The following is a 72,089-nucleotide window of genomic DNA, read 5'->3' as shown; positions in this document are numbered from 1 at the left end:
ACCCTGCACCCACCCTGCCAGGCGAGGCGAGTGAAAGGCTAGCGGCGGCCCATCCTCCCCGCTCCCGCTCCCGCTCCCCTCCCCTTCCTCCTCCTCTCCCTTCCCTGCTCCTCCTCCTCCGTCAGGACTGTCTATATATACAGTTTTGACCTCATTGAATAGGGAAATTCATTTCAACAGACACCATTAGGCCCAGTGATACAAAGCTCATAATTTCATGGTTATATAAAACTTGACAAAAATAATCAAACCTTTAGTCTTTTTAGCTTCGCAGCCTTTCATATCTCTAAATATTTTGCCTGTATTTATGTAAGTAAAATATTTATTAGTCTCTTAATTTTTAAAAATATATTTAATTTATTAGAGAGAGAAAGAGAGAGAGAGAGAGGGGAATATATACAGAAAGACAGAATGGGTGTATGAGGGCCTTTAGTCACTACAAACTCCAGACACATGCAACCCCTTGTGCATCTGGCTTACACGGGTCCTGGGGATTCAAACTGGGGTCCTTAGGCTTCGAAGGCAACCGCCTTAACCACTAAGCCATTTCACTAGCCCCTTAGTCTCTTAATTTTTTAATTTTTATTTTATTTTATTATTTTTTAAAAATTTTTATTTATTTATTTATTTGAGAGCGACAGACACAGAGAGAAAGACAGATAGAGGGAGAGAGAGAGAATGGGTGCGCCAGGGCTTCCAGCCACTGCAAACGAACTCCAGACGCGTGCGCCCCCTTGTGCATCTGGCTAACGTGGGACCTGGGGAACCGAGCCTCGAACCGGGGTCCTTAGGCTTCACAGGCAAGCACTTAACCACTAAGCCATCTCTCCAGCCCTTATTTTATTTTTTTAAAACCACATTGAGCTTCATGTCATGAACTGCCGGTCAAACTGAGGGTCAGACAGAAGAGGGTATAGAGAGACAGAGGCTCGGCTGGGCACTCCAGCCACAGCCACACAGCGTATCATGGGGAAGGAAAGGCAGTCACACCAATTGCTGGCATCACATGGCAGATCTCATCTGCAGGGCACCAGTGTTCCAAAGTCCACAGGGCATGAGACAGAGCCAGCTGGAAGACATGACCACGTGTGCTCACCTGTGTCTGACCCTGTAGTGGCCAGGCTGGAAGAAAGCCCTGGCTGTCCTGAATACATGTTGGGGTGAAGGGTCCCCATCACGTGGGTGGCTGAAGCGCCCCAGGCCCACCATCCCCAGCACGGGAAGGGACAAGGAAGCCAAAGCTGTTCCAGCCCTTTGCTCTTCTCACTTTTCAGCTGCTTAGGGCGCCCCAGGCCCGCTGAGTTCAGTGGGGAGAGCAGCTAGGTGCACAAGGGGGGCCGCAGCCCGCACGGCGGCACGTGTGCGTGTGTGGAAGGGCTTTCTCAACGAACCAAGGCTGGACAGGGCTCGCGCACGAAAGGCCCAGGGCGGCAAGGGTGAGTGTCACAGCACAGGCCACAGGGACGCGGACGTGGAGGTTAGGACACCGGTGGCAGTGCAAGCTCCACTGTTGCTTTTGGCGTTCATTTCCATCGTTAAGACTCCAGGCATGTTCTTCGAAAAGAAAAGAGGACTAGAGCAAGTCTTTAAAATTAAAAAATAAAATAAAATAAACCAAATGTCTGGCTGGCGCGATAGTGCGACACGGGCTGTAATCCCAGCCATGTCAGGGCTGCCGTGGCAGCAGCCAGGTCCCAAGAACCCAGAGTCCAGGACAGCTGCTCAGAGAACCCAAGAGGCAGGTGGGTGGCAGGTCCCCTGGGACCTTGAAGAGTGCCACCAGGCAGGCAGCACCAACTCAAATCCTGCCTGCGATGCTGTCTCCACAGAGGTCAAATAGAGGAGAAACGAAAGACAAGGGTAAAGTGCACACCCAGCAGTAGTCCATCAGGGCTGGGGCCGGAGCGGAGCAGGGGCCTACCAGTTCTGGTGGTCCCACCCAGTGCCTTCTTTGTGGCATTGGCCCTGCCCTCCCCGCTGGCACCCTCCCAGCTTTCCCAGCCATCACTGCCGCTGTTCTTATTGTTGGATGCAGAGCCCGAACCCCACACGTCTCCCCGTTGAGGCGTCTGCGCAGGTCCAGCTGTCACTGCTTGGGGACTTAGCCTTGGGGGGCTCAGCACTCCCGAAGGTTTCCCAGAAGCTCTGGTCGATGGTGCTGTTCTGGAGGTTGTCCCCGCTGCTGTTTTGGAAGCTGTGGCCCTCTAGTGGTCTATCTGAGGAGTCCTCAGTTTTCCCGGAAAAGAAGGTGGTAACATCACGCCATCCCTCGCTGCCAACTCCGTGGACCTTCTCCTGTGCAGGCTTGAGGACGTTTTCATTCAGGCTGTGGCCCAATTCCGAAGCCTTTTCAGTTGCTTGGGATCCAAATTTTGTAGCACCCTCCTTTGCTGCAGAGGCAAACTTGCTTGCCCCAGTGGTAAAACTGCTCCAGTCAGAGTACAGGGATGACATGGCATTGTTCAGAAAGTCATCTTCTCTCTTCTGAGATGACACCGTGTGTTCCCAAACCCCACGTAGCGATTCTCCTGGGCCCCCTGATCGGAGCCAAGGTCATCATTAAGCCACTCTTCAAAAGCCCTGTCTCCAGAGGCAGTCACGGTCTGTGACTGGCCAGAGGATCGGTGGGCAGTGGATTGCAGTGTCTTGGGCTGAGGTGGAGTCTAGTTCTGGGCAGGGTTCCTTCTCTGCCTTCAGCCAGAGTAGCCACCTTGTCCCGGAAGACAGCCGCAGCTTTGCTGCTGTACTTGTCCTGCAGGGACCAGCTGGGCTCACCGTCCTCCTGTGCTTCCAGAACTCTAGGAACTTAGCATTCCCACCAGCCTTCATTTTCTCAAGCTCAATGTTCTTCCGTTTGTCCATTGTAACAGAGCGCACAAAGCTTGTTCTCATCTTGTGCCCTGACTTCTTTAAGAACTTTCCTGGTTCTTGGGCTGGTCATGGTGCTGTGGTCAAAGGCCAAAGAAGGAAGCTATCAAGAGAGCTGAGGCTAGGGAGACAGCCAGGCTTCCAGGCACCTCTGGAGAGACACCACTTCTGAGGGTGAAGGACATTGGGCCCTCCCAGCCGGCTGGACTGGGCAGGCCAGCTCTGCGTGGGTGAGTGCTTAGAACCAGGGTGCGACTGGCTGAGGAGTTTGGGTCGGGTCGAGCGGGAGAGCGGAGCACAGTGGGCTCTCATGTTGCCCACCCTAATCTCTTAATTGTAAATGACTTTATTTATCTAAATCAATGTCTCTTTTTATAGAAAAAACTTGTTTCTCTCACCTGTAATGGTCATTTTTGACCCTGGATATAATATTTGTTGGTGTCACTTGCAAATGTCATTTCACATACAGAAAGGTTGTGCTAAGCTATGGGGAACTAACTAGACTTACTGTAATCCGGGCTCTGGTAAACACTTTTTTTTTTTTTTTTTAAAATAGGGTCTCACTCTAGCCCAGGCTGACATGGAATTCACTATGTAGTCTCAGGGTGGCCTTGAACTCGTGGTGATCCTCCTACCTCTGCCTCCCAAGTGCTGGGATTAAAGGTGTGCACCACCATGCCCAGCAAACACCCCTTTTTTCTGAAGAGTGGTTTCTGTGCCTGCCTAGCATACAAAAAGAAACTAAAACTGAAGTTCCTAAGGGCTACACCTGTATTATTAGAACTTTATCTTCAGCAGTTAAGAAGAATTGATTGCTGTCTATCCAGAGCCTAATAATCTTGGGCTATATTTGCTCCACAGAATAATCAATTTATTGTCTTTCTGTATGTAACCTGGCATCTCTGTGACCAACTGAGACATCTGTTGTTCTGGGTTATAATTTCCATAGTTTTTTTTAAAACAATTTACAAAACCAGTTAGGATCTTTTGGTCCCTTTTAAATAATTTAATAGAAAATAACAAAAATGTACCATATTTGGTAGATCCAAGATGACCCTTTTTCCATGTATCTGTGTAATTAAAATAGATGTATGTCCCATCAGGACAAAAGGAAACTAAAAGGAAAAAAAAATCTCTTAAAAACATATTTCCCAGTTGTAAATTTTGTAACAATTTCTCATTTATTTAGTTATCTATTTGAGAGAGAGAGAGAGGTGGGGGAAGGGAGGGAGGGAGAGAGAGAGAAGGAGAGAGAGAGCATGGGCATGCCAGGGCCTCCAGCCACTGCAAACAACTCCAGATGTGTGCACCCCCTTGTGCATCTGGCTAAAGTGGGTCCTGGGGAATCAAACTTCTGTCATTTGGCTTTGCAGGCAAATGCCTTAACCACTAAGCAATCCCTCCAGCCCACAATTTCCCTTTTCTAATCAACCCTAGTGTGGCTGGTGTTCAATAGCATTTTATTTTCCTCTCAAGCCTTCTGAAGATCCATCTCTGATTATTTACCTTTCAATGCTTTTCCTGGTCAGTGGGGTCATGAATGAAATGGATCAGCCAGTCTCTCTGGGGGAACAATGTCTTAAAATACTCCTTACCACCTTATCATAAGACTTCAACATAACTGAAACATTTCAGTACTGAAACAGCTGCAGCAAATTCTTTCACAGTTTCTATAAGAAGTTCCTCTTGAGTCTGCAAGGGAACATGTAATAGCTTGGGACCCACCCCAGCACCCAACTTTAGGTCAACCTCCAGCACTGGGGAAATAACAAGGACCAGGGGCCCAGGAACACAGTAGCATTGGCACAAGCTGAACCAATGCCAGTCTCCCAGTCACCCCAACAGACTTGAGTATAGGGCTCATCCTCTGGGCCATCCACAAGCACCTAGGTCTGCCAGGCCTCAGCCAGTGACCTCAGGCCTTTTCCAGGCTTGCTCAGGGGCAAAATTCATTCACAGCCTCAGACACTGACACACACACACACGCACACACAAGCGCGCGCGCGCACACACACACACACACACACACACACACACACCCCACACTAGGCGACATCACAGTGCCTTCTCCCTGACCCGCACACTCATGGGTTCAGGACTCTCATACACATTCCCATATACATACACACATATATTAAGAAGCATCACAGTGCCTTCCCCTTCTTGGGTTTTTTTTTCCCCAGTTTCAGTGACACATGACAGACAAGGGATGTGGTTGTCACCTCAGAAGGAAGCTATTCAGATGCTCCTTTGGCCGTGTCCTGGAGGAAATTCAGGAGTGTTTGGCTATAGCAGGTTCAGCTTCTGACTTGTGATTGGATATTATTCTAATTCCACCATGAGACCTTATGCCACTTGCCAGGGTACTGCAGAATGAGCCCACTCAAATCCTGTGGCTGTAGTAGGGATCTTAAGGATGCCCAGCATTAGTACTACAAATTACGACTCAGAATGCAAGCAGACTGAGTCACCCATTCATTCTCATATTCACACAAAGGGAAAATAACAGTTCCTTCACCCATTTACAAGAATTCCCTGGCTGTCACTACTAAGTGCCTCTTAACGGCACCCGGTTAGGCCTCTATAAAGCTTTAAGTTTTAGCTCTGAATATACAGAGAGGTGGCAGTCAGCTCCAAACACACATAGAGCACTCAGAATACACATGGACCAATCCTCAGAGCTCCAAATACACATGGAGCAGACCTCTCACCTGTACATACACATACAGAAGTCCTTTCAGCTCTGAATACACATGGAGAAGTCCTCTAAACTCTGAATACATACAGAGCAGTCCTCTCAGCTCCAAATGCACATGGAGCAGTCTCTCAGCTCCAAATACACATGTGGCAGTCCTCTCAGCTCTAAATGCACATGGAGGAGTCCTGTCAGTTCCCAATACACATGGAGCAGTCCTTTTAGTTCTGAATACACATGGAGCAGTTCTGCGAGCTCCAAATACACATTATAGCAGTCCTGTAAGCTCCAAATAAACATGAAATGTTCTGTCATATCTGGATACACATGGAGCAGTTCTCTCAGCTCCGAATACACATGGAACACTCCTGTCAGCTCCGCACACGCATACAGCAGTCCTGTCAGCTCTGAGTACACATGGAGGGGTCCTCTCAGCTCTGAATACACATGGAACAGTCCGCTCAGCTCTGAATACTCCTGGCGCAGTCGTTTTAGCTCTGAATACACATGTAGCAGTCCTGTCAGCTCTGAATACACATGGAATAGTCCTGTGAGCTCCAAATAAATATGGAACAGTCTTTTCAGCTCTGAATACACATGTAGCAGTCCTGTCAGCTCTGAATACACAGACAGCAGACTTTTCACTCTGAAGACACATGGAGCAGTCCTGTCAGTTCCAAAAACACATGGACTAGTCTCTCAGCTGTGAATATACATGGAACAGTCCTGTCAGCTCTAAATACACATGGAGGAGCCCTGTCAGCTCTGAGTACACATGGATCAGTTCTCTCAGCTCTGAATAAACATGAAGCAGTCCTGTCAGCATTGAATACACAGGAGGCAGTCCTCTCAGCTCCAAATGCACATGGAGTGGTCTTGTTAGCTCCAAATACACATGCAGCAGTCCTCTCAGCTCTGAAAACACATGGAGCCTTCTCTCAGCTCCGAATACATATGGAGCAGTGCTCTCAGCTCTGAATACCCATGGAGCAGTCCTGTCAGCTCTGAGTGCACATGGAGCAATCTTGTTAGCTCCACATACACATGGGGCAGTATCTCAGCTCCGAATACACATGCCACAGTCCTCTCAGCTCCAAATACACATGGAGCGGTTCTCTCAATTCAGAATGCATATGTGTTATACCCAGTTCTCGGCACCCCAAGTGACCACCACGGAGAACCAAACATGTATGCAAGGACAAGGAGATTTATTTCAGGCTTAAGCTCGGTCTCTTGACTTCGCCAATACAGTGGATCCATACCAGAGCCCTGAGTAGCGGGAGGGTAGGGTTTTCATAGGGATTTGAACATAGAAGAAGGGGATGGGTACATGATTGGTTGATTAAACAGTAACTGCACTTGTACTCTTCTGGTTGGCTTAGGATTTTGGCGGGCAAAGTTGGCGGGCTGGGTCTAGGGGAATTGACCTTATCTATGACTACAGGAATGTATGGCGTAATCAGTTTCCAGTAATTGTTAAACCCACCCTTACCAGAAGATAAAAAACTTAGGCCTTGCCAGGGAACAGAGACTTAGGCCTACTGAGGACTCTGAAGCCTGTCATGGTGTCCATCTGGTTCCTGGGTCTTTCATTCCCCCCTCTCTTTGTACCATGAAGAGCCAATCTTGGATCCCGATGGAATTATACTGTGATCTTAAAACCATAAGCTGTACTGTATTAATGCGTTCCCTAACAAAAGCAACTATCTATTAATAATGCAAGGTCCTATTGTGATTAGCAGCAAAAATAAAAGCAATGGCCCTGCTAAAGCAGACAGCAGAGTTAACCATGGGGAATGACTAAACCATGACTCAAACCATCCTCTATCAGCTTCTCTTTCTTTTCTAAATTCTCTTGTACCTTCACCATTGAGTCTCTAATTATACCTGAATGGTTGATATAAAAACAACATTCTTCCCTTAAGGCCACACATAGTCCCCCTTTCTGGAGGAATAATAAGTCTAACCCCCATCTATTCCCTAATACAACCTCAGCTAAGGAATCTACATTTTTCTCTAAGTGAGTAATGGACATTTCCATCCTCTGAATGTCTAAGTCTATACTTGATGTTTTCCTTGAAGGGTGAGTGCTGCAATGCCTGTTCTTGCCCCTGCCAGGCCTGCACTGGGAAACTTTGTCACCAACAGGACAGTAAATAAGGCACCGGGATCATACCCAGTAACATACAGTCTTATTCCCCAGATCATTCCATTATCCCAGGACACCTGTCTCCCTTTTTCTGTAAACTTGAGAGGAACAAAATTAAAGGTGTCATTTCCTTTCAAAGGAGGGAGGTAACATGGTCCATTTTGGTCCCTGGTCTGGTTCAGTGTTATGGTGATAAGGTCCCCCTTAGTAGGCGGGTTCCAATATACCCTTCCAGTAGTCACACATTGCCAGCCAGCACAGTAGAAGGCTTCAGATCCCCCACAGCCCCTTTTGATTCTTGCTTTCCCTAAGTGCCTAGGGAATACATAGAAATAAGAAATTTCCTGATTTGCTACAGAGTCCTATGAGTCACCCACTAGTTGATAGAGGTTGAAGATCAAATCAGGAAACCAGGTTCCCTGTGGGACAAGATGTGATTTGGAGTAAGCAATTTCCCCTGTGGCAGTGTTGGTTATTATCCAGGTCAGATAAACTTGGTGGGGAGTAGTTGCCATAATACATACAGTTAGGAGCACAGTCAGGATCAGGAGCATTTGAGTTGAAGCTTGAGTGGAGTGCTGCGTTTCCATTGTGGCTGATAGTCCTCAGGTTCAGCCAGTGGATCTGCCAGTCGGATGTGGGTGTGATGAATCCAAGTGGCAGTTCCGTCCATCTTCACAGCGGTAGGTGTGGTCAGGATGAAGATGTAGGGTTTCTTCCAGTGTAGGGTCCCTTCCAGTGGGGTTCCAGTGTCTCGTGGTGATGGCGACCCCCAGGCTCCTGGATTATTTACATATTTTAGATTTGAAAATAACCCTTTGAACATCTATACTTGTTTTTCTTTACTATAGAGTTAAAACTATGGGGAAAAGTTGTCTTAATGTTTGTTTCCCCTCTTGGAAAGCTCTTGTGTTACTTAATAGGCCATTCATATATGTAAAGTATTTTTTATCTTTGGTTATACATTTCTCTCTGAGTGTTTAAGACCATGCAGATAGCCACATTTAATTAAGGATTAGTATTGGGGGTCACTAATGGCTCTTCAAAGAGACTTTAGGGACACAGGAGTAGCCCCATAGCTTACTGGTGTCTTTTGTCTGTTAGGATGAGTCAGGGCCATGCTGGCCAAGTAGTTTTCCCTTCTTTGGGAAGTCAGGGGGACTTATTGCTCCTCAATTGTGATTCTCCTGTTTCAGACTATACACCAATTTTGTCTGGGTCTCCATATCCTCCCTGCTCAGGAAGACAGGTGACTTACCAGGGAGCCAGTGTAGAAGTGTCCCATCATCTCAAGTGGCCTCATGACCTGGAAGCACGGGCCAAAATATTGGCACCTCTTGTTCTGATGATTCCAGTTGGTTTTGACTTCTATGTAGGTAATTAACACACTTAGAAAGGAAGTTACACCAGCCTAGATGTATGTACATATAGAGCACATTTGATTACTGAAATCAGTTTAGTTAAAGAATGGCACAAGGGCTTCTAAAATCATTTTTTCCTATCTTAAAAATTTTAGTTGTACTGTGGCAGCATAAGCCTATATACGAGGTATAGAAAGTAGGCACATCTCACATTTTAAACATCTAACATTTATAAATATAGGCAGAAGCTGCTACCAGCCTTGAAAAGAGTACCAATTGATTTACAGACTAACTAATTTAACTTAGAACATGTCAGAAAACAATAAGTAAGACAGTATAAAGTCTTAGCATCTGTGTTTGAAAAGATCTTTGATTAGTTCAGATACCTGTGTTGGTACAAATTACCCAGAGAACATTGGAAACAGAACCACAGAGCTTGAATTTTTTTTTTCTCTCAGATGAGGACCATTGTTTCAGCATGAGGCTGTACCCTAAAGTAGGAAACATGACTTAAGAGGTAATTTTGTTATAAGCACTGGACTTACAGTAGAGCAGAATCTGGTGTTCTTCTTTTTTAAAACCAAAATAACTAGCTAAATTCTAATACAACCCTTGATAAATATTTTTGAAAGAAAAAACATTGTTTGACAACCAATGATTTTGGCTTAAACTTGATAGCTATTGATTTTATGTACCACAGAAATTTTTATTAACATAAAACAATTTTATGTTTAACCCATGACTTAAATTTGATAAGGCTTAAGCAAGCTATCCCAACAAATCCCAGGAAGATGAGAGTTATTATTACTGAAATTAAATCAGTTAAACCTAAGTGATTAAACCTAGTTGTGACCATTCAATAGAATTAGCATAAATAAGACAGAAGCTATCTTTAAAGTCCCAATGTCTTTAGGTATGAGTACTTCACCTTTGGAAATTAACCATTTCTATGTGAGCCTTTATCTTAAGAATAGTTAAAACCTTGATAAAAAGAGGAACCTGACTTCTGGCCAAGATAGTGACTACCTAGCTGGGCTGAAAGTTCCAGGGAAAGAAAGGCAAGACATTAAGGGTTCACTAGGTCTTGAGGGAAGAGAAATCTCCAATAGATTGCCAGTGGGAGGGCACAGAGAGGGGAAAAACAGGGAATCGCTGATCCCCTTGTGGGTGGTAGCCCACTCTTCCTCCCAAGTAGCCGCCATATCCATGGTGCTGCCAAATGCCCATCAATCCCTGCATGCATAGACTACTCTGCCCACTTACCCACTTACTGCTCCAGCCACCGCACATTCAGTGAGTCTTGGCAATAACAGGGAATCACTGATTTCCTCGTAGATGGGTAGCCCACCCCTCCTCCCAAGTAGCCACTGTATCCAGGGTGCTGCTGATTGATCCCTGCGTGTGGAAGCTTAGACTGCTCCGCCCACTTACTCACTTACTGCTCCTGCCTCCACACGTTCAGCGAGCCCAGGCCCATAGCAACTGCCATGCAAGCTCAGACTGTGTCTGTCACTTGTGCCAACTCAGGTGCCATCTCCTACCTGTCTGCCATGCCAGCCGGCCACCATTGTCCTGTGGCAGAGAACCGCAGACTGCTTCTGGGTCCCAGTGTTCCCATTCCAGAGTTTGGACTGCTTCAGTGCTTGGTGCCTCAGTGTCCTTCCTAGCTCGAACACAGGGAGCTTTGGCACATTACCGCTTGAGAGATAAGGTAACTTTGGCACCCTGGCCAAGCAGTAGATAAGGTGGATATGGAAAGTGAGAGCCAAAGCCCAGGCTGCTTGGCAACTGCCCCAGGCTACCTCCAATTCCCATTGTGCTTGAGCCCAGGCTGATCCACCCACCTATGTGCCCATACACTGTCATGGGCAGACCACAGTGCAAAATAAATAACATGAAAAATCAAATGCAAGAAAATCCAGTTAGATCTTCCAGTCCTACAATGATTGTATCTAACCAAAACATAGAAGAGTCATTAGGATCAGAACACCAAAATGAAGCTATGAACAATGCAACCCTGACCAAGCTAATGGTAGAACTTGCAGAACAGCAACAAAGGACCGATAATTGTGTGGATGCTACCATCACTAAATTAGACCTAATAGATAAGAAAATGGAAGGAGTTCAAAAACAGTTAAGAGATTTGAGGGACAGTGAAAAACAAGAAGACCTTAACAATCAGCTGGCCATGCTAAATGAAGACAAAGAAATGCTAGAACAAATTCCAAGAAGCATCAAGAAAATCAGAGGATGTGAAAAGGGAGCTTGACAGAGGGATGGAAAATATGCATAGAAAAGTAGTAGAAAATGAAAACCTAGTTTAAAAAGTCCAAAACTCTATAGAAGCTCTCAAGAATAGAGTTAGCCATGTGGAGGATAGAAATTCTGATCTGGAAGACAAGATAGAAGAAACAGTTTGAGAGTTCAAAATTTTCAGTAAGTTCAAAAGTTGCTGTGAACAGAACATGAGGGAATTGTGGAATACACTTAAATGTCCTAATGTCAGGATCATTGGAATACCAAAAGGAGAAGAAATTCAGACCAAAGGCATGGAGAACTTATTTAACAAAATACTTGAAGAAAACTTCCCCAGTCTCTGAAAAGAAAGGCCCATCAAGATAACAAGAACAAAACAGAACTCCAAACAGACTGGACCAAAGCAAAAACTCTTCAAGACATATTGTCATTAAGACAGAAAATCTTAAAAGCAGCTAGGGAAAAAGAGCACACCACATTCAAAGGTAACCCCATCAGAATTACATCAGACTTCTCAATGGAAACACTGAAAGATAGAAGGGCCTGGAATGAAACACTGCAAAGTCTAAGAACATATGGCTTCCAATCAAACTACTCTACCCAGCAAAAGTATCCCTCATAATAGATGGTGAAAGAAAAACTTTCCATGACAAAACTCAGCTTTACAATTATATGAACACAAAACCAAACCTACAGAGAGTAGAAATTCTCCACAGAGAAGAAACAAATAACCAAACTCAAATGCCTACAAGAAGCAGATCACAATAACCAAACTCAGAGTAGGCACAAAATTTTCCAAGTCCATGAAAACACCAAACCACATATACCATCACAATATGGCAGGGATCAAATCAAATCTCACAGTCATTACCCTAAATATTAATGGCCTTAATTCACCCATAAAGAGATACAAACTAACAGGATGGATCAAAAAATTAGACCCCTCAATCTGTTGTCTTCAAGAAACCCACCTCACCACTAAAGACAGACACCTCCTCAGGGAGAAAATATGGAAAACAATATTCCAAGCAAATGGGAATAAGAAACAAGCAGGTGTACCTATATTATTATCTGATAAAATAGACTTCAAACCAAAAATAATCAAAAAGACAAAGAAGGCCACTTCCTACTTATCAAGGGAACAATCCATCAGGAGGATATTACAATCATAAATCTGTATGCACCAAACACAGGGGCACCAAAGTTCATAAAACAAAACCTACTTGACAATAAAACAGAAATAACCACCAACACCATCATAGCTGGAGACTTCAATACACCATTATCAGTAATAGACAGATCATCCAAACAGAAACTCAACAGGGAAGTAAGAGAGCTCAACAAAATCATAGATCATTTAAACCTAACATATATCTACAGAATTTTCCATCCCAAATCCACAGACTGCACATTCTTCTCAGCAGCCCATGGAACATTCTCTAAGATAGACCATATACTGGGTCACAAAGACTGCCTCCACATATTTAGGAAGATTGACATAGTTCCCTGCATGATATAAGATCACAATGCTATATTGCTAGAACTCAACAACAAGACCCACCCAGAATGCCAATGGCACCTGGAAGCTGAACAGCACACTTTTAAACAATAAATGGATAGTGGATGAAGTAAAAAATTAAATTGAAAAATTTCTAGAATTGAATGACAATGAGAAGACATTGTACCAAAACTTATGGGACACAATAAAGGTGGTCCTCAGGGGAAAATTCATAGCACTCAATGCCTTCATAAAAAAGACAGAGAGATCCCAAATCAACAACCTAACCATCCACCTAAAGGCACTAGAAAAGCAAGTAAAATCAAACCCAAAGAGCTCCAGAAGGAAAAAAAATAAGTAAAATCAGAGCAGAAATTAATGAATTGGAAACCAAGGAAACAATTAAGACAATTGACAAAACAAAGAGCTGGTTCTTTGAAAAAATAAACAAGATTGACAACCACCTGACCAATTACATCAAGAAAAAAAAAATAGAGAAGCTTCAAATTAACAGAATTCAAAATGAAAAAGGAGAGATCACAACAGACATAAATGAAATCAGGAGAATCATCAGGACTTATTTCAAAAACGTCTACTCTACAAAACTGTATAATGTGGAGGAAATGGATAAATTCCTGGACTCATACCATCTAACAAAGCTAAACTCAGAGAAGATTAATTACCTCAATGAACACATCACACTCATGGAGATTGAAAAAGTAATAAAAAACCTCCCCCAAAAGAAGAGTCCAGGACCGGATGGCTTCTCAGCTGAATTCTGTCAAACCTCCATTGAAGAACTCAAACCAATCTTCCTCAAACTGTGCCACACAATTGGAGAACAGGGAAAGCTAAGCAACTCTTTTTATGAAGCTAGTATCATCCTAATTCCAAAACCAGGCAGAGATGCCACAAGAAAATTAAACTACCAACCTATTTCCCTGATGAACTTAGATGCAAAGATCCTGAACAAAATCCTCACAAACTGAATCCAACAACACATCAAAAGCATTACCCACCTTGACCAAGTGGGATTCATCCCAGGAACACAGGGGTGGTTCAACATACGGAAATCTGTCAAAGTAATACAGCACATAAACAAGGTTGAACACAAAAACCACATGATAATTTCGATAGATTCAGAAAAGGCCTTTGACAAAATACAACATCACTTTATGATCAAAACACTGGAGAGAATTGGAATGGTTGATTTTTTTTAATACTGACAAATTATAAGTTACCACTTTAGAGAGATTCTGTTGTTTTTAATAATCCTCTATGAAAGTTGAAGTTGACCTAGAACATAAATTCAGTAATTATATTTATGATAGCAAAAGTAACAAAGTTGACACATTTTTTTTAACGTGAAACTTCAGTTCTTTATAGGCTGTAGTTAAATGTTTTTTGTTTTCTTTCTAGCCTCTTTTTGGTGCACTGTTGCAGCTGGGCAGGTCTGTATACACCTTAGATCAGCCTGGCCCTATTTCTGGCACTCTCCAGGGGTCTGGTCTAGTACATATGGAGGTAATGGCCAAGATGACTGCTGGGGGCCAAGGATTCTGACTACCTGAAGGGGAAAAGGGAGGGGGGGTTCCAGGACTTCCAGGAGGCCTCTGAAGAAGGCTGCCCACTTTGAAGCCACTGAAGAAGGAGTGGATCTGCTTGGGAGCCACTGGGAGAGAAGGCACCTGCATGGGCAGAGGGGCCATTGTCTGTCTGCCACCTGACTCTGACCCAAGCCACTTTGGAGCGCTTGCAAAGCTGGCTTGTAGTTTTGCTGCTTAAAGGGAGTGGGGGGATTCCTTCCTGAACTTTTCATTTCCTAGCCAGATAAGCTATGTGGGTCCACATGGATGCTCAGAAATCCAGAAATGACCTGGAGGACTTCTTCCTGAAATGAGCCCACCTCCCTCTGGGAAAGCTAATTCCCTTAACTTTCAGAAGAGCTCTTATTCCATGAATCACATATATATATATATGTATATATATATATGTGGGAGGCAATGTTACCCATGACAGAGAAAGATTAGAAATGCCAAGACCAGAGGGCAATGTTCCCAAGGGCTGATTAGCACATGGGGGATTCCCCAAAGAGCCAGGCATGAGCCTGTCCACAAGTTTAAGAGGCTGGCGACCTGCCTTACAGACTTTTAAGAGGTCAATGTGTTACTGTTTGTGTGTGTGTGTGTGTGTGTGTGTGTGTGTGTGTGTGTGTGTCAGAGAGAAATAGATATGGGGTTTTTGCCAACACCCAATGGGTTGTCAGGGTCCAGGCAGAAGATGGCTGGCCTACAGTCAATACTGAAGAGTGGTCTTGGCCAAGAGACTTCAGTTGCCAGTTTGTCATGTCTGGTCCCACGCAATGGCATGAACCAAAAATAAAGGAGGAGAAAGAGAAACTGCCAGCCCTCAAAACATGGAGGCAAAGCCACATGGGCTGATGTCTCCCAGTCCCTTTGGTAGAGCACTCACCCACCCTGTCCATCTCATAAGATCGTTGTTCAAGCACCACCTGTGGGTTTTTGGATTTTTGCTTGGGGGTCCTCCACGGTTCACCCCGAAGGCATCCAGGCAATCAGGGGTGGGTGAGCATGTGAAGAGAAGAAGACACTCCTGGGAGAAAGTTGAACAGCTCTCTCCTTACCTGCTGCTGTGTTGAAGTCACAGTATGGTTTAGTCAAAGGGAAGAAGGTAACAATGATAGCCTGTTTATTGGTGGTATTTCCATCAGTGCCTGGAATCAATTTCTGGGCTTCAGTCTGGCTCCTCTCTTTCCTCTGTAGTAAAGAGAATCTGTAGCAATTGTTGACAATCATCCCAAGTTGATTACCATCTTGGTCTGGAAGCCCCATAACCCAAAGAGGGAATACTGTGACTCTGAGGGTCCCTAATTTTAACCTGAAAGTGGTCCATTAGTAAAGAAAGCGAGGTAGTCTGTGTCTGTCCCATCTGTCCAAGCACACAAATAGTAATTCCAACAAAGAAAAAGAAAAAGAGACAGCAAAAAAGTTCAGCTGGCCAGCAACTACAAAACTGAGACAACCGCCTCTCGCATTGTCTCTACAAATAGGGGAATGAAATCCCCTCCGAGTGGGCCTGGGGCACCCAGGACCTGCCATCTGAACAAGGTGGCCAGCAACTACAAAACCAAAACTGAGACCAAGGCATCTCGCCATTCTGCGGTAGCGGCCCACTTTGTCTCTACAAATGGGGGAATGAAATCCACTCCATATGGGCTCGGGGCATCCAGGACCCACCTTCTGAACAAAGTGGCCTCCTGGGGCATGTCCACACAACCATAATTTTCTAATGGGAAGAATGAAGGACAGGTTTTCAGGAAAGACAAAACACAGAAGCACACTTACCAGCTGGTGACCTGAGCTCCACGTGTTGGTGGTCCTCAGCAGTCTCTGAAGAGATCCAGGAGGAGCCTTCAAATGTTATTCCCAGTTCTTGGCACTCCCAGTGACCACCAAGGAGAACCAAACACGTATGCAAAGACAAGGAGCTTTATTTCAGTCTTAAGCTTGGTCTCTTGACTTCACCAATGCAGTGGATCCTTACAAGAGCCCCGAGTAGTGGGAGGGTAGGGTTTTCATAGGGATTTGAACATAGAAGAAGGGGATGGGTACATGATTTGTTGATTAAACAGTAACTGCACTTGTACTCTTCTGGTTGGCTTAGTATTTTGGCAGGCAAAGTTGGCGGGCTGGGGCTAGGAGAATTGAACTTATCTATGACTACAGGAATGTATGGCATAATCAGTTTCCAGTAAGTGTTAAACCCACCCTTACCAGAAAATAAAAACTTAGACCTTCCTGGGAAACAGAAACTTAGGCCTACTGAGGACTCTGAAGCCTGTCATGGCGCCCATCTGGTTCCTGAATCCTTCAGAACACTCTAGTCAGCTCCAAATACACATGGAGCAGTCCTGCCAACTGTGAATAAATATGGAGCATTCTCTCAGCTCTGAATACATATGGAGCAATTCCTCAGTGCTGAATACACATGGAGTAGTCCAGTCAGCTCTGAATACACATGTAGCCATCCTGTCGGCTCTGAATACATGTTAAGCAGTCCTCCCTGCTCTGAATACACATAGAGCAATCTTGTCAGCTCTGAGTATACATGGGGCAGTCCTCTCAGCTCTGAATAGACATGGAGCAGTCCTTTCAGTCCTGAATACATGTAGACCAGTCCTGTCAGCTCCAAATACACATGCAGCAGTCTTGTAAGCCCCGAATACACATGGAACAGTCCTCTCAGCTCTGAATATTCATGGAGTTGTCCTGTCAGTACTGAATACACATGGAGCAGTCTTGTCAGCTCTGAGTACACCTGGGGCAGTCATGTCAGTTCTAAATACACATGCAGCAGTCCTCTCAGCTCTGAATACACATGGAACAGTCCTTTCACATCTCAATATACTTGGAGCAGTCTCTCAGATCTGAATGCATATGCAGCAGTGCTGTCAGCTCCAAATACACATGGAGCAGTTCTGTCAGCTCTGAATACACATGGAGCCCCCTGTAAACCACCATTTCTACTCCATGTATACATGGGTTCTACTTGGAATGGTCCTAGAGCTGATGACATCTAATTGCAGCATGCTTTCTGGTTCCCCTAGGACCTACCTTGGTCTTTTGTCTGGTTGGTCTATTCCTCTTCTCTTCCAAATCTGGTGGGGAGCTTGGGTACCATGAGAGGGCAGAGCTCTTATCTGACTTTGGGCCCTGGAAACTATCAGGAAGAGCACTTTCCAAATTGCTTGGGGACTCCATCCCCTACAGCAGCTTAGTTGCCCGTGATGGTTGCTCCAAGGGCCTGGAGTTTGCATACAAGTCTCTCATGACTCAGTTCTGGCCAATGCATGGGCTGTGTTATAGGAATCAATGAGTCAATGAGAATAATCAGGCAAAATCCTCTTCAGGTAAAGAGCCATTATTCACATGTGGATAATGCCAAAAACATGATAGAGGCCCTGAACTCAGATTGTGCAGGACTTATATACCTGTTACAATCCTTTGTCAGAATTCTTCTGCATGTAGAGAGGGGAGAGATTCACATCCATGAGTGTAGGGTTCTGTTAAGATTAAGTATAGGCAGCTGTCTCCCAAGATAAGGTAGTTACATATTGTCTAAAAGGGTCAGGCTCAGAGTCACATAATCCTTGTTAACTACCATCAGAGGATCTCCCCCACTGCAATTTCAGAAGAGGGAACTGCAGCATCTGTCGCTTCACTGGAAAGTCCTAGGTACATTTACATTTCTTATAGATACATTGATTATATTCCATCTAAACTAATACAAGCTAGAAACATTAAATATATGGTACTCCTTTAATAATATCTTGTGGAGAGCAAGGGACTTAGTGACTCTGTATCTAGAACTTATGAATATTTGTGGAAAACTAAGATGAATGATGAAGCTGGATGGTTACTTCTAGCATCTCTGGATAAACTATTAAGAGAAAATCGGAAGCTCAGAAAGGACATTTCCAAGCTTAAGACCCACACACATTATGTGAAGATTTCTAAAGGAGCCCTGGAGGAGAGTCTCCCCTCTAGCCAGAACAGGGCTCAAATCGCAGAAAACCAAACTGAAGTTCTCATTGTGCGATTGGCTAACTTGCAACAAAAGCTCAAATCCCAGCCTCACAGGCAATCAGAAGTTAAAGTGAGAGTACTGATTGGAAAAGAGTGGGATCCTATAACTTGGGATGGGGATGTGTGGGAAGGCCCTGAGAGTTTGGGGACGTTGAACTCTCAGATTCTGAAGAAGTTGTTTTGCATGAGAATGTGGCCTCCCCTCCTTCAGGGGCTGTTGCATCCCCACCCGCACACCCCGAAGTCTTTCCCTCTCCACACTTGCCTGGGGGAATTAATTCTTCTTTATCTGAGGAACCAGCAATGACCCACCCTGCAAGAGGTGCTGCAGTTAAAATTCCTCAGTGCCCACCCATCTTTGCCTCTAGGCCTATAACAAGGTGTAAAGCTAGGCAGTTCCCTAAATGTGAGATACAAAGTGTGACTCAAAAGGAGGTGAGGTACAACCCTAAAGAACTTCAGGAGCATTCTAACTTGTACAGGCAGAAGCATGGGGAATATGTGTGGGAATGGATTTTAAGGGTGTGGGGTGATGGTGGAAGGAATATAAGATTGCATCAGGCTGAATTTATTGAAATGGGCCCATTGATCAGTGATTTTAGATTTGACACTGCAGCTCATGAAGTTGGAAGAGGTGCCAAGAGTTTATTCGATTGGTTGGCTGAAGTATGGATCCAAAGATGGCCTACTGTGAATGAGCTCGAGCTCCCTGATACCCCTTGGCTTAATGTTGATGATTGGATTAAAAGGCTCAGAGAACTTGGAATGCTGGAGTGGATTTGCCATGTGAACTCATCATTGCCCCACAATGGGAGCATCCAGAAGATGTTCCCTTCACTAAGACTATAAGAGAAGGATTTGTGAGGGAGCACTAGCATACTTAAAGTGCCCATCATTGGTCTTTTGTTTGTGTGTTTTTGTTTTTTGAGGTAGATAGGGCCTCACTCTGGTGCAGGCTGACCTGGAATTAACTATGCAGTCTCAGGGTGGCCTCAAACTCACAGTGATCCTACTACCTCTCTGCCTCCTAAGTGCTGGGATTGAAGGCATATGCCACCACTCCTGGCTGGTCTTTTATGCAAAGAAGACATCACAGTGGGAGCCGCAGTTGCTGCCTTAGATGATTTAGATGCAATGGGTCTAACTGGATCTCAGAGTAAAAAGGGCCATGTGGCAGCACTGAATCACCAAAGTTGAGGTGAGCATGCTTACCATAATGTACAGCATAGGTAAAACAATGCTCATAATGGTATGACTCATGTAGGCCTTTGGTACTAGCTGATTAATCATGGTATTCCCAGAAGTGAAATAGATGAAAGGCCTAATAAATTCCTCCCTAATCTGTATAAGCAGAAAAGTTACACAGTAAAGGAACAAAAGACCACTTTGAATTATAGCCTTTTATCTGGATATGATTCTGATGTGTTTCCCAGTTCCAGATATGGATTCCTTCCCACTGAGTGGATCTGTTAGCCATCCAAGAGCAGTTGATTACCCATCATGGGTCTGTGCCACTATTGCACTGTGTGAACATCACATCAGGTTGTTTGCTTCTGAGTAGCTTAGATCTTGAGTTACTCACACAGACATTGGCCACTTTCCTCCAGTAGCTCATATAGTACCTTCCAGCACTAGATAGGCTAACTGTCTGGGGACTGGCTCTCTTCCAGATTCCAGCCAGGTATCTCCATGTTCCATGCCAACAGCATTTAGTGCCTTCAGCAGTAGGGTCTTACCATTAATCTCTAGTGGGTAATCAAGTACTCTCACAATAGTCTGTCTTGTTTTGGGAGACCTTGTAAGTCTCTTTGATTAACAGCTCATTGTGGGTGTTAACTGCATCCTGGAACTGGGAGTTACAGGCCAGTGCCAAGAAAAAAACAAAAGAAAGAAGAAAGAAACAGGAGAAATTTAAGGTTAGACTTCATCTCATCCTCTTCAGGGCCCTTCAATTCAGGTGCTCCCCTTAACGTCTTGTTGAGGGTTCAACCATTTAGTCTACCTTCCAGGATATAGGTTTCAATTTGGGTTCAGATTTGTGTTCTTCACCAGCCTTCTCCCCTCAAGCCATATCTGCCTTATTATGCGTGCCTTGAGATGCCTATCAGGGATGTCAGCAACTCAGGCTGACCCAGGTTAGGAACCACAAATGAGTGAGACCAAGCTATGATTGTCTTTCTGTGATTGTGTGAGTTCACTGAGTATGATCTGTTCCAACTTTGACCATTTTTGTACAAATTTCATTTTGTCATTTTTTTCTAACTGATGAGTAGAATTCCATCATATAGATATGCCATATCTTGGTTATCCATTTGCTCAATGATGAGCACTTGGGTTGATGCCAGTTATTGGCTACTATGAATTGAGCAACTATAAACATGGTTGAGCAAATATCACTGAACTGAGGTATGGAGCTTTTAGGGTAAATGCCCAGTAAGCAAATAGTCAGGTCTGTTGATAACTCTATATTCATCCTTTTCAGTAGTCTCCATATTGATTTCCATAGTGGTTACACTAGCTTAGGTTCCCACCAAAAGTGAATGAAGGGTCTTATTTCTTCACATCCTCAAGCATTTGTTTTCATTTGATTTTTCTTAATGTTTGCTAACCTTACTAGGGTAAGGTGGAATCTCATAATTGTTGCAATTTGCATTTCTCTGATGGTTAGGGATGTTGAACATTTTCTTAAGTGTGTGTTTGCCATTTGTATTTCTTCCTCTGAGAACTCCTTATTCAGTTCTGTACCCCATTTTGGAAGTGGGTTGTTTGATTTTTTTATTGTTTAGGTTTTTGAGTCTTTGTAGATTCTAGATATTAGGCCTCTGTTAGTTGTATAGCCAGAAAAATTTTCTCCCATTATGTGGGTATGCTATTGGCTTTGCTTATGGTGAAAAATCTCATTGGGAGTGATTGCTTAAGTTTCTGAGCCAGTAGGGTTTTCTTTTGGAAGTCTTTATCCACTCCTATATTGTAGAGAGCTCATTTTATTTTTTTTCTTACTATAGTAGAAGATTTTCAGGTCTTATATTGAAGTCTTTCATACATTTGGACTTGGTTTTTTTACATGGTGACATGTGTGGTAGTTTGAATAGATGGTCCCCAATATATTCAGTGTTTTATTAGCTTGTTGAATGGATCTGCAGACATCTGGCTAGATCTAGTGTCACTGGGTGGATCTCAGGATCCAGCCCTAAGGTGTGGAGATTTCAATCTAAAGATATGCAAAATGCACCTAGCTGGAGTTCCTGAAGTGTGCTGTGCTTTGTTGCTATTTAGGCTTTTGGTTTTTGGCATTCAGCTTTTTGGCTTGTGCATCTCTCTCTCTGCTTGGTCCTGTAAGAGCAGGCGAGCTTCTTTTGCCATTATGGAACTGCCCCTGGATCTGTAAGCTTCAATAAAGATTCCTTCCTCCATAACTGTGCCTGGTCTGGAAGTTCATCTCAGTGAACCTGAAGCTGTCTGCTACAACATGGATAGGTCTAGCTTTATTTTTCTGAATATGGTTGTGGTGGTTTGATTCAGGTGTCCCCCATAAACTTAGGTGTTCTGAATGCTAGGTTCCCAGCTGATGGAGGTTTGAGAATTAACGCCTCCTGGAGGGAGTGTATTGTTGGGGGTGGGCTTATGGGCTTTATAACCAGTTTCCCCATGCCAGTGTTTGGCACACTCTCCTGCTGCTATTGTCCACCTTATGTTGACCAGGGGGTGATGTACACCCTTTGCTCATGCCATCATTTTCCCCTGCCATCGTGGAGCTTCTCCTCGAGCCTGTAAACCAAAATAAACCTCTTTTTCCCAGAAGCTGCTCTTGGTTGGGTGATTTCTACCAACAATGTGAACCATGGATTGCTTCTCCACAATGGAGGTAAGGAAGAGTATGCCTGGAGTGCAGGAGATCCTTTGGGGCATCTGTTAGTGTTACCATGTCCTGTTGTCAAAGTCAATGGATGACTGCAACAACCCAGATCCTTCAGGAATGAAGGTATGGGTTACCCCTCCAGGTAAGGAACCAAGGCCTGCTGAGGTGCTTGCTGAAGGAGGAGGAAATACAGAATGGGTAATAGAAGAAGGCAGTTACAAATACCAGCTAAGGCCACATGACCAGTTACAGAAACGAGGACTGTGATTGAAATGTTTCTGTCCTGCCTTGATAATAGAGTGTTTGTATGTACCTACACCAATATTAAGATTATATCATTAGCTAACTGTTGAATTTATATTAGACCCATTATATTAGAGACTAAGCTTTGTGTTGGGGGGGGAAGATTTTGCATTTCCGGTTGTACATGGGATAGTTATGTGATATTAGGCGGAATTATGAGCTTGTTACTGTTTTCATTTGGAAATTAAGTATGATGTAAGGAGACATGATTTGATGTTAAGTTGACAAGGGGTGGACTTGTGATAGTTAAGGTGTTGTCAACATGATCTGTTTAGTAATCCACAGGTTGCTTCTAGGAAGGTTCAACTAAAGGAGGAAGTCTTTCCCCCAGGGTGAGCCCTTCCCCCAGAGTGGGCGGCCCCGCTCAGGGGGGACTTGATATAAGGAAGCTCTGGGTAAAATAGCTCCCTTTCCTTCCTTCCTCCCTTCCACTTGGCTGCCAGAGCTGCTCACTACCTTCCAGCGTGGACTGAAGACCAGTACGGACTAAAGACCAGCATCAACTGAAGACCCACATGGATCGAAACCCAGCGGCTCCTCAGGAAGCCTCCAGGCTTTCCAGCGCCATCTGCAGTGCCGGGTCAGGACTGCTGAGGCATCTGGCCACGTGGACTGAGCAGCTACAAGGTTCGGTGATTCTTGGGCCTGCAACTGCTATTGGACTACTGTAAGCTGATCCAATAGATCCCCCTTTTATTTTTTTATTAGTTTTCTATTCAGCAAATATAGGCAGTTTGGTACCATTATTAGGCTCATCCATGACCTACCCCCTCCTCATTGGCCCCTCCTTGTTGAGGTATATGTGTCGTGCATTGTGGAGTTAGCCCACAGTTATTGGTATGATAGATGTCTCTGCATATCATGACCCAACATGTGGCTCTGACGTTCTTTCTGCCCCTCTTCCACAAAATTTCCCTGAGCCATGTTGGGTTCATTTTTGGTCTGCTTCAGTGATGAGGTGTTGGGGTCCTCTGGGTCTCTGGCTCCCTGATTTGGTAGGAGTTGATTTTTCTCTGTATTGGTCTCCTTCCCCCTTGTGCTGGTATCTGGTTCATCAGGAAATCAGCACCCTTGTTTGTTTTGCTAATTTTCCTTAGTTTCATCTGGGGCCCTTTTGAGGTATGATGGGGTGGCTCTCTCCTTAGGATCGGCATCTATCTGAAAAAGAGAAGCAGATTCTCCAACAGAGAGTAAGTTAGTTCCAGGACAAATGAAATAACCCTTACTTTTTTTTTTTTTAATAGAGAGTTTAATAGGTGTAGGCCATGATTGATGGTAGCTTGATAATAGACAGTGGGCTTATGTTTGGATATGGTTCTGACTTGTTTCCCAGCTCCAGCTATGTGTCCCATACCATTGAAGGGATCAGTCAGCCAAATCAAGAGCAGTTGGTTCCCCACCATGGCTGTGTGCCACTATTGCACTTGTGTGGGCATCACAACCGGTTATTTGTTGCTAAGTAGGTTAGACCATTAGTTTCTTGGAGAGATATTGGTCATTTCCCCCAGTCACCCATGTAGCACCTTCTGGTACTAGATATGCTGACTGTCTGGGGACTGACTTTCTCCTGGCTTCCAGCCATGCCATTCCATTTTTCATGTCAGCTGCATATGGTGTCTTCAGCAATAGGGTCTTACCACTAACCTTTTGTGGGTCATCAAGTACTCTGACAGAAATCTGTCATTCTTTTAAGAAACCTTGTAGGTTTCTCTTATCAAAAGCTCATTGTGGATGATAGCCCCATGTTGGTACTGGGAGTCACAAGTCAGTGTCCACTAAGAAAATGAGGAAGAATGTAACTAATATACAAGAGTTAGGGAGGAGAGAGAGAGAGAGAGAGGAAGAGGGGGAAGGAGAGAGGGAAGATGTAGAAGGTTTAGGTTAGATTGATCCTACCCTCTCCAGTGTCTTGTGGTTCAGGTGTTTCCTATAAGGGCCTGGTGAGGGTTCAACCATTTGGTCTGCCTTTTAGGAAGTAGAATTTTATGGTACCATTGCCGTTTGGGTCTAAATTAGTGTGTCCCACCCCTTTGATGCCCTCCCCTCCCTCCCCATCTGTCCTAGTGTCTAGTCCATGAGATGCTTGCTGGGTATGTAAGGTTTCTTGGGTAGATTCAGGTTAGGTGCTGTAGATGAGTGAGACTATGTGGCGATTTTTTTTCTGTGATTGGGTAAGTCCACTGAGGGTGATCTGTTCCAGGTCCACCCATTTTTCCTCAAATTTCTTTGTGTCATTTTTTCTTACTGCTGTGTAGAATTCCATTGTGTAAATATACTACATCTTAGTTATCTATTCTTCTAGTGATGGACATCTGGATTGATTCTAGCTCTTAGCTATTAGAATTGAGCCGCTACAAACATGGTTGAGCAAATCTCTCTGGCCTGTGGTTTGAAGGTTTTCGGGTAGATGTCCAGTAAGGGAATAACTGGGTCTGTTGGTAACTCTATAGTCAGCTTTTTCAGGAGTCTCCATATTGCTTTCCAAAGTGGTTGTACCATCCTACATTCCCACCAACAGTGAATGAGTGTTCCTATTCCTCCACATCCTCGCCAGAATTTATTTTCGTTTGATTTTGTTTGTTTGTTTATTTGGTTTTTCGAGGTAGGGTTTCACTCTAGCTCAGGCTGACCTGGAATTCACTCTGTATTCTCAGGGTGGCCTTGAACTCATGGAGATCCTCCTACCTCTACCTCCCGAGTGCTGGGATTAAAGGCATTCGCCACTACGCCCAGCTCGTTTGATTTTTTGATGTTTGCTATTCTTATTGGGGCAAGGTGGAATCTCATAGTTGTTTTAGTTTGCATTTCTCTGATGATTAGGGATGATGAGAATTTTCTTAAGTGTCTGTTAAATCCCCCTTTAAAAGTAATTCATTGTAGCAGTTCTGTTTCTCTAGAGAACCCTGACTAATACAATGGTTATCCAGTTTTTCCAGCACCGTTTGTTGAAAATGCTATCTTTTCTCCAATCTATGTTATTGGGGCAAGTAGCTGTAGTTACTTTACCTAAAGTCAGGATTTTAAATTTTGTTCCATTGGTCTATATTCTTGTTGTTATGCCAGTTCCATGCTGTTTTTGTCACTATGGCTTTGTAAAATATGGTTTAGATCAGGTATGGTGATGCTTCCAGAGGTGTTTCTTCTGCTAAGGATATGTTTGGTTATCTGAGGCATGGTGGCATTCCATATGAACTTGAGATCATTTTTTCTATCTCTGTGAAGAATGATGCTGCAAATTTTTTGGTATTGCATTATACCTGTATATTGCTTTTGGTAGGATTGTCATTTTCACAATGTTCATTATGCCTATCCAGGAGCATGGGCGGGGGGGGGCTTTCCATCTTCTCAAGTCCTGCTCAGTTTCTTTCTTGAGTGTTTTTATGTTTTCATTATATATGTCTTTCACATTCTTGGTTAGTGTTATTCCAAGTATTTATTTATTTATTTTGCTATTGAAAATGGAATGGTGTCCCTAAGTTCTTCCTCTGTATTTTTGTCCTTTGTGTATAGAAAGTCTACTGATTTTGTCTATTGATTTTGCATCCTGTTACTTTGTTGAATCACTTTTAGGAGTTTTGAGATGGAGGCAGTCCTTAGGGGAAAATTCATAGCAATGAATGCCTTTGTAACAAAGACAGAGAGGTTTCAGATCAATAACATAACCATCTATCTGAAGGCATTGTAATTCTGACAGGGTTATCTTTATATGTAATGTGTTGTTTGTCTCTTGCTGCTTTTAGGACTTTCTCTTTGTTTTCATTGTTTTGAATCTTAATGATAATATGTCTTGGAGAGTTTCTCCTTTGGTCCAGTCTGTTTGGAGTTCTGTTAGCTTCTTGTATCTTTATGGGTCTTTTATTGTTTTGTTTTGTTTTTTTGTTTTTGAGAGGGTGGTAAAGTTTTCTTTAATAATTTTGTTGAATAAGTGCTTTTGGTCTATGCCTTTGGTCTGAATTTCTTCTCCTTCTGGTATGCCCATGATCCAAATGTCTGGACATTTAATGGTATCCTCAGTTCTGTTCACAATTTTTTTGAACTTATTCACATTTTTGGACTCATGAACAGTTTCTTCTGTATTGTCTTCCAGTTCTGAGTTCCTCTCCTCCACATGACTGACTGTTCTTGAGGGCTTAACTTGTTCAATTTGGATTGTATTTTCTATTTCCTTTTTCCATATAGTATCTGTTGAAGTCTGGTTTGCATTGCTGGTAGAAATCACCCAACCAAGAGCAGCTTCTGGGAAAAAGAGATTTATTTTGGCTTACAGGCTCGAGGGGAAGCTCCACGATGGCAGGCGAAAATGATGGCATGAGCAGAGGGTGGACATCACCCCCTGGCCAACATAAGGTGGACCACAGCAACAGGAGGGTGTGCCAAACACTGGCAAGGGGAAACTGGCTTTAATACTCATAAGCCCGCCCCCAACAATACACTCCTTCCAGGAGGCGTTAATTCCCAAATCTCCATCAGCTGGGAACCTAGCATTCAGAACACCTAAGTTTATGGGGGACACCTGAATCAAACCACCACATTCCGCCCCGGACCCCCATAAACTGATAATCATACATGATGTAAAATGCAATGCATTTATCTCATTTTAAAAGTCCCCATAGTTTTTTTTTTTAATTTTTATTTATTTATTTGAGAGCAACAGACACAGAGAGAAAGACAGATAGAGGGAGAGAGAGAGAGAGAATGGGCGTGCCAGGGCTTCCAGCCTCTGCAAACAAACTCCAGACATGTGCGCCCCCCTTGTGCATCTGGTTAATGTGAGACCTGGGGAACCGAGCCTTGAACCGGAGTCCTTAGGCTTCACAGGCAAGCGCTTAACCACTAAGCCATCTCTCCAGCCCCCCCCATAGTTTTTATCAATCCCAAAGATGTTCATACATCCCCATAGTTCAAGATCTTTTAACTGAGCCATAATACCAAAAAATAACCTCAAAAAACCCATAATGGCACAGAATAAATATTCACACTGCAATAGATGGCATTGGGCATAGCAAAGAAACATTCAACCAATACAAGATTTAAACAACCAAGGCAAACATCGAACTCTGTAGCTTCAAGTGCAACAACTCTAGCCAGTGACAAATCTTCAAGTCCGATAATTCTAACCAGCAACAAGTCTCTGGCATTCCAATTCCACCACTCCAGCTAGGCTACTCACAGTCCTGGGAAACTTCGTCGGGGCTGGCAGCTCCTTGGCAGCCACCTCATGGTCCCGGTATCTCTGCTGGGTCTCCACTGCACGCCAAGGTTCATCCTCATGGCCCCATGGGGTCTCTATGCAGACAACCAGCAAACCTGCTTCACACTGCCCATGGCCATTTCCAAAACACAAGACCGTGTTGCAAACTCAATGACCCTCTCTCCAGCATTTCTTATACTCCATGATACCAGGTAGGGTGCCAATTTGTTAATCCAGGGGGGAATAAAGCAGACTTTGAAGAACAGGACACTCCTTGAGCACTGGGGCCCCTTCAAAAGAGTCTACATTCTTCTTGTTGCCCCAGTGCAGGTCAGCTAGCCCAGTCTCAAAAGTTGTAATCTCTAAGCCCTGGTGCGCCCATTCTCTCTCTCTCCCTCTACCTGTCTTTCTCTGTGTGTCTGTCACTCTCAAATAAATAAATAAAAAATTTAAAAAAATTTATTAAAAAAAAAGTTGTAATCTCTCAGTTGCAGCTGAATGGGCAGCAGTTCACCCAAAGATTTTTCTTTCTGTGCCATATTCCTCTGCACACACCAGTTCATTTCTATGCAAAGCAACCCTGCACAACTTCTCAGGACATGGGCACAAGAGCAAGCTTCTCACACAAACTGCTAGCCCAGTCCAGGCAAAGCTTTTTCTCACCCTCATAAGCCAAACCTCACAGTCCATAGTTCTTACTGCCTTCAGGTCTTTCAGCTCTGACCAGGATAGACCATCAAGCTGTACTTACAGCACTGCAAAGCATCTCTTAGGCCAAGGTTTCAAATCCTCCCACATTCCTCTTGAAAATCAGCTCCAAAAGCCCAAAGCCACACAGTCAGGTGTCTAGCAGCAATCCCACTCCTCGGTACCACTTTACTGTTTCAGTCCAGTTCACATTGCTGGTAGAAATCACCCAACCAAGAGCAGCTTCTGGGAAAAAGAGATTTATTTTGGCTTACAGGCTCAAGGGGAAGCTCCACGATGGCAGGCAAAAACGATGGCATGAGCAGAGGGTGGACATCACCCCCTGGCCAACATAAGGTGGACCATAGAAACAGGAGAGTGTGCCAAACACTGGCATGGAGAAACTGGCTATAAAACCCATAAGCCCGCCCCCAACAATACACTTCCTCCAGGAGACGTTAATTCCCAGACATCCATCAGCTGGGGAGCTAGCATTCAGGACACCTAAGTTTATGGGGGACACCTGAATCAAACCACCACAGCATCCATCACTCTGTTAGTTTCTCTTTGCAGGTCATTTTTGATTTTCTTAATGCTTCTTGGAATTCATCCTTGCATTTATTTATGCCTTCATTGAGCTTAGTCAGCTTATTATTGAGGTCCTCTGTGTTTTGGCCCACCTTCAAATCACTTAACTCTTTTGAAGTCCCCTCTCTCTTTTCTATTAGGTACAACCCAGTGAGGAGGCTTTCACACAATTGTTGGTCTTTTGTTGATTTTCTGCAACTTATGCTATTTGCTTGGTCATATATCTTGTGTTGTCATTTTGGGGTTCTGTTCCTATTGTGTCTTCCACATTTTGATTAGAGAATTCCATTGCAGGACTAGGCAACCTTGTTGGGGCTCTTTCCACTTGATGTTTTGTGTTGTTTCTTTTGTGCTTTGGTTTGCCCATCACAGTGTGGGAATCTTATTTAATTCAGGAGGAAGCTGCAGTTTACACATTTAGCGTCTTCTATGATTGTTTCCTTTTATGATTGACTAGTATAGGCTGTTGACTGCTTTATATTGAGGGATGTGCAGATTGTGAGGGGCTAAGTGAACCCACAACCCTGGGTTGGTGCTTACTAGCAGCAGTTGGATTGGGGGTGTTACAGGGTCCTGTCTGCTCAGGCATGAGGAATTGGGGGCAGTACCAGTGGTGCAGAGAGGAGTCCAGATACAAGTCATAAGACAGCCTGGTACCAGTGGTGGGTGGGTGGGGGTTGTGTGGAGATGGCATGGTCCCAGAGGTGGGGAGGGGAGTAAGGAAACCGTGTGATCCCAATGGAGGATGATGGAGGAAGGGAGGAAAGGCACAGGAGAGAGGAGACTCAGTAGGTGGGGGAACTATTAGAAGGGCTATTAACTTCTCTCATTCCCCCCTTCTGCAAACTTCCATGAGCCTTGGTGGGTGTGTTGTGAGTCTACTTTAGTGTTGAGCTCTCAGCAGCTTATGGACTTTTGTTTTGATGCATTTTGAGTATACTAAGTGTCTGTCTCTATCACTGGACTAGGTTGTCAGGCTTGCCATGGAAGCAGCACACTTACTCATCTTTCCAGTTCCTCTGTGGTTTCACCTGGGCACTGGCTGCTATGTGCAGTATGGTTCATCTTCTGCCTGGAAGTCAGTATCTATTCTATCTTGTTGGTAGATTATGGTTGTCCTTAGTTCTTCCTGCTTTCTGAAAGAAAAACAGGTTCTCCAATGGAGAGTGAGATCAGGATTGTTAATTTAGTGAGATTTTTATGGGTGTACCCTCACTTTTGAATGAAGTCTATTGGGAGATTCTCAATGGAGTCCATTATCTTGGTCTCTATAGGATTCTGACTTGGATCCTAGTTCCAGTTATGGGTTCCTATCCACTGGGTGGATCTCATAGCCAATTAGAGAGCCATTGATGACCTACTTAGGTTGTGTGCCACTATAGTGCCAATGTATACTTCTTGTTAGGCTGGTTGTTTTCATACAGCAGCATTTACAGCTTGCTTACAATGTTGTTGGCCATTTCCCCCCAGCAGCTCACGTAGTGCTTTTCAGCATTATATGGGCTAACCATCTAGGAACTGGCTTCCTTCCCGAATTACTGGGATTTCTGGAGGTTTTGCATCAGCAATATGTGTTGTCTTCAGCAATAGGGTCTTACCTTTTACATCAGGCAGAAAATCAAGTGCTTTGAAATAAGCCTGTCTGGTTTGGTGTGGTGGTTTGATTCAGGTGTCCCCCATAAACTTTGAGGTTCTAAATGCTAGGTTCCCAGCTGATGGAGATTTGGGAATTAACACCTTCTGGAGGGAGTGTTGTTGGGGGCAGGTTTACAGGTGTTATAGCCAGTGTTCCCCCTTGCTAGTATTTGGCACACTCTCCTGTTGCTATGGTCCACCTTATGTTGGCCAGGGGGTGATGTTCACCCTCTGCTCATGCCATCATTTTCCCTGCCATCATGGAGCTTCCCCTCAAGCCTATCTGACAAAATAAACCTCTTTTCCTCACAAGATGCTCTTGGTTGGTGATTTCTACTAGCAATGCAAACCTGGCTACAATAGTAAAGTGGTACCAAGGAATGGGATTGCTGCTAGACACCTGACTGTGTGGCTTTGACCTTTTAGAGCTGATTTTCAAGAGGAATGTGGAAGGATTTGAAACCTTGACCTAAGAGATGTCTTGCAGTGCTGTGAGTACAGCTTGATAGACTATTCTGGTCAAAATTGAAAGACCTGAAAGCAGTAAGAACTTTGGACTAGAGGTTTGACTTATGATGGTGAGAAAGAGCTTTGCTTGGACTGGGCTAGCAGTATGTGTGAGAAGCTTGCTGTCATGCCCATGTCCTGAAAAGCTGTGCAGGGTTGATTTGTGTAGAAATGAACTAGTACGAGCAGAGGGATATGGCACAGAAAAAAAAAATCTTTGGGGCTTAAATTGCTGCCTGTTCACCTGCAAATTGTTTGAGAGATAACAGCTATTGAGAGTGGGCCAGTTGACCTGCATTGGGAAAACAGGAAGAATGTAGACTCTTTTGATGGGGCCTGAGTGCTCAAGGAGTGTCCTGTTATTCAAAGTCTGCTTTATTCCCCCCCCCCCCCGATTAACAAATTGGCAGCCTGCCTGGTATTGTGGAGTATAAGGAATCCAGGAAAAAGAGGGTCATTGAGTTTGCAACACGGTCTTGTGTTTTGGAAATGACCATGGGCAGTGTGAAGCAGGTTTGCTGGATGCCTGCATGGGGACCCTATGGGGCCATGAGGATGAACCAAGGATTGCAGTGGAGACCCAGTGGAGATGCTGGGACCATGATATGGCTGTCAATGAGACCTGCCAGCCCCAGATGAAATTTTCTAGGACTGTAAATAGCCTAGCTGCAGGGATGGAATTGGAATACCAGTGACTTATTGCTGGTTAGAATTATCAGTCTTGGACATTTGTCATTGCCTGGAGTTGTTGGAGTTGGAGCTACAGAATTTGATGTTTGCCCTGTTTAAATCTTGCATTGGTTGAATATTTCTTTGCTATGCCCAGTGCCATCTTTTGTAGTGTGAGTGTTTATTCTGTGCCATTATGTTTTTTGGGTGAGTTTTTGGTATTATGGCTCAGTTCAAAGGTCTTGGATTATGGTGATATTTGAGCATCATTGGGATTGATAAAAACTATGGGGACTTTTACATTTGGGCTGAATGCATTGTATTTTACATCATGTATGGATATAGAAGTTTATGGCGGCCAGGAGCAGAATGTGGTGGTTGATTGAGGTGTTCCCCATAAACTTAGGTGTTCTGAATGCTAGGTTCCCAGCTAATGGAGATTTGGGAATTAACACTTCCCAGAGGGAGTGTATTGTTGGGGGCAGGCTAATGAGTGTTATAGCCAGCATCCCCCCTTGCTACTGCTAGTGCTTGGCACACTCTCCTATTGCTATGGTCCACCTTACGTTGGCCAGGAGGTGACTTCCATCCTCTGCTCATGCCATTGTTTTCCCTGTCATCATGGAGTTTCCCCTTGAGACTATAAGCCAAAATAAACCTCTCTTTTCCACAAGCTGCTCTTGGTTGGTGATTTCTACCAGCAGTGTGAACCTGACTGCAACATTTGGGGACCTCATAGGTCTCTCTGATGAACAGCTCAAAATGAATTGTAAGCAATTTCTGGTACTAGGGGTTGTGAGCCAGTCCCAAATATTTTAAGGTCAGGCTTCATCCCCCCCCCCCACTGTGGGACCCTTCTTACTGAACAATCCCTGCTTCTATTCAGGGTTACATCTTTTAGCCCATTATCCAGGAGGAAGATTTCTGTGGTACCAACTCATTTTGGATTTAGTATCATGTATATTTCATCCTTTCATCTTGTTCCCTTCCCCACAAACCCTTCCGTCTCCCTGTCTGTACCCTGAGTTGTCTGTACAAGATGCTGAAGGGATTTTTTTTTTTAAACTTCTGTCTGGGTTCCTGCTGCTTGTTGCTTTTGGTATGTATTGGCTGCTGGTGGTTTCTCAGTTTGCATCTGTAAAAGGAGGCAAGCTTCTATCATTATGGAACCTTTCCTGGGTCCTTAAGTCTGACATAAATCCCTTTCTTTCCTTAAACTGTCTGTTTGGAGGCTCATTCCAGCAACATGGAGATGACTATAATAATGGGGAAAAACTTAAGTATTCCCATTAGGTCTGAAATAAGATAGGGGTGTCCATTGTTAACCATTGCTCTTCAACATAGTACTTGAAGTCTTAGCTCCAGCAATAAGACAAGACAAAAAAATGATTCAAATTGGAAAGGAAGAATTCAAACTAGCCTTATTTGCAGATATGATTTTTTTTTTTTTTTTTTTTGGTTTTTCAAGGTAGGGTCTCACTGTAGCCCAGGCTGACCTGGAATTCACTATGGAGTCTCAGGGTGGCCTCGAACTCATGGCAATCCTCCCATCTCTGCCTCCTGAGTGCTGGGATTAAAGGTGTGAGCCACCACGCCCAGCTGCAGATATGATTTTTTTATACATAAGTGATCAGAAATACTCCACCAAAAAATTCCAAGGCTGATAAACTCTTTTAGCATGTTGGCAGTATATAAAGTCAACACAAAAAAACTCAGTAACCTTTGTATACACCAATGAAAAACATACTATAAAAGAAATCAGGGAACCATTCCCATTTATAATAGCTATAAAAACTATTATGGGAAATCCCTAGCCAAGAGAGTGAAAGACCTCTACTATTGAAGTCAGGTTCACATTGCTGACAGAAACCACCCTACCAAGAGCAGCTTTTGGGAAAAAGGGCTTATTTTGGATTACAGAGACAAGAGGATGCTACATGATAGCAGGGAAATACAATGGCATGAGCAGAGGGTGTACATCGCTTCCAAGCCAACATCAGGTGGACAACTGCAACAGGAGAGTGTGCCAAACACTGTCATGAGGAAACTGGCTATAACTCCAATAAGCCTGCCCCCAATAATACACGGCCTCCAGGAGGCTTTAATTTCTAATTTCCACCATCTGGGGAGACTAGCATTCAGAATATCTGAGTTTATGGGGGACACCTGAATCAAACCACCACATTCTGCTCCTGGCCCCCGTAAGCTGATAACCATCCATGATACAAAATGCAATGCATTCATCAAGCTTTAAAAGTTCCCATAGTTTTTATCAATTCTAATGATGTTCAAAAACATTCCCATAGTCCAAGATCTCTTAACTGAGCCATAATACCAAAAAATCCCCCCCAACCCATAATGTCACAATAAACATTCACACTGCAAAAAAGATGGCGCTGGGCATAGCAAAAAAGAATCCAACCAATACAAGATTTAAAACAACCAGAGCAAACATCAAACTCTGTAGCTCCAAGACCAACAACTCTAGGCAGTGACAAGTCTCTAGGGCTGATAATCCTAACCAGCAACAAGTCACTGGGTTTCCAGTTCTGCCTCTCCAGTAAGGCTACTCACAGTCTTGGAAAGCTTCATCTGGGGCGGCAGCTTTCCTTGGCAGCCATCTCATGGTTCCCACATCTCCACTGGGTCTCCACTGCAACTCCCAGTTCATCCTCGTGGGGCCATTGGGTCTCCACTGCAACTCCCAGTTCATCCTCGTGGGGCCATTGGGTCTCCACGCAGGCGTCCAGCAAACCTGCTGCACACTGCCCATGGCAGTTTCCAAAATACAAGACTGTGCTGCAAACCCCATGACCCTCTTTTACCTGCATTTACTACACTCCAAAATACCAGGTAGGTGCCAACTTGATAATCCATGGAGGAATAAAGCAGACTTTGAAGAATAGGACACTCCTTGAGCACTCAGGCCCTTTCAAAAGAGTTTACATTCTTCCTATTGCCCCAGTGCAGGTCAGCTGGCCCAATCTCAAAGGTTGTAATCTCAGTTGTAATTGAATGGGCAGCAGTTTCAGCCCAAAGATTTCATTTCTGAGCCATATCCTTCTGCACACACCAATCTGTTTCTACACAAAGCAACCCTGCATAAATTCTCAAGACATGGGTATAATAGCAAGTCTGACATAAAACTGCTTGTAGCCCAGTCCAGGCAAAGCTCTTTCTCACACTTACAAGCCAAACCTCACAGTCCAAAGTTCTTACTGTTTTCAGGTCTTTCAACTCTCACCAGAATAGTCCATCAAGCTATACTTACAGCACTAAAAGGCATCTCTTAGGCCATGATTTCAAATCCTTCCACATTCCTCTTGAAAATCTACTCTGAAAGGCCAAAGCCACACAGTCAAGTGTCTGGCAGCAACCACACTCTCAGTACCAACTTTATTGTTGCATCCAGGTTTGCATTGCTTGTAGAAATGACCCAACAAAGAGCAGGGTTTATTTTGGCTTACAGTCTCGAGGGGAAGCTCCATGATGGCAGGGGGAAATGATGGCAATGAGCAGAGTGTGGACATCACTTCCAGGCCAACATAAAGTAGACAACCACAACAGGAGAGTGTGCCAAACGCTGGCATGGGAAACTGGCCATAAAGCCCATAAGCCTGCTCTCAACAATACACCACCTCCAGGAGGCTTTGATTTCCAATTGCTATCAGCTGGGGAGACTGACATTCAGAATACCTAAGTTTATGGGGGCACCTAAATCAAATCATCATATCTACAATGAAAATATTAAAACCATGAAGAAAAGAATTGAGGAGGCCATGGGAACACAGAAAGATTACCCATTTTCATGGATTGGAAGAATTAATGTCACAAAAATGGCCATTTTAGGGCTAGAAAGATAGCTCTACAATTACAGGTGTTTGTATGCCCAGCTTTATGGCTTGGGTCAATTCCCCAGTACTTATGTAAAGCCAGATACACAAGTGGTGCATACATCTGGAGTTCATATCAGTTGTGGGAAGACCTGAAGTACCCATACTCACTCTGTGTGTGCCTGCCTCTTTGTGTCTCTCTCTTTGAAATAAATAAATAATATATTTTTTTAAATGGCCATGCTACTAAAAGCAATATATAGATTCAATACAATTCCCATCAAGAGTACCATACTATTCTTCACAGAAATAGAAAAAATAGTGTCAAAATTTATATGGAAGCAACAAAGACCTCAGATAGCTAAAAATCTCATCAGAAAAAGATATTATTGGAGACATCACCATACCTATTTCAAAATATCCTGAAAAATCATAGTAATAAATACAGAATTTTGGGGTATGTGAAGAGACACATAGGTTAATGGAATAGAATAGATGATCCAAGTGTTAGTTGTAGTAATTATGGCTATGTGACCTTGATAGACCAAAAGCATACAATGGAAAAAGACATTATTTTCATTAAACAGTGATGGAGAAACTGGGTAACCAGATGTGGGATAATGAATATAGCCTTTCTTCTCTCATCCTGCACACATATTAACTGCAAATATATCAAGGACCTCAATAGATGACCTGAATCTGTGAAATAAGTACAGCAAAAATTACAAAGAATGCTCCAATATAAAGTTCAGCTAAATAAATCATCTACAGAGTCAACAGATAACCTACAGAATGGAAGAAAGTCTTCACAAGCTGTACATCTGACACAGGTTTAATATCTAAAGTACACAAATAACTGAAAAAAAGAACAATAAAACATTAAGCAACCCCAAAATGAGCAAAGGAACTGAGCAGAGAGTTCTCAAAGGAAGGAATACAAATGGCTATATTCACCAAAAAAAGATGTCAACATTTTAGCCACCTAAAACTACTTTTAGGGCTGGAGAGATGGTTCATGGTTAAAGGTACTCGATTTCAAAGCCTGAAGTCTGGGTTTGACTCGCCCAGTGCTCACATATAAGCCAGATGCCCAAAGGGGCACATGAACCTCGAGTTTCTTTCCAGTGGTAGGAGATCCTTATGTGTCCAAACTCAATTGCTGTCTGTTTACCTTTTTGTTTTTGCTGTCTCAAAATAAATAAATAATTAAAAAACAATTTTGAGATTCTGTCTCACTCTGGTCAAAATGGCAATCATCAAAAATTCAAATTGGCTTAGTGGTCCAGGTGTTTGTGTGCCAAGCCTAAGAACCCCAGTTTAATTCCCCAGGACCCACATTAGCCAGATACACAAGGGGGCACATGTATCTGGGATTTTTTTCGCAGTGGCTAGAGGCCTTGGCACGCCCATTCTCTCTTTCTCTCTACCTGCCTCTTACCCTCTCTCTCCCAATCTCTTTCTCTCTGTGTCTCTCAAATAAATAAATAAAATATTTTAAAAAACAAATGACAAAAAACAGTGTGGGCAAAGAATAACATTCATTCACTCTTGGTGAGAGACCAAACTTGTAAAGCCACTATTGAAATCAATATGAACATTTCTCAAAACTTTAAAGTACATTTACCATTTGATTCAGCTATACCACTTCTAGGCATATATTCTAAAGGGTCTGCATGGTAGAGATACTTGCTCAATCATGTTTGTTGCCCTTTTATTCACAATAGCTAGAGAATGAAATAATCCTAGATGTTCATCAACTGAGGAATGGATAATGAAGATATTGTACATATACACAATAGAATTCTATAAAGCAATAAGAAAAGTGAAATTCAAAGGAAAGTTCATGTAACTGCATTAAGTTATACTAAGTGAAGTTACCCAGTCTCAGAAAGGCAAATGCCACATATGCAAATCATATCATGGAATAGATTGGTTTGTTTATAAGTTGTAGCAAGCATCATTAGTACCAATAAGGAAGCTGTAATGAGAGGAGAGGCAGGGAGGGATCAGATGATTGGTTAGCAGACAGGCAACTGGAGGGACCAAATACAGGGAATGGAAGGGTCTGTGAGGGGGGAACAAGGGCAAGGGAGGGAGGGGAAGCAGGACATACATAAAATACAATGGCATGTGTCAGTTCCATAGAAAACTACCTCTTTTTGGCTAATTAAAAGATACAATTATCTTAAGTGGGGGGAGAGACTTTGGATAGGAGCATCCTACAGGGGTGAAGAAAGCTTTAGTCTAGCTGGTAAATCCCAACACCAGACTTAGGTTACCCCTCACAGTAAGCTGTTGATCAGAGAAGCCCATGAAGTTCCCAAAACAATGTAGCCCATTGGCAAACTCTTGGTTATCCTTCAGCACTAAATGACAAGACCTTATTGCTGAAGATATGGCACATAGAATTCATGGTACATTGAGAGATTATGCTGGAACAGAGATGGAAGTCAGCTCTTTGTTGGCTAGTTCTCATAGTGCTGGTAAGTGCTTTGCAAGCTTCCAGGGGATAAAGGTCACCAACATCATGAACAAGCAGAGGATCCTGCAAGGTATAAAACCAACCAGCCAGGCAAGATGTACCCACAAGTACAATAACTGCACATATGTTATGGGGGTAATCAAATGTATTTTGACTGGATATGAGGCTTGCCCAATTGGATTGAATTAATGCCTGGTACTGAGTACCAAAGGAATTGGAGAGAGTTTCCATTGGTGCTGCTTCTGTGGTGACCCTGACAACCTGCACCAGGGTGATGGGAATAGACACTGAAGACACTCAATACATGCAAAGCAGAATTGCAGAAGATGCTGAGAATTCAACACTGTACTGGACTTAAAGCACAACCACCAACAGGGAATTTTGTGGAAAAGGAGGCAGAAAGATTGAAAGAGCCATAGGATGGGAGGGAATATCCAGAGGCATCGCCCTGTCACACATTGACAGATTGTGCTCTTACAACTCATAACCCATAACCCCACGGTGAATGCCAGCAATCCCAGAGAGGAGGACTCTCAGTGGAATAGGAACAGGGAGAGGGGAATGATGATGCCACCACATGATGTGTCCATACAAAATGTCTTCTTAATAAAACAAAAACGTCTATGGCTTTGAAGGTACTAGAACCTAGAGGGACGATTTCATGCGTTTTGGCTAAAAAGAGAGCTTATGCTATTCAAAAAGTCTACTAAATGTCTATACTTATCCCCTTTGATCCGTGCCGCTCTTACTCTTGGCTAGTGAACCTGGTTTTGACATTTAGCAGGAAATACTGTGGAGACCCAAGACTCATCAGAATGACAAAAAACCCAAAGCTGACTGCCTTGCATGAAACTCTGTCACCTCTTTTACATCTGCCAGGGCCCAGACAGCTAGCCTAAAAACCTCCTCTAGACAGAAGGTGGAAGACAGTGAGGAGACACCAAACTCATGAAAGCAGGAAATTCGAGGTTGCTGAGAGTTCAACACTGAAAGAGACTTCTAGCACATTCTCCAAGGCACCGAGAACATTATGGAAGTGATGGCTGGAGGAATGTTAGGGCCACAGGGTGAGAAGTTGTGCTATGATGTGCTGTTCCCCCACTCTCACTGAGGGAATGTCTGTCGATTCAGAGTCATTACTCCTAACCACACTGAGGAGCGCTCTCAATGAAATGGGAGTGGGAGACAGGGGATAGAAGAGTGTGACTAAGGACCCAGGTTCAGTGCCCCAGAACCCATGTAAAGCCAGATACAAGATGTGGCACACGCACGTGGAGTTCATTTGTAGTGGTTAGAGGCCCTGGCACACCTATTCTCTCTCCATCTCTCTATCTGCCTCTCGTTCTCTTAAATAAATGAATTCAAACCCAAGTATGGCCTAACGAGAATATGATTAATTTGCAATGTATTCACATATCAAATTTCTCAGGAAAAAGTAATAAGAGAAAGAAAAGACCATAATAAAAAATCAGATGTGAAAAAGAAACATTATACAGATACAAGTAAATATGAGTGAATCATAAGATCATACTTCAAAAGTTAGTGTTCTAGACTTCTGGGTAAGATGGTGGCTTAGGAGCCTTGCCAAACCAGCCTAGGGAGGGATTTAAGCAAAACCCCAGCAAAATACACTCTTCTTCTGAAAAGTGAAGGAGTATAGGTTATTGTTAGACACAGCGGAGAAATCAGAGAGACCAAGATCCACCAGAAAGGAGGAAAATGGCCAGAGTCCCATTGAGGCGATTGTGGTCCATCCAGCGCAGTTCCACCAGGCATGTCAGGCGGCAGCAGCAGAGATCAGGCAACAGATGTTTCAACTCCATCAGCCTTCTTGCAAAGTTAAGAAATCTGAGGGGAAGACAGCTGAGATCAACTATAGCGCTACTGAAAGTGCGAACAACTCCAGAAGTCTGAACTCTCCCATCCCCCACCATCAGAACTGTGAATGTCCAGTACAGAGCCCTCAGGGGCAGCACAGGCAGCAGAGGGGATCAGAGGTACAGCTGCACAGCACAGGGAGGGATTGAGGTGGGCTCTCAGCATTGGTGAGATTGGAAGCAACCCCAAAAGGTAACAAGACTGACTGAAAAAAAACAAAAGCAAACAAAAACACCCAAAAAACACATATACAGTCCTGCAAGAGCTAATCTCTCTTTCCTTGTCAGGACAGGTTATGGGGTATATATTTTTGGTTGGCTTTACCATTTGCAAATAACCTGTATTTGGGGGTTGAATATTGTTGTCTGTGGTGCTTTAATATATATAGGGCCTTTGTTTTGTGCTTCTGTCATTATTGGGGCAAGGTCTCATCCAGATCCAGGTTGACCTGGAACCCAATTCAGAACAGAAATCTCTACCTCCCGGCTGACAAGATTAAGGGTGTAGAACAACACACACCGTTGGGGATTTTGGCTTTATATGACTAATATGACTATCTGTTTGTTTTAATCCCCACAATTGCATACTTTGTGCTAGTTTTTATTGATTGTGTATGTTTCTCGGTTGAAGTTTAGAATTTGTCAGTAAATTATTCCACCCAGTCCAAGCAAATTCAACACCTAGGATTACTTCAGTGGCTTGACTGGGAGACAAGAGCTACACCTGGTACCTTGAGGTTACAAATTTATGTAACCCTGAGGTTACCTAAAGGTGGATTGCCATGTTTGGGAACACTGCAGATAAGTAGAAAACCCAAGCATCAAATCATTACAGGATGCAAAAGTTGCTACAATATAATACAAGAAACTCAAAGAATCAAGACAATATAGTCCAACCAAAAACAATGAAACGCCTGACAAAGATTTCAAGCAAATGATGGTATCTATGCTCAAAGAAATCAGAGAAGAAATGAAGGGACTCAAAGAAATTAAAAGGAATTAAAGAAAACAAACTTCTGAAAGAGAACACAGGAAGCCAGCTTAATGAAACAAAGAGGTTATTATAAGACATGAGTAAGGAAATAGAAATACTGAAGAAAAACCAGGCTGACATTCTAGCTCTGAAGAATATAGCCAATGAAATAAAAAATTCTGCAGAAAGTCTCACTAGTAGAATGGAAAAAGGAGAGAACAGAATAGCTAAACTAGAAGACCAGGTGGCAGATCTAATATAGTCCAACAAAAAGGAAGACAAGGTAATAGCAAGGTATGAATGGGAATTTCAAGATATCTGGGACACTATGAAAAGATCAAACATAAGAATTCAGAGTATAACAGAAAGAGAAGAATTTCAATCCAGAGGCTTAGTAGGTGTTTTCAACAAAATCATAGAAGAAAATTTCCCCCAAATTGGGATAGAAATGCCAATGCAGATACAAGAAGCTTTTAGAACACCAAACAGACAAATTCTGGAAAGAACCTCTCCTTTCCATGTTACAGTTAAACTACTAAACACATAAACCAAAGAAAATATATTGAAAGCAATTAGACAGCAGAAGCAAGTCACCTACAAAGGCAAGTCCATCAGGATCACAGCAGATCACTCAAACTGATGTATTCCAAGTTCTGAAAGATAACAACTTTCAACCAAGTTTATTTCACCCTGCAAAGCTATCTATCCAAATTGATGGAGATTAAATAAGGACATTCCACAACAAAAACAGGCTAAAGGAATTTATGACAACTAAACCAGCTCTACAGAAAATATTTGAAGAAATTTTTCATGCTGAAGAGAAAGCAAAACACCCAGAGGAGGAATTAGTAAAAATAAAGCACACCCAAATAACAGTTAAAACAAATGAGTAAAAGGAAAATAGGAAACACTACAAAATAAGAATAGTGAACATAAATGTGTACCTTTCAATAATAGCTCTTAATATCAATAGCCTCAATGTACCATCCAAAAGACACAGGCTTGTAGATTGGATTAAAAGGCAGGATCCTGCCATTTGTTGCCTCCAGGAAACTCATCTCTCAATAAAAGATAGATACCACCTTAGGGTGAAAGGATGGAAAATGGTATTTCAAGCAAACTGGCCTAGGAAATAAGCAGGGGTTGTTATCCTAATATCTTACAGGATAGACTTCAAACCAACATTAGTGAGGAAAGATAAAGAAGGCCATTTTATACTGATTAAAGGAACACTCCAGCAGGAGGACATTATAATCCTAAACATACATGCACCTAACATGGAGACTCCCAGTTTTATGAAACAAACACTATTGGACTTAAGGTTACAGTTAACATCAAATAAAATTATAGTGAGAGGGCTGGAGAGATGGCTTAGCAGTTAAGCACTTGCCTGTGAAGCCTAAGGACCCCGGTTCGAGGCTCGGTTCCCCAGGTCCCACGTTAGCCAGATGCACAAGGGGGCACATGCGTCTGGAGTTCGTTTGCAGAGGCTGGAAGCCCTGGAGTGCCCATTCTCTCTCTCTCCCTTATCTGTCTTTCTCTCTGTGTCCGTCGCTCTCAAATAAATAAATTTAAAAAAAATTATAGTGAGAGACTTCAATCCCCCACTCTCATCAATTGACAGGTCATCTGGGCAAAAAATAAACAGAGACATCTGAATTAAATGATGTTATGGAACAAATGGACCTAAAATATATCTATCTATAGACCATTCCATGCAAATGTGGCAAAATATACATTTTTCTCAGCAGCACATGGAACATTCTCTAAAATAGACCATATATTAGGACATAAAGCAATTCTTCACAAATATAGGAAAATTGAAATAATCCCTTGTACTCCATCTGACCACAACGAGATTAAACTGCAAATCAGCCACAAGAAAAGCTACAAAGCATACATAAATTCATGGAGACTAAATAATACACTATTGAATGATCAATGGGTCATTGAAGAAACTAAAAGGAAATCAATAAATTCATAGAATGAAATGATGTTATAATACAACATACCAAAATCTTTGGGACACAATGAAGGCAGTACTAAGAGTGAAATTTATAGCTTTAAGAGCCTATATTAAGAAATTAGACTTAACAAGTAAACAATTTAATGCTCCACCTTAAGGCCTTGGAAAAAGAAGAAAAAGCAAACAAAAATCAGTAGACAAGAAGAAATCATAAATATTAGAGTCGAAATTAATGAAATAGCAACAAAAAAATCCAACAAATCAATGAAACAAAGAGTTGGTTCTTTGAAAGGATAAACAAGATTGATAAACCCTTAGCAAATTTGACCAGAAGAAAGAGAGAAGACACAAAAGTTAATAAAATTAGAGATGAAAAAGTCACCATTACAACAGATATCAAAGAAACACAGACAATTATAATGATATCCTTTAAGAATATGTAAGTTTGAAAATCTGAAAGAAATGGATGATTTCCTTGATTCATATAACCTACCAAAATTAAATCAAGATGAGATAAATCATTTAAATAGACCTATAAGAAGTATGGAAATTCAAGCAGTTATAAAAAGTCTCCCAACTACAAAAAGCCCAGGCCCAGATGGATTCACTGGCAAATTTTACCAGACCTTCATGGAAGAACTAACATGCTTCTCAAACTTTTCCATAAAATAGAAAAGGAAGAAATTCTACTGAACTCCTTCTATGAAGCCAGCATCACCCTCATACAAAAACCAGGCAAAGACAGAACAAAAAAAGAAATTACAGACCAATCTCCCTCATGAACATAGATGTAAAAATTCTGAACAAAATATTAGCAAACAGAATACAAGAATATATCAAAAAGATTATTCACCCTGACCAAGTTGGCTTTGTTCCAAGGATGCAGGGATGATTCAACATATGCAAATCAATAAATATAACACATCATATAAATGGTCTGCAGGACAAAACTCACATAATCATCTCAATAGATGCAGAAAAGGCATTTGAAAAAAATCAACATACTTTCATGGTAAAAGTATTACAGAAACTGGGAATAGAAGGGACATATCTCAACATAATAAAAGCTATTTATGATAAACCTACAGCCAACATAATACTAAATGGTGAAAAATTCAAAGCTTTTCCACTAAATTCAGGAACAAAACAAGTGTGTCCATTGTCCCCACTTTTATTTAATATAGTACTGGAAGTCCTAGCTATAGCAATAAGGCAACAGACACTCATAAAAGGGATACAAATTGGAAAGGAATAGATCAAATTATCACTATTCACAGATGATATCATTGTATACATAAAAGACCCTAAAGACTTTACCAGTAAACTGTTAGAGCTGATGAACACTTTTAGCAATGTAGCAGGATACAAAATAAATACACAGAAATTAGTAGCTTTCCTTTATACTGACAACAAATGTGAGGAGAATGAAATCAAGGAATCTTTCCCATTCACAATTTCCTCAAAGAAACATAAAGTAACTTGGAATAAATTTAAGTAAAGAAGTGAAGGAGCTTTACAATGAGAACTTTAAAACACTCAACCAAGAAATTGCAGAAGACACAAGGAAATGGAAAGGTATCCTATGTTCTTGGATTGAAAGAATCAATATTGTGAAAATGTCAATCTTACCAAAAGCAATCTACACGTTTAATGCAATCCCCATTAAAATTCAATGGCATTTTTTCACAGGAATAGAAAAAAAAATCCTAAATTTCATTTGGAAGCAGAAAAAACCTTGAATAGCCAAAACGATTTTGAGCAACAAAAATAAGGCTTGTGGTATCACCATGCCCAATTTTAAGCTATATTACAAAGTCATAGTATCAAAACAGCATGGTGTTGGCACAAAGACAGACATATAGATCAATGGAATAGAACAGAGGACCCAGATGTTAATCCAGGCAGCTACAGACATCTGATTTTTGACCAAAATGCCAGAAATATTCATTGGAGAAAAGACAGCATCTTCAACAAGTGGTGCTGGGAAAACTGGATATCTATATGCAGAAAGATGAAATTAGATCCTTGTCTTTCTCCATATAGAAGAATCAAATCCAAGTGGATCAGGGACCTTAATATCAGACCTAAAACTCTGAAGTTGCTAGAGGAAAAGGTAGGGGAAACCTTTCAACATATTGACATAGGTAATGACCTTCCAAATATAACCCCTATTGCTCAGCAAATAAAACCACTAACCAACCACTGGGATCTCGAAATTACAAAGCTTTTGTACAGCAAAGGACACTGTGAATAGAGCAAAGAAATGACCTACAGAATGGGAGAAAATCTTTGCCAGTTACACATCTGACGGAGGATTAATATACAGAATATACAAAGAACTCAAAAAACAGAACAATAAGAAATCAAACAACCCAATCAAAAAATGGGCTATGGAACTAAATACAGAGTTCTCATTGGAAGAAATACAGATAGCATATAAACATCTAAAAGAGTGTTCTACATCCTTAGTCCTCAGGGAAATGCAAATTAAAACTACCTTGAGATTCCATCTCTCTCCCATCAAATGGCTACCATCAAGAAAACAAATGACAATAAATGTTGGTGAGGATGTGGTAAAAGGGGAATGCTTCTGCACTGTTGGTGGGAATGTAATCTGGTACAGCCATTGTGAAAATCAGTGTGGAGGTTCTTGAGGCAGCTAAAAAATAGATCTGCCATATGATCCAGCTATAGCACTCCTAAGCATAAATCCTAATGACTATTCTCACTACCTTAGAGATACTTGCACAACCATGTTTTTTGGTGCTCTATTCACAATAGCTAGGAAATGGAACCAGCCTAGATGTCCATCCACAGATGAATGGATAATAAAGATGTGGCAATCCACACAATGGAGTTCTATTCAGCGGTAAATAAAAATGAAATTATGAAATTTGCAGGGAAATGGATGATCTGAAAAAGATTATACTAACTGAGGTAACCCAGGCCCAGAAAACCAAACATTGCATGTTCTCTCTTATATGTGGATCCAAGCTACAAATGTATATACTTGTGGGTAATCTGGAACCAAAAATCAGCAAAGGCCCATAAGCTAGAAAATGGCCATAAGGGAGGGAGGGGAGAGAAGGTCTTAAGAGATTGGTATTGTATATATGTAAGTAGAAGAACAGATTACAGGGAGGGGAAAGGCCTAAGCAAGGTCAGGGGAAGATATTGTATAGAAAAAGGTGTGTGGGGGGATGGTCAATCAAAATTAAAGATATTCTGAATAAGACATATGAAAATCTACTTTCTTAAATAATGGCACATCCAGAAGCCATAGATTATTACTAGAAAATTTTCAGTGCCTGGGATGGGCTACCTTCCAGTAAGCCATTGGCCAGAGAGGTCCCTGTTGCCTCCAAAACAATACAGGCTATTGCCAAGCTCCTTGGTTCCCCATGAGAAAGAGATGGTAAGACCCTATTGCTGAAGACTTCACATGCCTGGGTGGCAAAGTCACTGAGAAATCAAGCTGGTGCTGAGCAGAAAACCTTCTCCCTGTAGCCCAGCCAACTGAAAGCTGGAAAAAGCTGCACTGTATGCCATCTTATGGGAGACAGAAGTCATCAGCAGTGAAAACAGTGGACACTGGGAACTTCAAGTTTGTCCAGACAGGCCAAATGACTGAATGGGTGCAACAGTGGCATGTCTGCTCTGGGGGAAACCAACTGCTGTCTAATTGGACTGAAGGTCCACTCTGTGGGAAGGAATACATGCCTGGTACTGAAAGCCTAAATAAAGGCCTATGGCAGGGGAGGTCATGAGCCTTAGGGGTATAAAGCCTGCTCTTGTCTGGATAAATGCATATAGTACTCTCCCCAAATTGCTCTGAAAGCACTACACTTAATGTTCATACTAATATATTAATGTTACTCTCACTTCTGGTTAGAGAAGCTTCTCTTTTCAGATGGCGATGACCACTAGGCTGACCCAAAAGGCAACATAGTGCTGAGAAGAAGGGACAGAGCAGTGTCCAGCACTGAAACATCTCACACCCTCCAAGGCTCAGGGTCCATTGTGGAAGAGATGGCAGAAAGAATGTAAGAGCCAGAGGAAGAGTACCACCCCCTACATACAACTGTCCAGACAGAATTTGGCCTTGATATCCAAGACCTTGCAGTGCCTAGCAATACCCACACAAGACCCTCATAATAGGAGAAAAAGATGACAACATCAAATTAAAAGAGAGACTAATGGAGAGAGGAGGAAATATGACAGAGAGCAGAGTTATGAAGAGGAAAGTGAGGGAGGGGAGGGAAACGCCATGGTCTGTTGTCTGTAAGTATAGAAGTTGTCAATGATATATACATATATATTAAAAATTTAGTGTTCTACATAAATTAAAAAACCTAAAAGAGGGTCTGGAGAGATGGCTTAGCAGTTACATGCTTGTCTGTGAAGCCTAAGGACCCCAGTTTTAGGCCCCATTCTCCAGGACCCACATTAGCCAGATGCACAAGGAGGCACATGCATCTGGAGTTCATTTGCAGTGGCTGGAGGCCCTGGCACACCCATTCTCTCTCTTCCCCTTTCTCTTTGTCTGTCTCTCTCAAATTAAAAAAAAATCTAGAAGGTATGGATGAAAGTGTTGATGCTTATGACCTACCAAAGTTAAACTGGAATAAGATAAATAATTTAAACATCTATTATAAGCAATATGATCAAAACAGCAATTAAAAATCTTCTACTCAAAAGAAGCCCATATCCAGATTGATTCACTGTATATTTCTATCAGACTTTTACTGAAAAACTCAATCTACTGCTACTCAGATTATTCCACAAAATAGAAAAGGAGGGCTTGAGGGGACGTTTCCTAACTCCTATAAAGCCTACATTAAACTAATTACAAAACCAGGTAGAGACACAATTACAAAAATATAGACCAGTATCCCTGCTGATCTCAACAGATGCAGAAAAGACTTTGACGAAATCTAACATTAAAGAAAAGCTTTGGAGAGATTAGGAATGGAGTGAAACTATCAGCATAATAAAGGGTACATAAAACAAATCTATAACCAATACTGCACTAACTGGAAAAACACTGAAAGATTTGTGGAAAGGCAAGAATGTCCTCTCTTTGTACTGCTACAGAATATAGTGCTTGAAGTCTTTCAGCTCAAGTGAAAAGAGAAATAAAAAGGATACAAGTTTGAAAGGAAGAAATCAAACTCTCTCCATTTGTAAATGATATTATTGAATATTTAAGAGACCCTAAAGTCTCCAACAGCAAGCTTCCAGAACAGGAAACAAAGTGGCAATATGCAAAGCTAACACACAAAAATCAGTAGCCTTCTTAAACACCAAGGAGAAGCATACTGAGAATGAAATAAGGAAAACAGTCCCACTAACAGCAGCATCAGAAAAAAACTAAATATCTCAGAACATACCTAATGAAAGAAGTGAAAGACTACAACAATGAAAACTTTTAAAAACTGAAGAAAGAAATTGAGGAATACACCCAAAATGTAAAGCTCTGCCATCCTCATGGGTTAGAAGCATAAACATTATGAAATGGCATAGTCCTACAAAATATATATATATAAAGATTCGCTACAATCCCAATCAAAATTTGACCCTGGGTAGTCAAAACTCTGGGAAGTCTAAAGAATGTAGCTGAAGGTATTACCATAGCAGAGTCCAAGTTACACTATAAAGCCATAGTAATACAAAAAGCATTTTACTGCCACAAAAAGTTCCATAGACCAGTGGAATAGAATAAAAGGTCCATGTTTAAATCCTAGTGACTGCATCCACCTGGTTTTGAAAGAGACAAAAACACACATAAAAAGAGAGCATGTTCCACAAATAGTGCTAGGAAAACTGGATATCCACATGTAGTAAAATGAATCTAGGCTCTTATTTCTCACCATGCACACACACAAAAAATCAAATCCAAATGGATCAAGGACCTCAAAGTAAGACCTGAAATCCTCGGATAATTACAGCAATAACTAGGGATAATATTTCAAGATAAAGGTGCTGGAAGGGACTTTCTGAGTAAGTCCCCTAAAGCCCAGAAAATAAGGCAAGCGACGAATGTAGTGTTTCAGAGCAGAGGTGATGCCTACAGCCAGCATTGCAGCCCCAAGGGTGGAGCACAGATACTTTTCCCAGGAGCTGGTTGTACATTCTGTTTAAAATATAAAAAGATAATAAAATGGACTAAACACAAGTAACTTTTTTTAAAAAAATTATTTATTTATTTATTTGAGAGCGACAGACACAGAGAGAAAGACAGACAGAGGGGGAGAGAGAGAATGGGCGCGCCAGGGCTTCCAGCCTCTGCAAACGAATTCCAGATGCGTGCGCCCCCTTGTGCATCTGGCTAACGTGGGACCTGGGGAACCGAGCCTCGAACCGGGGTCCTTAGGCTTCACAGGCAAGCGCTTAACCACTAAGCCATCTCTCCAGCCCCACAAGTAACTTCTCATTATCACTGTGAGGTAGCTTTTCTAGGTAACACCAGTGATAATAACATATTCCTGGTGGAAGAGAGACCAAGTCATTGTAAGCGAGCATAACTGTGACCATGATGTGGGGAGGCCAGGCCCAGCCCCACGTCCTGATACATATCTGGCTCAATGGGGGCTTTCAGGGACTAGAATTACCCAGGGAGTAGCTGAAAACACTGCAGAGTTTATGACTTCACTGCATAACTGCCTGTAGAGACACGTGGTGGCAGACAGGGAGGAGGTTCTGTGGGTCATATGTGGAAGTGATGGTTGTCACATTCCTTGCCCTCCACTGTCATGAACTCAAACACTTGTCTGCACACCTCTGGATCCCATAGACTCGTTGTTTGTCCAGACAGTAGAGTCAAACAGATAGGTAAATAACACTTTAGCTTTAGTTCATAACATCTTGCAAGTCTTTTTTACTTAATTGAATTTATTTATTTGCAAACAACATATATATATATATATATATACATATATATATATATATACATACACACACACACATACACACATATATATGGAGAGGGAGAGGAAGAGGAAGAGGGAGAGGGAGAGAGAGAGAGAGAGAATGGGCATGCCCGGGACTCTAGCTACTGCAAATGAACTCCAGATGCATAAGGTATTTTGTGCATTCAGCTTACCTGGGTGCTGGGAATGGCACCCAGGTCACTAGGCATTGCAGGCAAGTGCTTTAACAGCTGAGCCATCTCTCCAGCCCCTGTGAAGTCCTTTCACTGTGACTGACTTTGTAAAAGTAGGGTTGCTTGCATGAACATGACTAACAGTGGGTTTATTTACTGGAGAGAGAGAATGGGTGCACCAGGGCCTAAAGCCATTTTATTTATAGACCTTAATTTTGGTTAACACTCCCTCTATTCCTTCTTGACCCTTATCCCTGCTTAAACCTTCCCATAGTTGTGCATTTTTTTGAAGTAGGGTCTCGCTGTAGCCCAAGCTGATCTGGAACTCACTACGTAGTCTCAGGGTGGCCTCAAACTCATGGTGATCCTCCCACCTCTGCCTCCCAAGTGCTGGGATTAAAGGCATGTGCCACCATGCCCAGCTTAATTGTGCCTTTATATTCTCCCTTAAGTCTCTCTTCCTGGGCTGGAAGAGATGGCTCAGCAACAAAGGGTCTGGCCTGCAGAATCTAATGACACAGGCTTGATTTCCCAGCACCCACATATAACAAATGCACAAAGGGCTGCATGCATCTGGAGTGTATTTGCAGCCACCAGAGGCCCTGGTGTGTCTATTCTCACCCTCCTCCTTTTCTCTTTCTGCTTGCAAATAACTAAATAAAACTATTTTTTTTAAATATGTTTTTAAGCTGGGCATGGTGGCACACATTTTTTAAAAATATTTTTATTTATTTATTTGAGAGCGACAGAGACAGAGAGAAAGACAGATAGAGGGGGAGAGAGAGAATGGGCGTGCCAGGGCTTCCAGCCTCTGCAAACGAACTCCAGACGTGTGCGCCCCCTTGTGCATGTGGCTAACGTGGGACCTGGGGAACCGAGCCTCGAACCGGGGTCCTTAGGCTTCACAGGCAAGCGCTTAACCACTAAGCCATCTCTCCAGCCCAAAACTATTTTTTAACATCTCTCTTACACCCTGGCCCCTTTCCTACCATCTGGCCTCTACACTCACTCCAATTTAAATACAAAAGTATAAAATATAAGCTCAGATCTGCATCTCAGAGAAAACATATGGCATTGGTCTTCCTGGGCATGGATTTTCCCCACTCACTATATTTTCCAGTTCCATTACTTTTCTTGAAAATATAGCAATTTTATTTTTTCTTGACAGCTGGATGAAGTTCCATTGTGTATATGTACCACATTCATCCAACACTTGACATCTACGCTAATTCTATTTTCTAGCTATTGTGAATAGAACAGCAATGAACAAAGATGTGTTAGAATTTCTATCGGGACATAGGAGGGGTATAGCTGGGTCATATGGTGGTTCAATTTTTAGCTTTTTGAGAAACCTGTACACTGATGTCCACGGTGGCTTCACTCATCCACCACCACTGAATCGGGGTTTTCATCTCTTCACCTTTGTCATTGGTTTCCTGAGGAGAGCCATTCTCCCTGCTTCCGAAGTCGCTTCTGTTCCCATGAGGGGCAATATTGCCCACACCCCAGCATGTGCATTAGAAGTGGAACCGGAATGAGCATTTCACCCTGGACATCATCGCTTTACCTGTTCACCCCTGGCAGTTCCAATTCCTCCTACAGTGTTCCTAGGCACTGTGCATGGAAGGGCAGGAAAACTGTCTACAGATCTGTCCATCTGCTTCTTTCATAAGTTGTGAACCAAAAGGATCAGGCCTCAGGGTGGACACAATAGCAGTGCTGAAAGTAGAACTCTGAGTAGAATTCTGAGCACAGCTATCCGCCAGCCAGAGGACCTCCAAGTGGAGCTGAGCAGGAGAGCAGAAAAACATTCTCAATGAGGGATCCATGCTGGAGAGGAATAAAGCTTTTTTCTTACTTCAGTGTCGCCAACAGGTACTTTTAAAATACTTTTTATTCTTATTTATTTATTTGAGAGAGACAGAGAGAGGGAGGGAGGGAGGCAGAGAGGGAGAGAGAGGAAAAAAGAGAGAATGGGCATGCCAGCCACTGAAAAAGAACTTCTGCTTTCTTGCTGATCTGGTACCAGCACAGGGTGAAGGAGAAAGGCACAGAGAACACTCAACTCCTACCAAACCAGAGATCCAGAGGCTCCCAAAACGTTATCACTGAAGTAGACCCAAAACAAACCTGAAATGGCTCAGAGATTCATGGAAGAGGGGCCAGAAAAGTTGTTAGAGCCACATGTTGGGACATTATGCCAAGAAACATTGCCTCTTTCTTACCCATAACTGATGGCTGACCCCACAATGCATGATCCACATTCCCCAACATCCCTGCAGAGCGGGGAGGACAGGGAGGAGGCTAAGGATGATACCAACATGGCTGTATACACTGTGTACATAACTACTACTAATAATAATAATTAAAGGAAAAAGAATCCAGACTCATGTACAACCTTGTGCATTTGGCTTACATGGTTCTGGAGAATTGAATCTGGCTCCTTTGGGTTTTCATGCAAGTGTCTTAACTGCTAAGCCATCTTTCCAACCCCCAGGTGTACTTTTTAAGAGTTTTATTTTGTTCATTTACTTTTCTCTTCTTTCTTCCATCCTCTCTTTTTACCTTACTTTCTTTGTGTGTTAGTGCACATGTGGTCCATGAATCTCTAGAGCTCAGAGGACAACCTTAGGGTTTTATTTCTTTTATGCCACCTTGCTTGACAGTGGTTCTCTCCAGTTTTTTGTCACGAAAAAATGCCACACTAGCTAAATGAGAACTTGATGATTTTCTTGATTCTGTCACCTTTGCTGTAGGTTCATAGAGTTTCTGAACTCCAGTCATCAGGCTTACAGAGAAAGTACTTTTTTTGTTTTTCAGTTTTCAAGGTAGGGTCTCACTCTAGCTTAGGCTGGCCTGGATTTCACACTAGTCTCAGGGTGGCCTCAAATTCACCGCGATCCTCCTACCTCTGCCTCCCAAGTACTGAGATTAAAGTGCACCACCACACCCAGCTCCAGAAAGCACCTTTAACCACTAGCTAAATCCCCAGTGCTCAGCTGCTCTTTACTAAAAGCATATATAAGAATCAATCACTAATATTTGCACTTAATTAACTTTAATGCAAATGACGGCATATAAGGTTTCAACATTTGTTTTGTACTTTACAGGGAGAAGGAGAAAAAGCAGAGAGAAAAGTTATGATTTGTGGTATCAGCTGCTTGTCCATGAGCTTACTCGGTAGTTCAGATAGACAAAAGACTTGAAGGCATTGACACGCTTATACACAACTCACTGTTATATATTGCCTCCTGGAAAACAAACATGAAGACATAACTTAAAAAATATGCTCTGCCTTCAAAGTCAAACATTGAAAAGCAAAACTTATCTTTTTGATTTTTACTTTTTTTTTTTTTTTTGAGGTAGGCTCTCACCCTAGTCCAGGCTGACCTGGAATTGACTATGGAGTGTCAGGCTGGCCTAGAATCAGGTAGCAGTGAGCCTACTACCTGGCCTTTAGAGTGCTGAGATTAAAGAATGTGTCACTATGCCCAGCTACATTTTTTTAAAATTTATTTATTTATTTATTTGAGAGCGACAGACACAGAGAGAAAGACAGATAGAAGGTGAGAGAGAGAATGGGCGCACCAGTGCCTCCAGCCTCTGCAAACGAACTCCAGACATGTGCGCCCCCTTGTGCATCTGGCTAACGTGGGACCTGGGGAACCGAGCCTCGAACCGGGGTCCTTAGGCTTCACAGGCAAGCGCTTAACCGCTAAGCCATCTCTCCAGCCCCAGCTACATTTTTTAATGACCATTTAACATCACTGATAGCTATGGAGTCTCAGGGTGGCCTCGAACTCAAGGCGATGCTCCTACCTCTGCCTCCGGAGTACTGGGATTAAAGGCATGCGCCACCAAGCCTGGCTCCAGCTACATTTTTTAATGACCTTTCAACATCACTGATAGCTTGAAAGTAAAGCTGATTATGAGTCAGGTGTAGGAGCTCACACCTCTAATCCCAATACTTTAGTGGCTGAGGGACAGAGATCACCGTAGACTGAGGCCAGCCTGGGCTACAAAGTTAGTTCCAGGTCAGCCTGGGCTATGGTGAGCGCAGACCTCAAGAGAAATCAGATTATATACCTATTCTAACATACATGAACTATGTATTGCTATTAGAGACTGCTACTGTTTCTTGATCCTTCTCCAAAGGCTTCTCTTTATTACTTTTGTGCCAAATTTCTTGATTTTGTTTGAAATAATTTATTCAATAGCCATTCTTTAAATTAGTTTAAGAGCTATCAACTTAAAATATTCTGATATCACCCTTTCAAAACAGAGCTGAACAAATTTATACTCAGATGAAAATGAGCTTTATAGATTCATCTATTTCCTAAAATATTGAAGGCCTACATCATTAGTTTTTAGTTCTGTGGAATCTTGCAAGTGAAACTGTGAATAATTCCTGAAACTTGAATATTTTAAAAAACCATTATATTCAAGTGTGATGATTTTCTGTTTTGCTTTGTATTTTTGGGTGTATTCTGCGTTTGTCTTCTATGGAATGCATAAAAGAGAGTATTCGAACTTTAAATCCTAGAAAGCACATATTTGCAATGAGAAAGATTACTCATTATTAATTCATTAAGTGTTGTTTTACAGAATCCACCATCCATAGTGTTCTTAGAATTGTCATCTACTCTGCTTAGTTCATGGGTTGTAAATGAAAGGGTACATGCTAAGCAGACCTTTATCCTATCAAGTTTGGTTGGTTAGAAGTATATTTTAAATACTTTAAATTAGGTACATTGAACATTGCTCAAGTGGCATTTTCTGGAGCCCCCTCCCCAAGTCTCATGAACTAGAATGAACACATACTTTCAAGTGACCCACATTCTCTGATCACTGCCACACATGAGGAATTCTTAAAAATCAGGTGTTTTCTGCAATTGAAATGTGACTGTTTGTGTGAGAGGAGGCATGTCCTAGTGCATATGTGTGTGTCTGAGCAGAGCGTCTGTGTGTCCTATGGAAATGAAGGATAAGAAAAGCCATCTGGAGGCTTCTTTACTCTCTTTTGCCTTTTCATTTATTATTATTATTTTAAGTATCATTTAGTGTGTGTGTTGCGTGTGTGTGCATGTGTATTCTAGGGATGCATGATATTGCAAATGAACTCCAGATGCATGTGTCACTTTTTGCTTTTGTCTTTATGAGGGTGCTGTGGAATTGAACCCAGGATGGTAGGCTTTCTAAGCAAGTGGCTTTAAAGGAGAGTGAATTTTTCCCAATCCCTCATTTATGATTAATTGACAACTGTCCAGAAAAATACCTAGACTTATCACACAATTACATGACATTTTTTTACATAATTTGCAAAATGCTTTGTTTGACTTTCTTAGTAATAAATTCAGAGCCTGATTTTGCCTGGTCAGGGATTTTTTTAAATACACAAAAGATAAAAGAAAAAAATACCATCATCACTTCAACGTTGGCAAGGGTTTCATTTGACTGCTTTAGAAAGCACTCTTTCAATTCTTGCATAGCTGCTTTAGTTGATTCACCAGCCGTGAAACGTGAAATCGATTCCAGATATTCACTTATGTTCACATTCGGATCAATTGTGTCAGCAACCACTTTATCCAGACTCTCACAGCCAGAAGTACCTGAAGAAACATGAGATTCATCACTGAAAGCTTAAACTCTGTGGTGGTTTACCTGTTATGACAATCATCTACCTCCTTGGGTCTCAGTGGAGACACAGCTTCAGCAAGATGATGAGACAGTTTTCAGCTTTCTCAATTCTAGGACAGAAAATTTAGGTTCTGAGGTTCCCCTAAAGCCCTGCAAACCCTGCCTGTAACACACCAGTCCAGAGCAGACAGCATCATACAAGCTTAGTTAGCAAGGACAATGAGGATGTGAGATGCTCTGACTTGGTGGGACTGAACATTATTTCATTTTTCTTACTTCACAGTCCTTCCAGGGTCTGTGGGATCTTTGAGAGCATCAGCTATATTTTCAAGTATCCTGTAAATCCTGGACCTAGAATGTTATCCATTAGCTCGGTGAACTCTCATCTGCACCAAAAAGCAACTTGAAACAGAAATTCTACTTGAAGTGATTTCACAGGCCAACTTGTGGAAGAGAAAAGCTCTCGACTGGGATTTACATGATTTGGTTTTCTGATTGCCATTGCAATTTTTGGTCAGATTAGCTGAGCACTTTCCTCTTTTCCTAATTTGGGTTAACATTTTTCACGTTTTTAGTTTTACATTTAAATTAGCTTCTGCCATATTTGTTTTTATTGTACATTTTCAAACTTTTTTTATTAAATCTTCTGTCCTTCCTCTCTACCACCACCTGACCCTCCTTGTGCCACTCCACCTAGTCTATAGGCACCTCTCTGACTTCAGGCCACTTGTGTCCTTTTGCCTTGCCTCAGATTCCTCAACACCTTTCCCTCTCTCATGATCTCTTTTCTAGTTTCACAGCCTATGCCACACTCACCTCCACTTACTTGTACACATGTAAACAGTAGAAGTCAGGACTCATAAATGAGAGAGAAGATGCCTTGTAGTTTTGCTTTCTGCGTGTTGTGCAAGCTTCTTAAACAAGTGGACAAGGCAATGCAGATTTTACAAATTGACATCAACTGTACAGACCACATTGCGCAGGTGACATCCATGTGCTGACTACATGCTGGGAGTCAGGGCATTTTCCTCTTTTATTACTGGGAGATGACTCCAGAGAGCGTCAGTTGTCCTCCCTGTCAGGGTTGAATCCAAACTTGGGGAGGTAAAGGGACACCTGGAAAGACTGAGAACTTTGCTTCAAATATCTGTCGTGTAGCCCACAAGCTGTTTAACTCCTTGGCCACATGTTACAGTTTCAGATGTACCTGTGGGATGTTTCTCCTCTCCTTCCATATTGAGGAGACACATGAGTAACTCTTACAGTTAACCCATTGGGGCCCAATGTCTCAGTAATACCATATATATCTTTGCTTGTCTCACTGAGATATATAATTCTAGTATTTAGGCTTCAAACTTGTCATGGACTGCAGGGCAGCTGTGATCATATTGGGACCCCCAGTGTGATAATGACATACTACATATAGCTCCAGCAAGTCTCAAACCCACCCCAGAGATCCCTCTTTGATTATTTGGATAGTGAAGATTTGAGGGCAATTGCATAGACACTTGGTATGAGGGTTGACCTGGATTGGGAATTCTTCCCAGGGGGACCAGGCAATGATGTCTGGCCCTAGGCAGTCCTACCTTGCCCAGAACTCACCTGCATAGCAGTAAAGGGGGAGGGCAGCAAGCATGAAGACCATCACTAGCTTCATGTTGAGGCAGGCCTTGATGGTTGTTTCAGAGGACAAGAGAGCGATCGGAAATTCACTCCGAAGCAGAGGACCTGGAGCTCCCCTATTTATTGCTCAGGCGTCACCGCAGCCCTCATAGGAAATGAGAGCACGAGTCATGGGACCGGCCTGGCCTCGCACCAGGAAGCACCAGGAAGACCACGGAGAGCCAGCGAGGCCTGCGATTTGTTTGCAGAAAATGAGGACACAGAGTTTGTTTTCTCAGCTTAAGACTTTTTGGTGAGTGAGTAATGACACAGGTCAATAGGCAAAATGTTTGAAAATACTTCAAATACAAAGCAGATTTAAATACCACTGGACTATTTTTCTTTTACTGTATTTTAAAGGTGGTTTCCTCCTCCTCTCTTCTCCTTCCATTCTTCATCTTTATCATATTTTCTACTTCACCAACTTCCTTCTCTATCTTTCTGTTTTGTCATCTTTCTTCTGTCTCCATTTCTTTTCTTTTTTAATTTTTATTTATTTATTTATTTGAGAGTGACAGACACAGAGAGAAAGACAGATAGAGGAAGAGAGAGAGAATGGGCGCGCCAGGGCTTCCAGCCTCTGCAAACGAACTCCAGACGCGTGCACCCCCTTGTGCATCTGGCTAACGTGGGACCTGGGGAACCGAGCCTCGAACCGGGGTCCTTAGGCTTCACAGGAGAGCGCTTAACCGCTAAGCCATCTCTCCAGCCCTGTCTCCATTTCTTACTCTTATCTTCTATTTCCTCTCATATTGCAAGCAGCTTCATTTCCATTACATCTACGTCTGCTGATTTAACTGGTATGCAATGCTGCACACCCACTCTGCAAGGGAGGCTTTCCTTGGAAACTCATTTCTTTAAAGTTGTGAGTAACTTACCAACTTTCGATCCTTTTAAACGATGAATTCCCCTTATCAATCTTATTAATTCTCTCACAGATATAAGAACATTTTCTCATCTGTGAGGTGTTTTGCACTGTACTTCCACTGATTCAAAGGACATTGTGAATAAGCAGAGCCCCTGCTGTTTTAGATAGGAGGGCTGAATGGTGCACGAGTCATGCAGATGGACATTCAGGTCCCGGCTGCAGCAGCTGTTCATGACTTGTCCTTGGGCAAGTTATACTGTTAGTCTGTCAGCTTCCTTTTACCCACTGGTCAGATGGGATCAAATGATACCCAGCAGAGATTTTCTTTTAACTTATTTCTGTATTTTTTAAATAAGGGTGGCAGATACTATGTATGAACGAATAGCTTATCACATTCCTAGCATATGATAACCATCAATAGTCAGTGGGAGATTTCTGGTCCAGCCACTATGGACTCAGTATGAAGGTTTACAGCCCGATGGGAGACACAGGTCATCAGTGGTGAAAACAGTGGACACTGGAAGCCTCCAGTTTGGCCAGACAGGCCAAATGACTGAATGGGTGCAATAGTGGCAGGTCCGCTTTGGGTGAAACCAACTGCTCTTTAATTGGACTAGAGACCCACTCTATGGAAGGGAATACATGCCTGGTACTGAAAAGCTAATCTAAAGCCTGTTTCAGGGTAGGTAATGAGCCTTAGGGTTATAAAGCCTACTCTTGTCACACTAAATGCATATATTATTCTCACCAAACTGCCCTGAAAGCACTACATTTAATGTTCATATTCATATATTAAAGCTACTCTCACTGTTGGTTAGAGAAACTTCTCTTTTCAGATGGTGGTGACCACTGGGATGACCCAAAAGGCACCGTAGTGCTGAGAAGAAGTGACAGAGGAATGTCCAGCATGGATCTATCTCTATTACACCCTCCAGTGCATAGGGTGCATTACAGAAGAGGTGCTAGAAAGAATGTAAGGACCAAAGGTAGGGTACCACTCCTTACAAAGAAACTGTCCAGACAGAAATTGGCCTCAATATCTATGACCTCACAGTGCCTACCAATACCTTCACAAGACCTGCATAATAGGAGAAAAAGATGATGACATTCAAATAAAAGACAGACTAATGGAGGAGAGGGAGGTATATGATGGAGAGTGGAGTTTTGAAGGGGAAAGTGGGGGAGGAGAGGGAATTATCATGGCTTATTGTCTGTTAGTACAGAATTTGTCAATACATTTTTATTTTTTATTTGCATATTAGTTATATACACCATGTACATTAGTTATGTACATGGTGGTACCATCATTAGCCTCCTCCCTGTCCTCCCGCCTCCAAAGGGACCCTCCTCATTGGAGAATGTGGGTGGTTCATGGGGGGGGTAGCCATAAATTATAGGGAAGATACATACATACATATTGTCCCAACTTATGGCTCGAACAATCATTCTGCTCCCTCTTCCATGATTTTCCCTGAGCCATGTTGTGTTTGTTTTACGCCTACTTCAGTGAGAAGGTCTTGGGAGACTCTGTGTCTCTGTATCTCTGGTATGGTAGGAGATGAGTGTTCTCTGTTCTTTTTTTATTTTTTATTTTATTTTATTTTTATTAACATTTTCCATGATTATAAAAAACATCCCATGGTAATACCCTCCCTCCCCTACCCACTTTCCCCTTTGAAATTCCATTCTCTGTCATATCCCCTCCCCATGTTCTCTGCGCTTATCTCCTTCAGCCTTTTGCTGGTATCAGGTTTACCATGAAAGCAGCACTCTTGCTTATTTCCCCAATTATCCTATGGTTTCATCTGGGACACTAGTGAGGTGTGATGGGTTGATTCTTTCCTCAGGATCTGCATCCATCTGAAAAAGAGAAGCAAATTCTGCAAGGAAGAGTGAAGTCATCACCAGATAATGGGATAACCATTATTATTGCACTTGTGTGAGCATCACGTCAGGTTGTTTGCTTCTGAGTAGCTTAGAGCATGAGTTTCTTGGCCATGTGTTGGTCATTTTCTCCCTGGTGCTCATGTAGCACCTTCTGGGACTAGAAATGGTAACTGGCTGGGGTCACTCCATGTTCTGTAAAAACAGCATAGCATATTGTGTCTTCATCAACAGGGTCTTACCATTAATCCTTGTGGGGTCATCAAATACTCTGACAGAAATCTGTCTTCTTTTGGGACCCCATGTAAGTCTCTGATCAACAGCTCATTGTAGATGTTAACCACATCCTGGTACTAGGAGGTACAGGCCAGCACCAAGGGAAAGGAAGGAAGAAAATGATAGGTAATATAATAGAGAAAAGAGAAGAGGAAGAGGGAGAGATTGATTGAGATTGAGAGAGGGAGAGAAATAAGAGATTAAGATTAGTATTCATCATACACTCTCCTGGACCCTGTGATTCAGGTGTTCCCTGTAAGGACCTGATGAAGTTTCAACCTTTTAGCCTGTCTTTCAGGATATAGGATTTTATGACACCATTTTCATTTGAGTCAAATTTTGTCTCCCCCTAAACCACCCTTGCCTTCCCCTCCAGCTCTACCCTCTCTATTTTCTGGTCCTCAAGATGCATATTAGGTATGTCAGCATTTTGAGCAGATTCAGTTTGGAAGCCACAGATGAGTGAGACCACATGACAGTTACCTTTCTGTGATTGGGTGACTTCACTGAGAATGTTCTGCTTTGAGTTCCATCATTTTTCTTCAAATTTCATTGTGTCATTTTTTTCTTACTGGTGTGTAGAATTCCATCATGTAGATATACCACATCTTGATTATGCATTCATCTAATAATGGACATCTGGGTTTATTCCAGCTCTTAGCTATTATGAATTGAGCAGCTATAAATATGGTTAATAAATATGGCAAATCACTCTGGATTGAGACATGGGGCTTTAGGGGTAAATTCCCAGTAAGGAATAACTGGGTGTGTTGGTAACTCTATAGTCAAACTTTTTAGGAGTCTCCATATTGGTATCTTTAGTGGTTGTACCACCTTACATTCCCACCAACAATGAATGAAGGTTACTATTTCTCCATAGCCACAGTAGCATTTGTTTTCATTAGATTTTTTAATGCTTGCTTTCCTTACTCTGGGTAAGGTGGAACCTCATATTTGTTTTAATTTGCAGTTCCCTGATGATTAGGGATATTGAACATTTTCTTAAGTGTGTGTTTTCCATTTGTATTTCTTCCTCTGGGAACTCCCTGTTGAGTTCTCTACCCCATTTTGTGAGTGGATTGTTTGACATTTTATTGTTTAAGTTTTTGAGTTCTTTGTGGATTCTAGAAATTAGGCCTCTGTCAGTTGTACAGACAACAAAATTTTTCTCCCATTCTGTGGGTAATCTATTGGATCTGCTTATTGTATGTTTTTCTGTGAAAAAACTTTTCAACTTCATGAGCTCCCAATGGTTGAGTGATTGTTTAATTTACTGAGCTACTGGGCATTTGTTCAAGAAGTCTTTTCCCACCTCTATATCATGGAAAGTTCCTCCTATTTTTTTCTCCCAGTACTAGCATAATTTCTAGCTTATATTGTGGTTTGTGATCCATTTGGACTTGAATTTTGTGCATGGCCAGATGTGTGGATCAGGTTTCATTTTCCTGCATAAGGTTATCCAATTTGTCCAGCGCCATTTGTTGAAGATGTTGTCTTTTTTCTAGTCTACATTGTTAGGGCCTTTGTCAAATATCAAGTAGCTGTAGTTGCTTGGCCCAAAGTCTGGATCCTCAATTCTGTTCCATTGGTCTATATTCCTGTTTTCATGCCAGTACCATGCTGTTTATATTTCTATGGCTTTGTAATATAGCTTTAGATTGGGATGTGGTGATGCCTCCAGAGGTGTTTCCTTTGCTGAGGATATGCTTGGATAACCATGGCCTTCTGCCATTCCATTTGAATTTTGAGATCATTTTTTCTATCTCTGTGAAGAAAAATGTTGGGATTTTTATTAGTATTGAGTTAAATCTATATTTTGCTTTTGGAAAGATTACCATTTTCATAATCTAATCTAATCTAGCCAGGAGCATGGGAGGTCTTTCCATTTTCTCAAGTCCTCCTCAATTTCTTTATTGAGTATAGTTTTTTTTTTTTCCCCTAAGTATGGTCTCACTCTAGCCCAGGCTGACCTGGTATTCATTATGTACTCTCAGGCTGGCCTCAAAATCATACCAATCCTCCTACCTCTGCCTCCTGAGTGCTGGGATTAAAGGCGTGCACCACCACACACAGCCTTTCTTGAGTGTTTTTATTGTATAAATCTTTCAAGTCCTTAGTTAATGTTATTCCAAGGTATTTTTTTGTTGTTGTTGCTATTGAAAATAGGACAATGTCACTTAATTTCTTTTCTCTATGTCTTTGTCTTTTGCATATAGAAAGGCTAATGATTTTTGTGCATTAATTTTTGTATCCTACTTTGCTGAAGGAGTTAACTACCTTTAAATGTTTTGAGATGCAGGTTCTTGGATCACTTATATATAGAATCATGTAGTCTGTGAATAGGGCTAACTTAACTTCTTCTTTTCCAATTTGTATCCCTTTTATTTTTCTCCTGTCTTATTGATTGAGCTAGGACTTCTGGTACTATGTTGAAGAGCAGAGGTGAGAGTGGACAGACCTCTCTTGTCCCTGATCTCAATGGGATTTCCTTCAGTCTCTCCCCATTAAATATTATTTGGGCTTTAGGAGCTTTATATATAGCCTTTAATATGCTGAGATATAAACCAACTGTGCCTATTCTCCCCAATTTTTGATCTTGAAGTGATTTTTTCACAAAACATTGCTTTAAGTTTTTTAAAAAAAATTCACAAATGCATTGGCTCTACATATGAAGTGCTTGCTGCAGACTTCTGAGTATTTGTGTGTGGAACTCCATACTCCAAGAACAATCCAGAACGTTTGTCATTTAATGAGACCCTGCTGCAAACAAGTTGAAAAGAAAGGACTGACCTCAAATTGTTCTGTGACTTTCACACACATACCATGGTGTGTGCACATTAGCACACACATACACACAACAAACACACACACCCAAAAAACTAAATAAATGCATATTTCTTTTAATTAAACAAACCTGTCTTGGAGGGATGGGTTAGCAGTTAACAGCATATGCCTGTTATACCTAAGAATCAAGTTTTGATTCTCTTGTACTCACACAAGCCAGATGCACAAGGGACACATCATATGGAGCTGATTTGCAGTGGCTGGATGCACTGACATGTCCATTCTCTCTCACTCCCCCCTTCAAAATGGATAAGTGAATAAAATAAAAAGTAAAAAATAAATCCTGAACTACCACACTGAAGGAACCTTAGCGTGAGAACACATAGCATTCAACTTACATGTTTATTGAAACATTATTGAAAATGATCATGTATGGACAAGGCTGAGTGCTCATACACAGATGACTGGACAAAGAAAAGTATGTATGTATGTATGTATGTATGTATGTATGTATGTATGTATGTATATATATGCACACACATCAAAATGTAGTTATATCCAGCTATAAAAAAGAATGTACTCATATCATTTACAGGGAAGTGGATGGACCATAAGATCATCTAATTAAGCAAAATCAGCCCAACCCAGAAAGAGAAATATCACATGATTTCCCAATACATTTTACAGAATTGGATGTAGAAGGCATTCTAGAAGGAGAGTAGAGGCAGGATAGAAACAACATGAGGTTATCAATAAGCAGATATGGCCTAAATAGAATGATACATATGTAATGAAAATGTTATAATGAAACACATTATTACATATGTCATCTAAAAATTAACTAAAAAAGTTAATGAAAATGAAATATGCTATAAAGAAAAGAAATACAGAGGTAAAATTAAGTGAAGCATACTCCAAGCAAACGTGTATCAACTCATTGTTGATAACATAGATAAGAAACATAGCCTACGAGCCTATATTGATGCATATTCACTGAGTAGTAGGGAGTTCAGTTTCTAATAATGGAGTAAACAAAATTCTACCATTAACGTATGATCTAAGCAAGGTAATTGGGGGATGATCAATAAATTATCCACGAAACGCAATGGAAGAATGGATTTGGTACTGAGGGCACCACCCTATCAGCAGTGCCTGACAGAGTTTTGAGGAAGTGCCACTGCAGGTGGGACTTGAACAGGTGGATGGTGATATCACAGGACAGATCTGTGACAGTGTCCTAAGCAAGGCAAGAGCAAGTCCAGGAGCATAAAGGTAAGTGATATTTGCCAAGTTCAAAGCAGGTAGGAGACTTAAGGGTTTAGGAGATAGACAAGATGAAGAGAATGGGAATAAAATAGTGACAAGAAAAACAAAGATGGGTACAGTATTAAATAACAAAATTTACAATATATGTGAATCAGAGAGATGAATGTATTCTTTTTTATTAATTTTTTAATTAATTAGTTTTTAAAAAAATTTTATTTATTTATTTATTTGAGAGCAACAGACACAGAGAGAAAGACAGATAGAGGGAAAGAGAGAGAATGGGTGCGCCAGGGCTTCCAGCCTCTGCAAATGAACTCCAGGCGCGTGTGCCCCCTTGTGCATCTGGCTAACGTGGGACCTGGGGAACCGAGCCTCGAACCAGGGTCCTTAGGCTTCACAGGCAAGCGCTTAACTGCTAAGCCATCTCTCCAGCCCTAATTAATTAGTTTTGTATTCAGCAAATATAGTCAGTTTGGTAGCATTATTAAGCTCATCCGTGACCTACCCCCCCCCATTGGCCCCTCCTTGTTGAGGTATATGGGTCGTGCATTGTGGAGTTAGCCCACAGTTATTGGTAAGATAAATGTCTCTGCATATCATGACCCAACATGTGGCTCTGACATTCTTTCCGCCCTCTCTTCCACAAAATTTCCCTGAGCCATGTTGGGTTCATTTTTGGTCTGCTTCAGTGATGAGGTATTGGGGCCTCTGAGGCTCTGGCTCTCTGATTTGGTAGGAGTTTATTTTTCTCTGTGTTGGTCTCCTTCCCCCTTGTGCTGGTATCTGGTTCATCAGGAAAACAGCACCTTTGCTTGTTTCGCCATTTTTTCTTAGTTTCAGCCGGGGCCCTTTTTAGGTATGATGGGGTGGCTTTCTCCTTAGGATCTACATCTCTGAAAAAGAGAAGCAGATTCTCCAACGGAGAGTAAGTTAACACCAGGACAAATGAGATAACCCTTACTTTTTATAGAGAATTTAATAAGTGTAGGCCCTCTTGTAGCTCATGATTGATGGTAGCTTGATATTGGAGAGTGGGCTTATGTTTGGATATGGTTCTGACTTGTTTCCCAGCTCCAGCTATGGGTCCCTTACCACTGAGGGGATCAGTTAGCCGAATCAAGAGCAGTTGGTTCCCCACCATGGCTGTGTGCTACTATTGCACTTGTGTGGCATCACAACAGGTTTTTTTTGTTTTTTGGTTTTTTTTGTTTATTCTTATTTATTTATTTGAGAGCAACAGACAGAGAGAAAGAGGCAGATAGAGAGAGAGAGAATGGGCATGCCAGGGCCTCCAGCCACTGCAAATGAACTCCAGACGCGTGCACCCCCTTGTGTATCTGGCTAACGTGGGTCCTGGGGAATCGAGCCTTGAACCGGGATCCTTAGGCTTCACAGGCAAGCGCTTAACCACTAAGCCATCTCTCCAGCCCACAAGCAGTTATTTGCCGCTAGGTAGGTTAGACCGTGACTTGCTAGTAAATATATTGGTCATTTCCCCCAGTTGCCCATGTAGCACCTTCTTTCTGGTAGTAGAAGTGCTGACTGTCTGGGGACTGAATCTCTTCTAGCTTCCAGCCATGCCATTCCATTTTACATGTCAACTGCATATGGTGTCTTCAGCAATAGGGTCTTACCACTAACCTTTGGTGGGTCATCAAGTACTCTGATAGAAATCTGTCTGTCTTTTAGGAAAACTTGTAAGTCTCTCTGATCAAAAGCTCATTGTGGATGATAGCCCCATGCTGGTACTGGGAGTTACAGGTCAGTGCCCACTAAGAAAATGAGGAAAAAGATAACTAATATACAAGAGTTAGAGAGAAGAGTGAGAGAGAGAAAGAGAGAGAGAGAGGGGAGATGTAGAAGATTAAGGTTAGCCTTGATCCTACCCTCTCCAGTGTCTTTTGGTTCAAGTGTTCCCTGTAAGTGCCTGGTGAAGATTCAGCCATCTGGCCTGCCTTTTAGGAAGTAGAATTTTATGAATGTATTCTTAATTACCCACATATGCACATTTTTCTTTTTCTTTTTTTGGTTTATCAAAGTAGGGTCTCACTCTAGCTCAGACTGACCTGGAATTATGTAGTCTCAGGGTGACCTCTAACTCACAATGATCCTCCTACCTCTGTTTCCCGAGTGCTGGGATTAAAGGCATGTGCCACCACGCCCAGCTTCACATGTGCACTGCTAACTGTGCGGGTAGTTTGATATTTTCTGTCCATCACTTGGCAGGAATAGAAGTTTCCAAGAACAAAACAGACTCAGAGACAATACAGCAGGTTGAGCTGTGTGTGTACTCTCACCTACTGCTCGTGGTTGAAGTCATTCAATCAAAAGCCAAGTGCAGAACTGGGGCAGTGAAATGGGGCATCATTTCTTTGTTATTAAGAATATATTCTGTATTGACACATCATTTCTTGGTACCATCATTCCCCCTCCTCCCTGCCCATTCTGCTGAGCACCCATGTCAGTGCGGTTGCTGGTATTTCCCATGGGGTTGTGGGTTATGCGTTGGTCATGAGAGAAGCAGTTAGTCATTGAGGTGGAAGGTGCAACACCTCTGGATATGCCCTCCAACCTGTGGCTCTTACAAGCTTTCTGCCCACTCTACCAAAGAATTCTTGTGGTGGTTGTGTTTTATGTCTACTTCAGGGCTAAGCTCTCAGGAGCTTCTGGATTTCCTCTTCGGTATAGATGTCTTCAGAGTTCACTGATACATAAAGGATCACATGTTTCTTTGCATGAATAAGAGGGTGGAATACTAAAGCAGAGAGTGGAGGGGAATTTTCTTGATTGTTTTGCACTCAGCAGTGAGTCAGAAGACTAGCTTTTCTCTCCCATATTTCATATAGGGAAGAATAATGTTCCTCTCTTATAGAAATCACACCAGTCTCTTTCAGTCTCAGTATCATTCTGACTTAGATTATTTGATGTAAGATGCCCAAGGTTGTAGAGTTAGAGTCTGTGGTAGTTGCAGTTCCACTTTATGAAGTAACTGCATGGTGATTTACATAATATTTAACACCAAACTCTCACTTACTAATGGTATCTGTTGCCAGACCAGATGACAGTTTATTTCAGAAGCAGATGAAGGTAAGAATTAGTAAGTCATTTAAATTAAGGAAATGGGACTAAAGAAACAATGTAAAGAATAAAAAATATAGACTTGGTTCTTTGTGGAAAAAGGAAGATTAATAAGACCCTATTCAATGTAACAAAGAGAGGTGAAAGTAAATATATATATTAATAAAATTATAGATGAAAAAGAGTGATTTCTACAGAGCCCAGTGAAGTACAGGGGATCATTTGGGAAAAAGACACATGGACATACAAAGAAACTAGAAAGGCTAGAAGACATGGATAAATTCTTATATACATATGATCAATTAAAATTAAATTGAAATGGAAAACACTTGAAAATTTCATAATAATTTATAGTATAGAAGCAGAAATAATTCAACCCCCAAGAAAGAAAAGTGTATTGTACTGATCCACCAATAAAATTCTGCCATTCCTTTACTGAAAATCTAGCTTCAAGCTCATCCTAAAAGTAGAAATAGGAAGGAAAACTATCAAACTCATTATCTATGACTATTATATCAAAACCACATAAGGACACACACTAAAATAAGATAATAAATCAATTCTTCTGGTGTACATAGCTCCATACATTCTCAAAAATTATTACAAAAGAAATTCAAGAATACATTATGAAGATAATGTATCTTGACCAAGTTGCTTTTACTCGAAGAATGCAAGGAGCATTTAATGTACCAAAATCAATAAGGATAATGCAACACATAAATAGACTTAAGGAGAGAAAATGTATGATCACCTAAAGAGATGCAGATAAGGCCTGTGACAAAGGGGAACATGTGTTCATGATACAAGACACTTAGAATAGAGGGAACAAATGTCCACATGACAAAAGCTGCGCCCAACAGACCTATAGAGAGCATGTCTTTACCGAGGAAAGCCTGAAAGCAGCTCCTCTAAGACTCGGAAGAACACAAAGGTGACTGCTCTCCTCAGGCTTACTCAGCACTGTGCCCAAAGCCTTAGCTACACGGAGCAGTAAGACAAGAGAAAGAAGTGAAAGTGGCACAAGTGGGGCAGGAAGAAGTCAAGTCGTTTCTATTTGAAGGTAACATGATCTTATACTTAGAAGAACTTAATGACTCCACCAGAAAATTCATATTTTTTAAATTATTTATTTATTTATTTGAGAGCGACAGACACAGAGAGAAAGACAGATAGAGGGAGAGAGAGAGAGAACGGGCGCGCCAGGGCTTCCAGCCTCTGCAAACGAACTCCAGACGCGTGCGCCCCCTTGTGCATCTGGCTAACGTGGGACCTGGGGAACCGAGCCTCGAACCGGGGTCCTTAGGCTTCACAGGCAAGCGCTTCACCACTAAGCCATCTCTGCAGCCCAAAAGAATTCATATTTTTGACAAACTTCTTAGCCAACTAGGTAGAATATAAAATAAAAATGTAAGAACAAGGACAGGCGTGGTGGAGCACACCTTAATCCCAGCACTCAGGAGGCAGAGTTAAGAGGATTGCTATGAGTTCAAGGCCACCCTGAGACTCTATAGTGAATTCCAGTTCAGCCTGAGCTAGAGTGAGACCCAACCTCTAAAATTCAAAAAAAGAAAAAATGGCAAAAAGCAGTGGCTTTTCTATGTGCCAATATTTAACTCACCCAAAATATAATCAGAGATAAATCTCATTCACATTGGTTCCACAAATCACAGGAATAAGCCTAACCAAGAAGGAGAAAGACTTCTGCAATGAATGTTTAAAACAATGAAGAGAGAAATTGAAGAAGACAGTAGAGAGTAGGAAGACCTCCCTTCATTATATTTGGCAGAAATTACCTTGTTAAAATGATTATATTATTGAAAGAAATGTACAGACTCCATACAAACCCATTCAAAATAGAAATGTCATTCTGAACAGAACTATAGAGAAACTTCCTAAAGGTCATATGGAAATATAGAAGACTTCATATAGCTAAAACAATCATACACATTAAAAGAGCAAATCACTGTCCCTGACCATACATTATACTACAGAGCCATGGTGAAACAAAATCAAATCTGTAGAACAATGAGATGGAATAGAAACAGGAATAGAAATAGGACAGAAAACCCAGACAGAAACCCACACAATTTCAGCCACTGAATTTTAAACAATGATGTGTAAAATACAATCCTTCTCTTTCTCCCTCTCTCCCTCTCTCTCTCTCTCTCTCTCTCTCTCTCACACACACACACACACACACACACACACACACTGTTTCTGAAGTAAATGAATAAATAAATATTAATTTCTTGCATGTTTGGATTGGAGACATGGCTAAGTATAGAAGGCCAAATGATCCCGGATCAGTTCCCCAGTGCCCACAAAAAGTCAAATGAAAAGCAGCACATACATTTCTAGATAGTTTGCAGTGGAGGCCCTTATATGCCCAATTCTTTCTGTATGTTTTCCCTCTATCTCTCTCTGGTTGGCTATAAATAAATAGAACTATATTTTAAAAAAAAACACCATTTGGGGGAAAACAAATGATACTTGGAAGACAAGATATCCTCATTTAGAAAACTGAAATTAAATCATCCCTTTCAACTCAGAAAAAACAATTGAAAAGACCTTAACATCAGACCGGAAACTTTGAAACTGCTAGAGGAAAAAGTAGGGGAAACCCTTCAACATATTGGTCTTGGCAAAGACTTTCTGAATACAACCCCAATTGCTCAGGCAATAAAACCACAGATTAACCACTGGGACCTAATGAAATTACAAAGATTTTGCACCGCAAAGGACACAGTGAAAAAAGCAAAGAGGCAACCTACAGAATGGGAAAAAAAATCTTCGCCAGCTATATATCTGATAGAGGATTAATATCTAGGATATACAAAGAACTCAAAAAGTTAAATGATAAGGAATCAAACAAGCCAATCAAAAAAATGGGCTATGGAGCTAAATAGAGAGTTCTCAAAGGAAGAAATACGAATGGCATATAAGCATCTAAAAAAATGTTCTACGTCACTAGTCATCAGGGAAATGCAGATTAAAACTACATTGAGATTCCATCTCACTCCTGTCAGATTGGCCACCATCATGAAAACAAATGATCATAAATGTTGGCGGGGATGTGGAAAAAAAGGAACCCTTCTGCACTGCTGGTGGGAATGCAATCTGGTCCAGCCATTGTGGAAAACAGTGTGGAGGTTCCTAAAGCAGCTAGAGATTGATCTACCATATGACCCAGCTATAGCGCTCCTAGGCATATATCCAAAGGACTCATCTCATTTCCTTAGAAGTACATGCACAACCATGTTTATTGCTGCTCAATTTATAATAGCTGGGAAATGGAACCAGCCTAGATGTCCCTCAACAGATGAGTGGATAATGAAGATGTGGTACATTTATACAATGGAGTTCTACTCAGCGGTAAAGAAAAATGAAGTTATGAAATTTGCAGAAAAATGGATGGACCTGGAAAGTATTATACTAAGTGAGGTAACCCAGGCCCAGAAAGCCAAGCGCCACATGTTCTCTCTCATATGTGGATCCTAGCTACAGATGACTGGGCTTCTGCGTGAGAATGAAAATACTTAGTAGCAGAGGCCAGTAAGTTGAAAAGGAGACATAAAGGGTGGAGAAAGGAAGGGAGGAGGATACTTAATAGGTTGATATTGTATATATGTAATTACAATGATTGTAATGGGGAGGTAATATGATGGAGAATGGAATTTCAAACGGGAAAGTGTGGGGGTGGGGAGGGAGGGAATTACCATGGGATATATTTTATAATCATGGAAAATGTTAATAAAAATTAAAAAAAATAAAAAAAATTAAAAAAAACCAATTGAAAAATGAAATTAAATAATTTATTGTAATACATGAGATTTTTGAAACACTTAGAGGAAAATGTAAGTGAAACACTTCAAGATAAAGGCATAGCTGGGCATGGTGGCCCATGGCTGTAGTGCCAGCTACTCAGGAGGCTGAGTCAGGAGATCACATGAGGCCAGGAGCTCTGGCCTGCACGGAGCGATGCCGATTAGGTGTCTGCACTAAGTTCAACATCAGTATGGTAAGCTCCCAGGAGTGGGGGACCACCAGGTTCCCTAAGGAGGGGTGAACAGGCCCAGGTCAGAAATAGAGGAGGTCAAAACTCCCATGCTGATCAAGATACAGGCATAAGCAGGAATTTTATTACAATTCTAATAAGACAAGATATAATCCCAAGAATTAACAAATTGGGATCATATGAAATTAAAATTCAAAGGAAGAGAAGCAATAGCCCTAGTAAATATGGCCCACAAAAAAGGAAAATATTCTTTGCAAATTATATATCGGCAGATTAGCCTCAATAGTATTTAAAGAGCTGCAGAAATAAACACCAATAAAATGAGCCACCCAATCAAGAGGTGGGCTAGTGAAGTACAGACAGTTGTAAAAAGAAATGCAAATGTTCTCTAGATCTTTGAAAGCGTGTCCAACATGCCAAGTCTTCAGGAAAATGAAAATTAAAACTGCTTTGAGATTCCAGCTCTCGCAGGCTCTGGTCTGAAAGGCCATTAAGAAAACCAATGACGACAAAC

The 72,089-nt window shown here is 42.0% G+C and overlaps 1 protein-coding gene and 1 pseudogene across 1 annotated transcript; both read right to left on the bottom strand.

The window, feature by feature from the left end:
• Window positions 1-1,832: 1,832 nt before the first annotated feature.
• Window positions 1,833-2,958, bottom strand: LOC101613231 (annotated as a pseudogene).
• A 14,663-nt stretch (window positions 2,959-17,621) lies between these two features.
• Window positions 17,622-57,399, bottom strand: Scgb2a2 (secretoglobin family 2A member 2). The gene is made up of 6 exons (XM_004672990.3): window positions 57,345-57,399; window positions 55,524-55,714; window positions 53,341-53,356; window positions 49,075-49,136; window positions 19,646-19,774; window positions 17,622-17,702 (listed from the first exon to the last, which is right to left on the bottom strand). Exons 1-6 carry the CDS (start codon window positions 57,397-57,399, stop codon window positions 17,622-17,624), a joined length of 534 nt encoding a protein of 177 aa, XP_004673047.3.
• Between the last annotated feature and the right edge of the window lie 14,690 nt (window positions 57,400-72,089).

Source organism: Jaculus jaculus, chromosome 1 (assembly GCF_020740685.1).
Source record: "Jaculus jaculus isolate mJacJac1 chromosome 1, mJacJac1.mat.Y.cur, whole genome shotgun sequence".
NCBI classification, from domain to species: Eukaryota; Metazoa; Chordata; class Mammalia; order Rodentia; family Dipodidae; genus Jaculus; species Jaculus jaculus.
The sequence above is the reverse complement of the archived record's forward strand: the minus strand, read 5'-3'. Positions and strand labels throughout refer to the sequence as shown.

Excerpts from the sequence above, each read along its gene's own strand:
- Scgb2a2 (XM_004672990.3), bottom strand. The coding sequence starts at position 57,399 with ATGAAGCTAGTGATGGTCTTCATGCTTGCTGCCCTCCCCCTTTACTGC. Across the intron at positions 55,715-57,344 it reads CCCCCTTTACTGCTATGCAG|GTACTTCTGGCTGTGAGAGT; the intron begins GTGAGTTCTGGG and ends ATGTTTCTTCAG. Across the intron at positions 17,703-19,645 it reads TACCTATGCTGTACATTATG|CCCATGCATTGGCCAGAACT; the intron begins GTAAGCATGCTC and ends CCTATAACACAG.